This window comes from Toxotes jaculatrix, chromosome 10 (genome assembly GCF_017976425.1).
Source record: "Toxotes jaculatrix isolate fToxJac2 chromosome 10, fToxJac2.pri, whole genome shotgun sequence".
NCBI classification, from domain to species: domain Eukaryota; kingdom Metazoa; phylum Chordata; class Actinopteri; family Toxotidae; genus Toxotes; species Toxotes jaculatrix.
The window spans coordinates 10487991-10560079 of record NC_054403.1 but is presented as its reverse complement, the minus strand read 5'-3'; the positions used below and the strand labels follow the sequence as shown (position 1 = coordinate 10560079).

At 38.9% G+C, this 72089-nt stretch overlaps 3 protein-coding genes across 4 annotated transcripts; 2 read left to right on the top strand and 1 right to left on the bottom strand.

Moving 5' to 3' along the window:
* The first annotated feature begins 26851 nt into the window (after positions 1-26851).
* sncb (synuclein, beta) lies at positions 26852-39747 on the top strand. Of its 2 annotated transcripts, none has more exons than XM_041048410.1 (6): positions 26852-26903; positions 29501-29634; positions 33778-33807; positions 34072-34157; positions 37390-37476; positions 39026-39747. In XM_041048410.1, the coding sequence occupies exons 2-6, from the start codon at positions 29514-29516 to the stop codon at positions 39053-39055; spliced, it is 354 nt and encodes a 117-aa protein (XP_040904344.1). In that variant the 5' UTR covers positions 26852-26903; positions 29501-29513; the 3' UTR covers positions 39056-39747. The 2 variants fall into 2 exon arrangements, with proteins under 2 accessions (XP_040904344.1, XP_040904343.1); XM_041048409.1 differs by lacking the exon at positions 26852-26903 and adding an exon at positions 28410-28457.
* A 3582-nt stretch (positions 39748-43329) lies between these two features.
* Positions 43330-45558, top strand: LOC121188937 (G protein-regulated inducer of neurite outgrowth 1). The gene is made up of 2 exons (XM_041048883.1): positions 43330-45063; positions 45190-45558. The coding sequence occupies exons 1-2, from the start codon at positions 43330-43332 to the stop codon at positions 45556-45558; spliced, it is 2103 nt and encodes a 700-aa protein (XP_040904817.1).
* Positions 45559-47528: 1970 nt separating this feature from the next.
* cdhr2 (cadherin related family member 2) lies at positions 47529-58523 on the bottom strand. The gene is made up of 30 exons (XM_041048428.1): positions 58469-58523; positions 58315-58374; positions 58059-58198; positions 57890-57940; positions 57712-57801; positions 57376-57465; positions 57164-57286; positions 56255-56401; positions 55937-56012; positions 55723-55832; positions 54861-55082; positions 54619-54768; positions 54368-54529; positions 54198-54259; positions 53829-54072; positions 52893-53132; positions 52722-52791; positions 52052-52636; positions 51847-51918; positions 51364-51413; positions 51111-51262; positions 50151-50247; positions 49947-50035; positions 49747-49818; positions 49330-49465; positions 48630-48751; positions 48355-48468; positions 48164-48247; positions 47751-47814; positions 47529-47672 (listed from the first exon to the last, which is right to left on the bottom strand). Exons 1-30 carry the CDS (start codon positions 58521-58523, stop codon positions 47529-47531), a joined length of 3873 nt encoding a protein of 1290 aa, XP_040904362.1.
* Between the last annotated feature and the right edge of the window lie 13566 nt (positions 58524-72089).

The window sequence follows — 72089 nt, the reverse complement described above, 5'->3', positions numbered from 1 at the left end:
AAACCAATAAAGTAACTTGCAGATTAATCGCAAGTGAAAAAAAAAAGTTGGCTGCAGCCCTGATTTAAAGCTTCTAACATTTCCCCATTGTTATTTTAAGCTGTGATGAAGTTGTTCCTCTGCAGGGGTATTACTAGAGACTGAGTTTGGTTTCTGCTGCTGACCTTTTGTTGCTGCAGGTGCTCCGCTGTGCTTAGATGTTTGCTGCAAGCCAGCAATGTCATTTTGTATGACTCGCTAGGCAGACAGCACGAGTACGTTTAGGCAGCTCGTGTTCAGGTTGTTACTCCAACCTCTCCTCAATGGGCACACTCTCCATCTGCCTCGTCTGTGTCACCTTGGCAAATGTCCAACAAGCTGTGGGTAACCCCCCCCCCTTTCACTGCCACTGAATCCACATGGGAAAGAAATACCTACAGCAAGTGCTTTGATATTTTTTCTATAGCGCTGAACACCGCAGCAGGCTTTCTCTGGATGAGAGGTGGGTGAGTGTAGTGATGCACAAAGAGCTGGCTCCCCTTGTAGTGAAATGCAGGACAAGTTAGACTCACCTCTTTTGACCACACTAGCCTCTGTGTAGTCCTCTGCCTGCTTTCACTGTGACAGCTAAGTCCCATCCCAATTCAGCTGACAGGCTTGCATCAGGTTGTGATCCCTTTGACAAAAAGAGCTTCAGCCTACCTCGCTCAAAGAAACGCAGGACCCCAGACAAGTTGCAGATTGCAGCTCGGCCCCCGTCCTCCTCATTGTACTACAGAGGTGTGAATTCCTTCAGCGTCGCTTGGCCTGCAGCCTCGTCCACTGCAACAGCAAACACAGCTTGTGCTAACTTCCTCCCTTCCCCATAACTTCACTCTTTGTTGAACTCTGAAAATTTTCAACTTTTGCTGATAAGCTGAAGCTGCTGTTACTCTGAGTTCCTGCTATATTTCTTGGCCTAGTTCACAGAGTTGGCTTTATTGGATAGTCATTTGACAAACTTGTCAGCTCTTACAGCATCTCTGCACTTGTCAACATCACAGCTAAAGACCTACCATGCACATGTAGTGAGTCCCTCAGTCTGGCATCAGTACAACTATCTATATCCAGGCACAGACTGACAGAACTGGACTACTTTTAGAGTCAGGAGACCTGCTCAGCACACCATGAGGAAACTGTATTTTATTTACAGGGGTGGAAGAACTACATTAATACATTATTATTAGATTATGACATATTGATGCTGATTAACAAATGTGTAAGCAGCATTTTACTGTTGTAGCTGGTTGGGGTGGCCCCAACTAGTCACTGCTTTTTTCTAAGGGGTCACAAGCCAAAAAGGTTGGGAACCACCAGTTTAACCTTTGACAGTGTATTTTATATTTCAAGCTTGTCAGATCTTGCTTATGTAACAGCTTAATCTGAAAAGTAATTTGAAACTACTCAAGTAAAATACAACTACCTCAGAACTGTACTTCAGTAAATATGTTTAGTTACTTTCCACCACTGCTAAATTATAGTTATCTGATGATTCATTCATATGAAATTACAGACTTACAGAATTACAGAAATACACCATTATACTACTATTTAATCGGCTACACAAACCGATGTACTTATATTTTAGAAATGAATATTTCTGCATATTTAAAAAGAGCAAGAATTTACACTGTGTAGTAATAATTTCAAAGGAATTCAGAAGGAACAATTTATAGGAATAGTGAGCTTTGTGAGGGTCAGATAAGTTAGAGCTGATCTCATTTGTGATCATCCACTGTTCTAATCTTTAATGTTAGCACTCGCATCCTGACTATTGAATTCCATATACCAGGGTTACAATTTCCCCATATATTTACATGTTATAAGTAATTTATATTAGATAATAATTCATGTAAAATAACAGTTTACCAGCCTTTTTCCTATCTACCACCACAGTTGATTCGGCAGCTATATGTGTTTACCTCTTTGATATTGATGGATGATCACTGAGGGCACACCCTGGGTGAAAGGTTGCCACCAGTGCAGTGTTATCATGCTCTTTTGGGATCTGTCCTTATTGGTAGATATACAGTATAGTCCCCTTTTGAACTGCTAGATTCAGTCTTCTTTGCCAAGATAATATTGGACTTTCATGCACTGTCGGCTCATGCTTTCTGAACCAGTTGCCAACCAGTGTAAATGTTATATTACATCCTAATTTTGTGTATACTCATAAGGCTCTTAACCTGTCTTAAAAAGCTGTTGCTTTTAACATAGACCTTTTTCTTTCTTGTGCTTCTAAGGAGCAAAGGAGACTGACCGGTCTGTGCATACATTACATATTAAAGGCACATACCCAGCTCTTGACTCATGCAGTTAGCTGTTTGCTTGCTTTGTAAATCCAGCTCAGGGCAAGCTCTGTCGAAACAGTCTTTGTCCCTGTGGATCGTGCATATTATTACCACAGCCTCCACTGCTAGGAGAGCTGATTGCCTGGCAACACTCACATTCGCTCTCACAGGAGTAAAACTGCATCTTAGAATTTCATTGAGAGACGCCATTGATGATTACTGCATTTCACCCTAACATAGCCATTAGATACTAGTATATATATGTGAAGGGTTCCCATTAACCTCATTTCTTCTCTAAGCTGAACTGCCAAGGTTTGTCAGGGCATTACTTTATATCCCCCACACAGCTGGTGTTACACCGGATGAACAGACCAAAGTGGAACTTGAGCTTATCTACATAACCCCACTTTCCCTTCAGAGAAGGAAGTGAGATGCAACAAGAGTTGCCCTTCCACCATCCCTCGGGACTTGGTGAAGTGCAGAATTAAACTCTGGGAGTATGCATGTTACATGCACCGTTAAAAGACTGGATCTACCCCTGACACACATGCATTTATCAGTCCCGAGAATGCCCCCTCACTCACACTGAATTTAATCATCTGGGACACAAAAATCCCAGATGATTTAACTTGCACCTTCTACCTGTCCTTCAGCAAGGTGGTATTGCACAATATTATACTGTAAATAACCTCATGGTATTTATGTAGCTAAAGGAAAAGAAACATATCTTGTACAAGCAATAATGTAAAAAAGATAAATATATTGTGTAAAAGCAACCTCGTAAAACAAAATAAGGAAAACCATAAGGCCCATTTCTGGCACATTACGAAGCATCTGTTTGGCAGTGAAGCGCAGTAGTCAGGTTGTCCCAGGTTTCAAGGATTATTAGGTGGGTTTGTGCTGTCAGGGACGTACTGTACTCAGGCTGTTATAAATGGTATGTTTCACTCAGGGACTAAGTATCCTATCAATCTAACACTTGAGAGTATCATCACTACTTTAGACCTTGGGGTGCTCGGCAGCTCAGAAGAACTGACTGTCTTTTCCACGAGGTAGATCATAACAATGCCTCTTGTTTCTCATTAGTTCGCCATCAGTTAAGTGTGTTTCTGTACATGGAATCTGCTGCCTTTTCATATGTTTTCCCATTTCTGTAAAGCCACTCTTAAATAACTTAATGTCAGTTTACACCTATCTTGCTGAATGTCTTAATTTATGAAACGTGATTTCTATGCAGGTACTCAGAGAGGCGAAACACTTGTGCTTGCTGCTGTAGAATCTGTTTGCTGTCGGATCTCAAAATAAATATTTCCTTTCAAATGCAAATCACGGCATGCGCAAAAGTTTAAAAACAAAATGTGTATAACTGAGTCTTGTGCCACTCTCTTTTTGTTCAGAAGCATCTAGTGTGTATCCTGAGCTTAAACATGGGTTTGTGAAGATGCTGTCATCATTTGCTACGACATCAGGCTGTTTGCTCCTGGGAAATGTTATCTGAAAAAGTATCTCATGATTATCTCACTACAGACCACTACCTCAAAAACAAACAAACAAACAAACAAACAAACAAACAAACAAACAAACAAACAAACAAACAAACAAACAAACAAACAAACAAACAAACAAACAACATTTGCATCATTAGGCATATAGGCACAGATTCATCAGATTATTGAGACTTTTGATCTTCCGGCTGGGCTTTGAGCTGGTATCCCTTTGTACAATGACAGTTCAGAACCTATTTATGTTGGGTGCCAGCAGTTTCTGATGCATTTTTGAGTATCATGCACTCTGATTTTTGAGTGTTAATCAGAACAGCTCCTAATCAATTGTGAGAGAAAAGTAATAAAACATGTATAAATGTGGTAAAGGGGGGGTCCTCACATTGGCTTCTGTACTTTGAATCTGCCTGCAGATTGATTTCTGTGCTGTGCAGCGGCGGAGTCAACTAAATATGTAATAGGCTGGCTATCTGTGCAAGCTCAGGAAATTAAGAATGGATATTTAATGAACTGGTTGGACTCCAATATATCACTTCAACATGTGCACATATGTGAGAGGAAGAAATGGATGTAGAAGGCAAATCCTGTTGGTTAAGAAATGACTGTGCTTTATCTCATCTTCAGAGTCTTAAATTAGACCATCAAGTCTATAATGTCAACTCCTACGAAGGAGTTTTATGCAAAAGAAAAGTACTTTACAGCTTTCATTTTATCAAGCATTACCACGGAGGGTGAAATTAATGCACTGGTACTGTATGTGTGCAGATACAAAGATAAGATTGTCCATTTGTTGAGGAACACTAGAGTCATGTCTATGCTCTAAATGGTATTAGCCTAAATGTATTTAAGAATCAGCTCATTTAAACCCATAATTCGCATGATGTTCACATACTCTAACCTAAATTTAGATATTGCCAGTTGTAGCTTGAGGCAAAGGAGTTGAGACTCTCTTGAAAATGTCAGCAAGACGACTCTGAGGGCTGGTACTAACAGTGACAGCTGACAATGAATGGGTGGCTGACACTGTGCACAAAATACAAGTATCAAATATTGTGATGATTGGAAAATGCAATAAAGATCCTAGAAAAAAAAAAAAAAACTATGATTCATCACCGTAAATCTCCATTTCACTTGTGCACACTGTGCTCCAGATTTATCTCACAGTGTTATGCCACGTGGTTTTAGTCTCTAGCTTTTAAGGATTAAATTGCTGCTGTTCGTAAACATTGATTACTTGTCTGAGATCACAATTATAACACATTTTTTCTCTAGCACAGCTACCCAATGTGTTCAGCTGCATAACTAGGGTTGAATGGATGGCAGCATTAGGAATGTTGAAAGCGGCACTACGTGAGGAAACGCCATTCAAACAAGCAACACTATGCCAGGAAAGAAGATTAATGCCTCTGCTCCATGTACACATAATGTACATTTTGCTCAGTGCAGAACATGAAACAAAATATTCCTGCCTGATTAATCTTACATCTTCATGCCGCTAACCATTGTAACTCCCAAAAGATGCTCTTTGTTATTAGCATGGCAGTCCACGGACTGTACACTTTCACCGGCAAAGGTCCGATAGAAAACTAAAATATCAAAGACAGACCAGGGTGTTTTGTGAATTCCTCCTCCACACTCAAGTGCTTTCCCTTGTCGCTGAATAGAAATGCTTTTGATCTAGAACTTGAGGCCACTGTGTTCTCAGATGACAATGAATATTACATGGAAACAGCCTTGAGATGCAATTCAGCTTCCTGTCCTCTACAATGATGTAGAGTTTGTCAACAGGAGCCCAGACCGCAAGCAGGACTGGAAGGGAAAAAAAAAAAAAAGCCAGAGACTTTCTCGGGATTAGTACTGCAAATAGTTTAACTAGCCAGGGTGACAGCTGCTGTCACCTAATTGAATTCTGTCATTCATCATTCATTGTTTCTTACCGCCAGCACAACAGGTGACAGGGTGATGAGACATCTCCGAAGAATTAAATAATGAATGAAACCTACTGCTGCTATCAGTGTGTGTTGTTGGCTCCCTATCTGCCAAATGACAGGATGTCTGTATATTCAGTTACATCAAAGTCACAGTGCTAGTTTGAGGTGAAAACACACAAATCTTTTGAACTTAGTAAATACCTTATCATACGCTTTTTGTGCAGTCTTCATTATCTTGCACATTGCAATAGTAAAGAGTAAGGGGGGAAGAAATAACCATTATGAAATGCAATTACAAGTTGCTCAGGGGTCTGAACACCCACATTGTGCATTACATTGGGCCAAATTTTCTTTTGCCACGGTGAGTGGTTGCTCATACATATTGCATTAAGGAGAGATTATGTCAGTTCATTTCCAGCAGGCTTTGACATCATTTTGCAGTAAGTGTTAACACTCAAAAATTGATGCACCTGGATCTCAGCCAAACCCAACCCCTCCCCGAAATGACAAATAAAAAAAGATAATTTCATTCTGGCACTGTAGCTTAGGATTTCTTTTAAGTTCAAGTTAACAATTACGCCATATTAGAGAGAGAGGGAGTGCCATACACAGTGTTTTCACACAGAGGCACAAAGCAGCAAAGCTGATTAGCTTGCGTTGCCTAGCTGCTAGCTGTTAATTGGTTGCTAGGTTGCAGGTATGAATTGGTAAATAAGGTGGACACTTGTGTGACAGTGTATTGACATATATTGGCACTTACTCAAATGGCTGTGACAGATGAGCTTGCTGTGTTGTTAGTCTTTCACAGGACAATGACAGTATGAATAGCTTGTAAAGAATGTATTTAATGCTTGATTTCCTCCTTAAATTATTCATTCAGCATCCTTATTAAAATTCTTCCTGTTTGGGCTTTATATTAGTGTTTTTTTCTCTAAAGCTATGAGGATACAGTTCCAGCATCTTGAAAGCGTCTGCAGATGTAGTGGCACCTGATTACTTTCATCAACTCTTCATTAGTTATGCCTTAATCACAGATCATAGCAGCTGATGCACCTGGGAGTGAAATGGTCTTAATATGGTTGCTGGCAGAGATGAGCTCTCCAGCTGTTTGCTGCCCTCCAAAGCTGTCAGCCCTCATTTGAGCCAATTGCCCTGTGGAACTAAATAATCAAACCTGTAATAACCTCACACAACCTCGAATGCAGCCGTGTGCACGGATAGCCGCCACGTTTCTACACATTTCTCTCTCTTTCTCTCAGCCCAAATCTAAGTGTTGTGCAGGTCTGTGTGGAAATGGCAAACCGAGGATGATTAATTTCGGATTCAGTCATTTGACCTCAGAATATCCCGACCTGAAAATACATTTTTCAAGTTCACACAGCTTGACACTGTAGAAAAGTGTGTATTTCCATTTTGTTGAAACTAAGCTAACATTAAATGAAGATCAGATTTATTCTAATTTCTGCGCTTGCTTTATCTTGAATATTTGTTTCGTCACAGCCCAAAAGTTACCCTTTCGCTTTGGTGGACAATAAATTATTTTACACAAAATGTAACATTTACACAGATCTTCAGGTCGAGCATTTTTTTTACAACAGCAATATATATTGATTTGTGTGCTTCCGCTGAAAATAAATTTTGTAAATCATGCATTAAAAAGATTTGGTTATCTTTAGAATGGGTTTCGAGTAAAAGTTTTTCCATCAGCCGCAGAACAGATGCTATGACGTGTGTTTTCTCAAGCAATAAATTTGACTCGTACTTCTGTCAGTGAAGTGAGTTATAAAAAGACCCCCCGTCCCCCACCCTCCGCCAACGAAGCATTTTCTTGCTCTTGGATCAGAATGAGAGTTTACTACACTAAGGAAATAAAATGTCACAGTGCAGAAGTGAAATGACGTGCTGGGAGTGTTTTGGAAAGTGTTTACTTAATTAGAATTTACGTGCAACATGGTGTGGTCTCACTTTGAAGATCCCACATCTCATTTCATTTAAAGGATGGTGTCATTAGCACATTCGACTTTTGTGTCGTTTGAATGAAACTGCAGTCTGTATTAATTACAAGCACTTCACATAGGGATTCCTTTAGTTGATTATATTAAAGTGTCTTTTTAATCCCTAATAAGTGCATAACATAATGCAGTCTGTTGCTCTCAGAGAACTGCAGTCTCTTTTGTCACATGATTTTGTGCCTCTCAGGCACTGCCTGGTCTGTCCAGAGGCGTTCTTAATGAAAAGAGTTTAAAGCTTAAACTTTTCTGGACAGCTTCCCTTTCCTACTTTGCCTAACAAGGTAGGTATTCCATTTCACTTGGGAGCTTTCAGATACATTTTAGTCTTCATGGTGTGATGAGATGCCAAAACTACCAGGGGAAGGCAACTCTGTGGAGAGTCTGTCAGTGTGCTAAGGATCAAAGCCATTTGCAAAGAGCACACACATATCAAACACTGCCGTGCAACGTGTTACCTAGCAACCTCAGACCAGGTGTTGCAGAGAGTAGGAAATATTAAAGCCCACAGTCTTCCTGTTTTGTGCAAATACAATTTTAAAGGAAATCGATAAAGCCGTGAATGTCTACTGCATGTGAGAGGAGTGGAGAAGCTTTTTTTTCCCGCCCTGAACTACAACAGACAACAGGGGCACCAAAAAGATAAGGGCGTAATATCAAAACCTGAGGCGGGAGGAAAGAAAATATGAAAGAGTGACGCATATCCTCCGATGGAATAATGCCCATATCCTGTCCAAATAAGAAAACGCACACTGAGGTGAGCACCAAAAAAATTGTGACAAACACACACACACAGGCCTCACCAAAGAGAGGAGTGTGATACGTGAAGCTAGAAAGGCCCCAATTCCACTGAGTGGCCACGTCAGAATAGAGTTAGGCAATTATGTGTGATACGGCAGAGTACTGAAAGGGTGCAACACTTTGAGCACCAAGGTGAGGCCACTGGGTCCTCGTGCATCACAGGCAGCCCTTTATCATGATTAGAACACAGCTGTCATATTAGTTGGAAATTAAGCAGTGCTATAGTCATAGGGTTTAACAAGCCCGAGCAGCAGGCAGGGATACCTGGTGTTACTGGCAACAACTGTATGAAACCTCTGGCAGTTTGTGAGGTCAGATCCCCCTCAGTGAAGTCAAACACAAGTTAACTATAAGGCATGATGATGCTGTAATGTTGTTAGAAATGCACCACTACCAGTTTGATGCAGGTGAATAGGTGATTTAAGGACATTAATTACAGCAGTTCCCTCATTTGATCGTCTCTTGTCACGCCGCAGCAGGTTAGCTTTATTTACCTAGAGATGGTGATGGTCATTGTGGGGAGCTAATGCGAAAAGCATCAGGAACAATATCTGTGTGTAGCCCCCTTAGGAACACTTGAGAGAGCGCGGAGAGTGATGTGGCAACGCAGCCGTCCCAGCTTGTCTGTCTTAGCCAGCAGAAACAGGTGTAAGCTGTGAAAGTGCTTGATGAATGTTCTCTTTAGTGCCGGTGACTGACTGCCCTTATTCAAACAGCAGACAGCTCCTCTGGCTAAGTACTCTGGGAGCAGATACTGTACATGGCTCACGCAGGCATATAGTGCAACCAGGCAGACACACACACACACACACACACACACACACACACACACACACACGCACACACACAGATACATGAACACGTGCACAAATATCGACACAAAGATATTTTTAGTGTGCTCCTGTATCACACATAGCCCAGTTTACCTCGCTTTGATAAGGAGGACACTCAGCGGGAACATGATCACTGATTGATTTTGTTTGTTGATGATAAGTGACATGAGCACCCTACCTGGAGCCTCCCCCAGGGTGCTCTGTGTGTGTGTGTGTGTGTGTGTGTGTGTGTGTGTGTGTGTGTGTGTGTGTGTGTGTGTGTGTGTGTGTGTGTGTGTGTGTGTGTGTGTGTGTGTGTGTGTGTATGAGATGCATCCATTGTGATAATTATTACAGTGCAAGGATGAATAGGCTGCGAAAGGATACAGCCTCACACATGACAACTTAATCAAGCCGCACAAGGACAAAAATAGGATTAAAGAGGAAGAGAGATATGTGAAAGACGTCTCTCTTTTCATGATCTATGAATAGAGTCTGAAACAAAAGGACAGCAGTGGATGGAGGGCCTGCGTGATGAAGACAGACTGCTCCCCTCTGGGCTGAAGGGATGACTGACAGAAGCACAGGGTCGCAATCTGACTTCCCCCTGACAAAGGAAATAAAGAGTCACATTTAAACAAAGAGCTCGCCATCCAAACATAGCTTTCATCTCATTCAGTCTGACTATGAGACGCATGAAAGGAAAATATGCTCACACACACTCACATACACACCGAAAACACAGGCAAACAAATCAGCAAGCGCCCACTTTTAGAGCAGTGCAACCTTTATTACTTTTAGGTTATTGCGTTTTCTTCTTTTCTTAGGTGCCCTCTGACCCCGTCTACCCTGAACTTTTATTCTGTTTCCTTTTGATCTTTTTTTTTGTTTTTGTTTTTTAAGGTACATGCAGTTATATTAAATGTAAGACCTAAAAGCAAAAGTTACTGTTGGAAAAGGAAGTTTCTAATGGTGAAGTGTCTGCAGGAATTAGTTTCTTCCAGGCTACCTGATAGCTACTACACTGGTATTGATGAAATCATAAACATGATGCGAATGGGAGATGATGAGGCATTCTTAAAAATTGTCACTGGTGTTGTGGTCTTGGGAGTTGCATGTCTGATGGCTTCTTGTAACCTTTCCGTTGACACCCTGCCACATGTCCCAAAGAAACCAATTACTCCCTTGTCTGAAGCTTTTCCACAGCTCGATATGCCAACTTTTATCCAAGCACGCTTTGGTCCAGGGCAGTCGTTATTCACTATTCAGCTGCTTATTTCTCATATTTTTTGCTTTAATCTTACACATTTGGTGGTTCATACATAACATAACTTGCTTGCTTTTTTACTCTTTGCTTTTTATTTTTTCTCCTGTGCTAACAAATATAAAATCCTTTTAAGCACAATTGAATTTATGAAAATAATAGAGCAATTAGAAAACACTGAGAAGGTTTGTCGAGTGCAGCAATGTGAAAATAATATGTAAATGTGTTTGGGACATTGATGCACAAACAAATAACTAACATAGCAGCATAACTGGTTCACTTGGCTCAGCAGGACAGCCATTATGTACAACAGACAGGAGACTACCTACAGAATATATCATCCTGCGCATAGAAAATTCAGCATTCTCACGCTATGTGTATCCATGCAGCACATTACATAATGGTGAGTGAGCAGCAGTACGACTACGCTTCATTAATCACAGTTACACCAGCTTCAGTCCTGATACAAAGAAAGAGGGTTTGTCCTGTAGGTGGGAATGAAAACCACAACGATTGTAGGTATTTCTACGGCAAATAAAGAGTTGCGTATCACCATAAGAACACTGTGCACATACTAACTTTTGTTGCTTTCAAAAGCTTGCCTTGGTCTGCAGCATGAAACCCTCTGAGAAAACGAGTCCTCTTGATCTGCCTTCATGCAACTGAGCTTTTCACTGGGGGGAAACTCTGTATGCATATTTAGCTTTGGTTGTCACAAATTTCACAATTTTGAACCAGCCAGCAGCGTGGTGTCTGGCAGGACGGTCTCAGTGGGTGTGTGAGGATGATTATGATTCTCTGTAAAATTCTGTCTTTATTTCTTATATATTTTCTTTTTTTTTTTAAAGTGGTGTTTAAAAGATTTTTGTGGTCTGTGTTGTTATCACTATTTTGAAGGCAGCTTGAAATAATTACAGTTTTTTAGGCAATAACTGCAGACTGAAAATCTCTGGGTCACAACTGACCTAATTTGGGTCAATGCAGCACTGACCCAGTACTGAGTTAACTTTGCTTACTACCAGTGGGTATAAAACAACCCAGTATGAAGGGTTGTTTTGATCCAGTAACACAGCTGACAAAAAAATCAGCAACATTATACGCTGTTGCTCACTATGGCCTGTGAATACAGGACACCCTGTGATAAAGAGTATAAATAGATTCTCTGATGGTAGATAAATTCATATTATCAGACAGTATATATTGTCATATTGTGAATGTCTGGTACACTCAACAGTCTTACCAGGACTTTACATTAATGCCATATGAATGGCTATACTCTCAGAAGGAAACATACATATACAGACTATCTTAATGAGATTCAACTTCTTGAGTACTCTGTTCTCATTCATTCGCTCTCAGTCATACATCTTTTTCCTGAAGTATTCTTCAAAAATCCTCACCTGAAGTACAACACGATTGAAAGCTGTTAACCCAATTCTCACATCTACGATAATAAATCTGCTCCTTATTCAAATGCCTTCTTCCCTTTTTTTCCTCAGGAGGTCACTGTATGATATTAAATCACTTGAAAAATTAATCTCTGCTACATGAAATTTGAAATGCACATTTAAAATACAACTCATTCTCATAATTTACATCATGAAAACATGGAATAATCTTAATTTGTTCCAAATAAGCGTTCTATATTCTATAATTTCAGACCACTAAAAATACTTTTTGTGTCACTTGGGGCAGAGTAACCAGTTCAACAACCTCAAAACAACATATCTATCTTTGAGCAGATGCTTGCTTCATCAAACTTTAATCAAAATGTTTAGAAAAACTTATTTGGCCTGTGTTGGTTGTTGCATGAGTGCGAAACAGTGGCTCAGTGGTTTGTACTGTTGCCTCACAGCAAGAACCCAACCCGACCAGCTGGAGCCTTTCTGTGAGGAGTTTGCATGTTCTCCTTGTATCTGCGTGGGTTTCATCCTGTTGCTCCTTTTTCCTCTCACAGTCCAAAAACCTGCTGGTCTTGTGAATTGGAGGCCCTCAATTGCACGTAGTGGGTGTGATTGCGAGCGTGAATGTGTTTGTCTATATGTATTAGCCCTGTGATAAACTGGTGACCTGTGCAGAGTGTATAACACCTATAGGCTGCAGCCCCCAGAGACTCTGAGCAGGCTATAGAGACTGGATGGATGGATGTTACATGTCAATATGCATTGATTTAATATGCATCAATGCGATGCTGGCAAGGTCGGCGCTTAAGGGTCGTACTCAAGAATTTTTTTTTTCCCTTTTGAGACCTCAAAAGTCAAGCAAATCATTTTTCCTTCCAACTCCTATTGAATGCCTTTCAGCAATATTTATAATATTCAGTCCAGTGGCTTTGGCACATAGAGCAACACGGAGTGAGTTTATTATATACAGTAAATAATGCAGTGATGGAAGATGTATGCAGATGCTTACTCAAGCAAAAGTAGCAATATTACAATGTAAAAATAATCCATTACAAGTAAATGCCTTCAAAATGTAACTAGTGTATTATACTAAAATATTAGTCTCAAAATAAGTATAAAAACTAAAAGAAATTACAGTGTTTGACTGAGAGGCCCCTTTTAAAGTGTTTGATGCGTTGACCTGTCGGCAGTACTTTAATTATGTGTGTTATGATTCTACTGAGTTTACTGTTGAGTGTATAAAACACTTTGACTTTCAAACTAAGAATCAGAATCATATGTGCATGTTGTAAATTCTTTAGTGCAACTATAATACATATGTAGAGGAGTATCTCTCTCATAAATGTGGATAATTTAATTTTGGATAGTTCCTCTTCACAGCCACAGTGAGTCTATAAAATTCAGTTTCAGATTGATTTGGGTGAAATGAAATTTTCATGGGCAACCTGGTAGAATAATGTTTAAGATGTATGCTATAAACTATATCCTCAGTGCTCCTGATTTGATTATGTCTGCAAACCATTGTTGTCACCCACGCTCACTCTTTTTTCCTTTGTTAGAGTGTATGGGTCTTAATTGCAAATGAATGATTGCTTAGGACACAAAGACACAAAATCGACTCGCATGTTCCTCCCGACACCGAGAAAGCCCTGCTTCAGGGCTACACCAAGGAAAATAAACCAAATGGCCACTTGTGACCGTGTAGCGGCATCATACAGTGTCAACAATCACGTCTGCATTATGCAAAAAGTGGGTAAACAACAGACTGAGGGACACAAATTGGCTGAACACCAGCAGTCTAATTAGCTTTGTGCTGCTCTTGAAAAGCAAACAAACAGTGAAAGCGGGACAGTCTGAAAGCCGGCCAGGCATCGGTTCTAAGTGTTCTGTCCCCCCCTCCCAAATCAGACGAGGCTCTCAAATTCTGCTTGCATAGAAAGAGAGGGAGGTTTCAAATAAGACACACAGATTAGATCATACGTTAAGTCCCCAGAAGGCCTTTGCGCGGTTATTTTGGAAGCACTGTAAAGACTCACAAGAGGCTTGGGTAGAATTTACATTTTAATGAAGCCTTAGCTGATTGCTATTACGTGGAGTTCCTCGCAGCCGCCTAGTTTAAGCTTTACGTGGAGCACACAAGAAGAAAGCCTATATACACAGACACATGCAGAGAAAAACAGCCTGATGCACATTTGCCCACACAGGCCTGCAGATACACACACGCCCCGCTAATTTAACACACTCATGCTGAGAGGTTGTTGCAGAAACAAACTGTCCTGTAAACATAGGGAGAGAGCAGAGAGCACACCCAGGGGTGCATTACATGATAAAAACACCATTCTCTCCCAGCATGATGTGGCTAGAAAAAAAAAAAACACATTTCCAACAATTGTCCTGCATGAGGAAAGCAACAAAATAGAGTCTTTTTATATTATATAGGACATGAGGAGATCCAGTAAGAAAAATTTAGGGGAATGGGGAACAGGGTTTTTTTTTTTGCTAACATCACAGTGACAGGCACAGAGATGAGTAGAAGAAGCACCGTGTGACAAGTGGCACGGAGACGAGTGTCACTGACGAATTCTGCTCGGCGAAAGACGACATGTATCACGTCAGAATCGTCAGGACTCGTCACTTCACTGTCATTTAGCAACAGCCTGTGTGGGAGTGAAGACAAATTCACATTCCTGCGTCGTTATCAGGCACACTGCAGTCGGAGGCGTGAGTAATGATTAGTCACGTACAGTGGTGGCTGCTATTCACCAGTCATCACTAAAAAGATGGCAGTAACGCGAACTCCAAATTCCTGCCCTTGACATTTTTGGTGAGGGACATCAAACACACCACAAAGGCCGTTTCACGCTGTGCAAAAACAAATGCAGCTTGTGCTGTGAAACAGGGTCCTGGCAGTCCTAAGACTGCTTTAAAAATGATCAGTTCCTCCCTTGTAAATGGCAGGGGCTCCTGGCACATCCAGAATAGGAGACATCTTATCTGCAGCACCCCTCTTATCGCTCAGCCCCAGTGGAAACTATTGCCAGGTAGCAGGCTGTCATATGACACACAGCACTGTGACAAGCCACAGCTCAGCATAGTTTCCCACACCACTGGCAGCTCCCATGTGATAATACACAACACAACAGTACTGCGGGGTCTCAGATAGCACTGAGGGGAAATATGAACCCAGTGGTGATTTATATCTGCCTTATTAAAGAGCTGACCTTGACCACGGGGAAAACTGGATTAGTCAGTTTTTTTGTTTTTAACAAAGGCGGGATGATGTTATGTTGTTGAAATGAAGGGCCTCTTCCTTTTCATGCTCTCCATTTTTTTCCCCTTCACTCTCTCTGTCTTGCATTTACAAGCATCCAGTGCTCATTGTCCTGTTCAACAAAAGGAAGGGCTGATGCAACAGTCTGTGGCCAGGCGTCTCTTCCTGGCACAACATAAACACAGCAGACACTAACTCTGTTGTTGGGTAACACTGCCTGAGCATACAACACACACACACACACACACACACACACACACACACACATACACTAGCCGTGCTGCCTCGGGCATAGACAAAGCCTGATGAAGGGTGATTGAAGGGATAAGTACATCCTGCAGATTGCAGCTCAGGCAGGTATAATTCCCTTTTTTCTCAGAAAGAAATACCTGAGCATGTAATTTTTTACTTTTAAAAGACTAGTGCGAGAGGGCTTCTTGTCCAGAGCTGTAATCATTTTTGGATAGGCCTGCATTTCCCTGCTGTTGCGTGAGTTCAATAAACATAATTAAATGTAGGTAAGAGAACCCCTTGGCTCTCTTGTCAGAGCATTTTGTGATACTGCTCAGATAGCAAAACAGAAAGACAAACACTTACTACTAGCAATAACCTTGGTGATGGTGACTGGGGTTTGGTTAAAATCCATTTTGAACACTAGTAATTGTGGAATGAGAAGTGATCGTCTCAAAGGATGGAGGCCAGTTCCTGAATAAATGAATCGAAAGATATTTACATCTCTGAATAGACTGGGGGACATTGAATTGACCTTACATTATAGGGTGACTTCTCTCCTTTCTCCTCTCCCACATGGAACATTAATGCTCCTTTCCTTTCACCCTCTTCATCTCCTCCTCTCCTCCCCTTTCTCATTTTCTCCTCTGCTGTCTATACAGCTGGCTCCTTTTCCCTTACCGTTAGACGTTATCTCAAAGACCAGATCACCATGGCAACAATTAGTCACATCGTCATCGCCCACACTTGTATTTGATGGCTGTTTTTATTTTGGAGGGTTTGTCAATGCACCCATACCTCGCTGGCAGATCGCCAAGTAACCTGTTCTGGTGAAGAAGGAACAATGTTGCCATCTGTTGGATCCACGTGTTTGCACACAGCCAGCGACACTGAAAAACACCCAGCGTTCCCGTGATGACTCATGACAGGCAATCACATGCCAATTAAGACCTTCGGCTCCAACCAGGAGTTGTATGGCTCAATCGCATTTCACAACTTTGGAACACAGCTAAGCCTTAGAAGCCCCTCATTGAAAAGGTCAACACGCATCATAGCATTTCTTCCCCTTTAAAATGATAGAAGTGGAAAACAAAGGTCTTTTCTCCCCCTGCTTTCTTTTATGAAATGCTGCCATAATGGTGGCATGATACAAGCCTGACTCGGGTAAAAGTCGAGTACGAGTAGCCTGATGGCAGCTTGGTTAATTAAACATGGAAAATATTTGGGCTTACGACCAGGACTTGCATTTATTCATCAGCCCCTGCCATATTGTATATCTCTAAATGAAAAGAGTGCTCTCTTGCAGCGGAGCACCAGCTAATGTGAGAGATAATATATTGGCTGAGATTTTGGCTGAGTGTTACCCTTGAAATCTTGGATCTGTTTCTTCTCTCTGGAGGCGCTAATTAAGTTTTTTTTTTCTCTTCTAAGTCTTACCGTTAAGTGATGTAATACTTCATAGTCACAAATAATTTTCCATGTGGGACAGATCATTGCTCTTGTTATTTATTCTGCTCACTCAGATCCTTGCCAAGAAAAGGATGTTAAAATGTTTACCTACGCTATCAGGATTTCTTCCTCAGATAGTGCTAAGAAAGATATTCCTCAGCACTGAAGTACAGAAACAAAGCTGGTTGTTCAGAGTGAGATAATGTAATACTGGAGGTAAATGAACTCAGGCCTTCTGGGGGCATTTCTGCTCTATCACCATGGGTGGGGATCCCTGCTAAGACACAAGCCCTGGGCTACATATTAATTATTATTCTGAAGAGCTGTTTAGTGAGAGATCTAATTCAACATCTTTATTGTCGGGTTTACAATACGGTTTGTCCTCTAAAGATAAATGACCGTGTCGCACCGACCAGTAAATGGCACAAGACTGTGTTTGCTTTCAGGTCTCCACCAAGACAAGACAGCAGCTTTCCAGGTCTTGGACCGTAAAGCTCTGGTATGGCTTGCCAGACACTGGGAAATAAAAGAGACAATTGGCCTGCAGATGCTCAATGGTCTTCTGTAAATAGAGTACAGTCTTCATCAGCTGTGCAGCAGGAAAGGGACTCAGTGTAGCAGAGAGTGTAAGCAAAGCTGTCATGTATAAATATGATGCGCAGTCACAAACATGGTTGTGTATAAAAGGTTGGATGTACAGATAATGAATAAAATGCACCCTGTTAGATCCTATATCCTTAAGTTTAAAAACACGCTCAGCTATTCCTCTTGGTTGACATTTGGATTCAGCACCATGTCCTTTAAAAATAAAAAAGTTGTAGAATGTTTTCCATTTCATTTACTGTCAAGTACACTGCATTTTTAAAGTTTCCTCACCAAAGTGCTGCTATATTTGGCTGCATATTGTAACACCACGCCTTGAGGTAAATGATCCCCCAAAAACCTTGGCTTAAAACTCTGTGCAAATTTCTGCGTTTTATGCTTTGCAAATTAATGCAAGCACCTCGTTTCCTTTCATTATTTATTCATTGGGAGCAAATGTTTTTCTCTGTATCCATGCGGAGGTTTTTTCCCCTTCAGAGGACAAAGATACAGTTACCCAGTGTTATTTTACAAAATAAGAAAAGGACTAAAGAGACACTTATTCATGTTTGCAGTCCATATACACTCCCTACAAATACCCGATTATCTTGACACAGAGGGATAAAAATAATTTCTGACTTGTTTTTCAATTATTGCTGAGTTTTCTGTGTCAGGCAAAAAGCCTATCTTTTTTTCCCCGACAGATTTGCATAAAGTTTTATGGAGATTACCAGTACCAAAATGCTTCGACGGTTGATCCCTTGCCAGTCAGTGTTATTCAGGGATTGGACTCAGATATCTTCAAATATCCTAAACATCACTACAACATTATATAACTGTGATGAAACCACTTCAAGACAGCTTTGAGTTTAATCTGATTTAGGACCCCATAGTTCATAAACATTCATTATAGCGCCTGTTTTTCACAAAGTATTGAACTGACGCTGATCTTCAGGAATAAGTTCTCAAAAATCTGGAGAAAATGTTGTTTATGTGCTTTTAATGAGCCCTTGGTTCAATTTGCATTCTTTAGAACAGTAGCTTTCACCAATTATCTACAGTAACTCATCACACCAGTCACCAGACCTTACACAACCTCATTTAATTAAGCTGTATCGAGATCCTAACATAGACAGACTACGCTCATTGTTAAAGCCTTTCCCCGAACCTTTAAATGTCTGTTGTACTAGACGTCCTCGAGACTGCATTGATCCTCTGGGGTACATTAACCTATCAGTGCAGGAGGCACTGTGCATTATGATTAAGCACATGGAAAACATCCACGTTCCTCACTCAGAGGTCAGAAAGAGGCAGCTACCGTAAACCACAAAGCACAGCATGGAACAAAGTCCTGACATTAATATTAATGAGATGGAGTTCATCCTATGCCAGATCTATCATGGAGCAAAGATACCCTGATTAAGTGTGGCCAGCGGTATCGTGGGGGCTATTAAGCCTATGGCACATCTGGACTATGTAAGTGGGTCCGAGGTATTGATAGGGGCACGTGGTTATATAAGGGAGGTGAGGGAGACAAGGAAATAGCCGGCCATAGAGGTGCGGTGTAATTAAAGTGCAGGGGGCGCTTGTGGCACTGGCGGGCTCCTTGCCACATTCCCCATTGACTTTCAACTGGACAAGGAAGGTCACCAGCAAGGTGTTTAGAGCAATCTCCACAAATTGTTGGACTGAGGCTTGATAATCTCCAAGGCTTTAATGGATCTCAGATCTGTTTACCAAGTGAGTGCACCTTACAAAGTCATTTGGCAATTGTTTTACCCTCTAACACAATAATAGAACTGGAATTGGCTTTTTGATCAATGACATCAGTGGTTAAGTTGATATATTCAATAAGCACGACAACCTTGAGCCTCAGAATTACTGCGTGTGTGTGCCTGTGAATTACAGAGAGAGGTGGGTGGTCTGTTTGTACTGTACTCCTGATCTGTACTGAAGAATTCATACTTTTATACTGAAGACATTTCTTTTAATTTCCTCTTCAATATCTCCTTTAAACTGCTTTGAGGATGTTTGACCAACAGAATATTTGTGAGTAAGTGTTTACATACACAACACCGTCTATTCAGAGGTGTATGTTTATGCCAAAGTCCCCAGACAGCCGATAATCACATCGAAAGTAACTGTAATTTAAAAAAACAAAACAAAACAAAAAAAAAAAAAAACGATAGTGCTGAGCGCACAGTAGTTTAAAATAGCAAGGAGGAGGATATGGAGAGGATTCTGTACTGTCTTGTCATGTGTAAGATTTATTGAATTTTTTACCAAGGCTGGGCAAAGGAACCAGTGAGTTTGCGGAGGAAAGGGACCCTGGACCCACTGCCTCTGAGTTGATCTGAGGGCTGTAATGTTTCCTCTGGTCTACTCTCAGGCATTAATGGTTGAATGGATAGGATTGGACGTGCCTGAAGACTAAACCAGCCTCTAGATTCCCTCCCAGCAAATCTCAACAGCCTGCATCTTAAGCTCAAATAAGCACTGTGGTCACTGCCTTCCCAATAATCTGAACAACTCCCAAGTGTAAAGACCCCTTTCTCATTTGTAGCTTATTTATCAGGTAGTTATGCTTTTTGTTAAGACAGACACACAAACAAAAAGAGACAGAGGGAGTGAGGGAGAAGACTACCACTCAACCAGCCTTAAATAATTTCACTTTATGGCAACAACTCTGACAGGAAAAATGAGACTCTAATATACACATTATTTGAGGAGCCAATAGCTAATAGTTACAGATGGTTATTGCCTATAAGATTGCATGAGTTCAGTCTCTCGGGCTGAGACGAGCAGAGGGGGAAGGAGGAATGAGCAATATGGTTTCATAAGTCTTTAACAAGAACTACTTATGACTTGTTACGCCGCATTGCAGCTCAGATGCAGTTGTGAAATATCCACTCTTTCGAGCCTTTTAAGACAGGATTCTTTCTTTCCGCCATTTCTTTGTCATCTTAATTTCACTGCAGCAATATCCATAATTCACAGTGATTTTCCCTGCCTCTTTGTCTTTCCCATGTGTGGAAAAAAAAAAAGTTTAAAGATGGATTCCCCCTAAGTTTCATGAAAAAGTGTCAGATTCTCAGGCGAACAATGAGAACACTATTACAAGACTTGGCACAGAAAAGCCTCAAAGGCCTTGGCACAAAAGCCTGTACAAATTGGGAAGATAGAAGTGCAAACTCATTAGCTTACCAGGTTTCCAATCACAGCATTTTTTTATATGCTGGATGTCTCAGTCTACTGAGCTCTTATCTGATGAGAGCCATTTTTCACAACTTCAAAGGACACAGCCCTGCCTCAGAACTTGTGGCTGATGTTTCCAGCACTGATATATTTTGCCAGAACATGTATGGCGAGATATGTTTCTCCGTAAAAACTCCTCTATTCTTGCTAATGAATTTTTGCCCTGAACTCCTGTCAGTAGAGCATGACATCCTGCCTTCAACTTCCATTTTAGTGAGCACAGAAAATGCTGCATTGTTATGTATGGCCACTCGCTGTTCTGAGCCTATTTTGTGCTTTTGCTACAGTGTGACAAACTTCCTTCACCACACTTTCTTCAAGCACTTTTTGAGAGTGTGAATCTATCTGCGACCATCCAATACAGAGCTAAAAGACAGCCAAGATATTTCCCAAATGGCATGCAATACAGCACAGAAACAATACTTGACTTTGTGTTTAGGGGCAGAGGCAATTGGAACCTCTCGTGAATCAGCCAGTTTGATCTCACTTCAGCATCCACTTACTGTGAGGCAAATTTGAAAAGGCCAAATCTGAAATAACAAAGTGTTTCAAGCCTCGTGCTTTATATTTGAAATCAGAATACCTATGTTTCACATGCCAGCCTTATGCACAACAAAGCAAGTCTGATGACACAAAAAAAATCACTCATACTCCTATAAAATATGCTCTTTGTGATGCAAACGAACCCCCTGTAGACACATTTGTCTTATCATATGTGAGCACATTTGATATTTGCTCTCCTCCTTGTTTGCTTTCTGTAAACCCAACTGAATGTCTTTGCTCCTGCCATATCAAGTATTTAATCTGCAGTTTGAATATTATGATTGCACTCATTTATGGATTCATTTACGTAAGTGACTGGATTCAAAGCTGCAGTCATACGCACATACATTCATTGCACCCCAGCTATCAATGTGCTCCACTTTTAATCGTCCCCCTGGGTACACCATATGGGAGATGTTGAAAGATATATTGCTGTCATTCGTGATTCTGTCTTTTTTTTTTTAAATGTGCTGCCTTGCACAATGATGGTGTAGGTAAGATATTACCCTATTATCCCATTAAGGTTCGTACCTCAGAATCTGCAGCGTTCGTTTTCAGACAGCTCGTCTCCTGCACCATTTTCATCCTGTTCTGATAGAAGCTCCTCTGCGATGCTGCACTACCATCTGCTGGGGAACCTACAAGCAGAGCCAGTCGCAGCAAATGTTCGCCTCCCTATCCAGCTCTCTCTCTCTCTCTCTCTCTCTCTCTCTCTCTCTCTCTCTCTCTCTCTCTCTCTCTCTCTCTCTCTCTCTCTCTCTCTCACTTTCTCTCTCTCTCATAACAGAGATTGATTTCTCTGTCTGTCACTGATGACATTGTACGACTGCTGTGTTTAAATTAGCGGTGGTCTGATAAAAGAATAAAAATGAACCAAATCTCCCTGGACTTAAAATCTTACAATTCGTTAACTAAATACATTGAAATACTGTAGCAGTTACAAAAGCCCCATTGATATGGCGTAAAATTGACAATGACCTGTGACAGCACCCATTTATGATTAGGCTGTTGTCTGGCAGTGTACTAGAGGAGAGTGCTTGACTCTGTGCACAGCAGAGACAGCCAATAGCCACAGCTGTCTGACTCCTCTAAAAGACAGCACAACACATTATGTAATGCAATTATGCATCAACATTAATAGCAGTCAATTGTGCAGGCAACCAGCCAGCTGTGATGGGTTTATATAACTGCCAAAAATTGACAAATAAAAGAGAAATGGGCAACCTTTTCCTGTAAGGAGCAAACTCAGGCAAACACACACACATGCAGGCACACACAAACCATAAGTTATCTCTCTGTTCATGCGGTCAGCCTTGAGACAGTTTAACAAATTGCTATGACATAATTGTAATATTGCTTCCAGTATGTCACATTGTTAATCTGTACAGCTTGGCATACATTCAGGTGCTGTATATCGAGCTCCATCATTGGTGAAAGTGCTCTCACACAGATTCATTGAATTAAGCCTGCATGCATAAAGAAGATGGAGAATAGCTTTGAGCACTTGGTATGTACAATTTGCATAATGCCTTTAATTTTAGTACATCCGTTATTATACCCAAAGGATAGTTCCATCAGCAGACTATAGGCATGCCCACACTGTGTATAATGTATACAGTTGATAAAGGATCACTAAAACAAATATATTAACAACAAACGTTACATAAATTAACACACATCATCAAAAGCGTGGGTGCATTCTTAAGAGATATGGAGAGGTCAGAGTATCACATTTATGACAAATACAGACGTGGGTAATAAACAAAAACAAATACAGCACAAATCCTCTCTAAGAGCTGTAAACAGGACACATTATGACAGTCACAGTGAGATTAGGCTGCAGTGTGTGTGAAATGAAAACAGACACAAATTTTGCTTTCCTCCTCAGCATCTTGATAGTGAGACAGCAGTTTCTTCTTGAGCCATTTTGGATGTGGATGATAAACTTGCTGGTCGAACACATGCACAGAGACACACAGAGCAGCGACTGTTCAAGGTGATGATGGCAGCATCCTGCAACGTCTAATAAAAACCCACTCTCAAGCTCCGGAGAAGTGTCATATACAAGTAGATATTTCATTCCGTGCAACCGTGGGTATACATTAAACTGAATCGATTCATGTATGTCCTGGGTTGATATGTACCCTGGTTAGTGCTGTGAATAGTAATCACACCCCTTGAGAAGATGAACAGTCTCTGCTGCCACCTAGAGGTGCTGAGGGCTACTTCAGTTTGCTGGTTTCTTCATCATTCTCAAAAACGTCAAGAATGTTTTCTACTCAAAGACCCACAGAAGGCACTATACCCCCCTCCAGTTTATGGCAGACTAAAGCATATTAAAGCCATCTGATGCAGTAAATGTACCCAATCATTCATGACTGCTTCAAAGAGGGAGTAAAACTCAAATTTGAAGTCTCTCACAGGCAGGGCTTTATTTTTCACTCAGCTCCGCGGGGCAGATGCAGTGTGTATGCACATGCCACTGGGAAATGACTTGCAATCTAAACAGCTGTAAATTTCAGCTGTAGCTCTGCCTCGGCCTATGTCAAGATTTTATAACTCAGATTGATTGGGATTATATAATGCTTGCTGTGACTGACTGACTCCACTCAGTGGATCTGTAAAAGGGAAAGGCAGGAGTTCAAGTTGTAAAGAAGCCATGATAAAGATAAAGGCAAGTTCACTGGGGGCTGAAAGGGCCGCTACCCGACTGAGACTGAGAAATCAGACTGTGCTAGCGTTTTTGGAATTGCACATGGGGAACATTTGATTTCACAATTTGTTTCCGAGAATAGAACGTCACCTTTATTTTTGGCCTGCTGTGTCTGTGGAACTTGCACAGTTCTACTTCAGAAATGCCCTGCTGCTCATTCACACTTAAAATTAATGGACAGCAACCTGGGCAATCATAATCTTAAGATGTGGACCACTGAGCAAATTTTGGGCAAACATCGGAGGTTAAGCAGTAGATATTATTCAATTTTCATTAATATGTTGCAGCTCAGGATGAGAGTTGTTGACTTCACAGTGTTGTGCAAGTTAATGTAGTGTAGTAAAAGGGTATTTGTGAAATGGATTGGAAGACCAAGTTCTCAAAGACTGAACAACGGACCTTTATTAGCAGCAAACAGCAAACTCTTCTAATTCAGATAAGGTAAACCTGCTGAGGGAAGGTTCAACAAGGTACTGTTCATTAAGATGCTGTTAATGGCAGTGGTTTTAGGAATTTTTAACCAATCAGGACTGAGTCTTAAAGTTTTAAATTGTAATTTTAAAAAGTTTAAATCCTGAAACTAAGATGAATTTTAATTGCTATTACCATCATCATTAAAGGGCCATAAATGCGTTTTTAGTGAAAGATCAGTCTAGAATGTATTCAACAAATTGGAAACCTATCCAAGTATCTCAGGCAATTGAGAAAAATAATCAGCTGAACTAAAACGTTAAAATAACTGTAATTTAAGGAATAATTAGTTAGACCTTTAATCAGTTCTCTATTTACATTACATGGCTGTAACTCATTATTGTATTACTTTTGTCCATTGTGACTTACTTCCCAGCATGCATTGTAACACTCCAGAACCCTAGCTTACTTCTAGTTTTGAATGAAGGTACATGATGTGTCACAGGTTTTAAATGTCAGGACCCATTTCAACACATATTCCCACAGTCATTAGTCATCTCCACAGAGGTGAAATCTGTTATTAATATTGGTCTGAATGTGCCTGTAAAAGCTAAACAGACTGAGATGTGCGCAACATGATGATGCTCACCATGATGATATTTTTGTTACTGGAAACCAATTCTGATAATTCAGTATGATATAATAGTTGCTGGCTGAAGCTAATGCCTGTTAAGTGTATTGAACCTGTTAAATTGCCTTGGTGAGTCATTTTGAAAGTGTGGGAGAGCAAATTTTCCTCGCTAACTGACTGACACACATTGTTAAAGGGAACATGTGCAACCTAACAGGACTGACCTAAAATCCCCTTTACTTGTACAATTTAGCAACAGTGTCACTACATTTGGCAACTTATAAGACCCCTTCAGGGAGTCCGAAAAAGGGGAGCAATGTACCAACTTTTTGGCTATACAATATGCTTTCCTTTGATGAGAGTAGCTTCATGCTCAGTGAATCATTGGTCCTCCTGCTTTCTGTAGCTGAGGCTCAGCAGCATCCAGTGAATGTGAAGTTGACTGCACAGCATCATGCCTGAAGCGGATTTAACTGCTGTGCATCAATGGTATATGTGAAAACGACATTTTTCACTTGTTCGGGTTACTCAGCACTGAATAACCTTGCCTAACCTTCCCACGTTTAATATGTACTTAACCAGCATGTTTTGTGCGTAACAGTATCTGTAATGTTAATGGCCTTATTTCAAAAATGATGACCAACTTTTTCCACCTACTCGGCTTTTCAAATGTGTCAGCTTATCTTGAAAAAAACAAGTTCAAGTTCAGTTACTGGGGCCAATGAAATAATGGCGTACTTTCAGGATGTTTTAAAAACACTGGTTACTCCTTGCGCTCCTCAGGTTTAAGCAAGACAATTTTATTTATATAGCAGTTTTCATTAAAAGTAAACTCAATGTGCTTGACATTTAATTGCATGTACAAACTTTTCCCCACTTATTTTGACCGGGAACCTTAACTGAGTTGGGTTTAATTGAAATCAATACTGATAATGTTGTTTTTACATATTGATGAGCTGCGTTAGGCAGTGATGCTTGTTTATTCACAGTGATGTTTTTATTCACAAAAGATGCTCACATTAAATACTACATATTTGCTAGTAACCAATTAAAGGGTGCATTTATTATCCTGAGAACATTATGATGTGATATTATAAGCAGCTTTAATATTCGTATGCAGTTTCTGTGAAGAATCCTGTAAATGGGAAATGAGTAGCATGCCATTACTACAAAACACCACAAGAGGGCAGATGTGTCTTGCAAGTACAAGCAGTCAGTGAGGAAACTGGCAGTGAATTCATCTACTTTACCCCTGAGCTGACAGCAGGTTGTAAAAGACAATTGGATTTATAGTCTGTAAAGTTATCTCGCAGTGTGTTAATGTAAGATATTGCTTCCCCTTTTGTCTTGCAGCTTTTCCTGCAGGGCTGTGCAGTTTTAGCTTGAGCAGATCAGCACCATGGACAGAGACACATTTCGGTTCAGCACCCTGGACAGCTCCTGGCTGGGACTCAGTGGAGGATGAAGCTTCAATCGCTGTTCCAGGCTGAGATAAGATTAATTTGTACTGGCCCACAAATCACACTAAGTAGTATGTAATTGATAGGAGAATGGAAAATAAATTGCTTTGCTGCCCCACAAAGACACTAAGTAAGCTGCGTTTTTCTTTGTAGGACATCATGGTGGTCATACTTTGGTAGGTTACCTCCTGTCAGGACATGAAATGTGATGGCCATTTCCATGCCGAGCCAGAGCCACAGCCTGCCTACTCATGTCCACAGAGACCAGATGAGACAAGACAAGACAGTTCGAGGAGATGTAGCTATCTGGGATTTCCTCAAGCTGGGTGAGGGGGAGGGGGAGACGGGGGAAGAACGAGGATTTCGCAATCACTCGCCCACTACAACGAGGATGGCGTCACTGCACATACGTCAGACAGGGGGGTTAAAAAAAGGAGGGGGTGGTACTTCACCCTTCGTCTAGGCTGCAAATCAGATCAGTGAAATCTGGGGAAATGTGTAGCATTCAGCGGCAGCAGTGCTAACGCGATTTGGTGTATGTTTTAGTGCTCTCCGATTTTAGTTCAGAGCTCATGAAGGTATCATGACATAATGGAATGTTCGATATTCTACCCGAGGGACGTCGTGATTCGAGCTGAGCTCATCCTCTGCTCTGATTGGCTGAGGCACGTTCGATGCGGTCCCACAATAACACACGACAAACTCTCGAATCTTGGCCACATAACATTGAAGTGCTGTTAAAACGCAAAGCAGAAATTGTCGTGTGACTTTTAAGGACTACTTACTTATCGTGGAATATCAATTAACCCGTCCGGTATTCTCAAATTATTTTAGGTTTTTAAATTATGTTTTTCGAGTGACCGCGTTCGTGTTTATCTGTCCAAAATATTGACTTGCTGGTCAGAAGAATCAATATACAGCGCAGCTTCACGTGGCTTCATGCAAAATTAACCCACCCCCATCTTTTCCGCAAAATGGTATCACCCTGAGATCACACTCATGTTTGGTCAATGCAGTTCTAAGCATGTCAGTATTGGCACATAACCCATACTTGTGATGATTGGTTTTAAATGTCTTCAACAACAGACAACAGTAAATGAGCTGACTGGCTAAAAAGTAAAGATGCAGTAAAAATATGAGACACCACTTTTACATAGGCTGGTGATTATAGTTGATGGTGATTATAGTTTAATGAACCCCCACCCACCCACAAAAAATGTGGAACCTGTTTTCAGTGCAACATAGAATTATAGTGTCAGTAGCAAAGTTAAATCCAAAATGGAGTCCACAAGAATTCATCAGCCAAGTAGGTCGAGGAAAGAGTTAATTTCCAGCATTATTTTATTTAATAAAAAAAAAAAGGAGGTAATAATTGCACCCACACTGCCTAACAAATGTAGTGTTCACAGTGGGACTGTCTGTCCAGAGCCAACATCACATCCATAGACTAGTGTAATATTCCTTCATAGTCACATTGCAACCACATTACACGATCTTTCAATATGGACACCGGGAATAAGAGCTGCAATGGGAAAGGGACCAGATGACGTGGTGCTCCTCTGTTAAGCTTATTTTCCTTTCTGTGCAAGTTGACATCTGAGGGTGATCAATAGTGGAGGGAGCCAGTGATGTTGGAGCCAGAGAAGGGAGGGGAGGGGAGGGGAGGAGAGGAGGAGGAGGAGGCTGGGTGGAGGAGGGGGGTGGGGGGTGGACGTGATAGTCTCAGCCGCACTGTGAAGGGGGCCGTTCCTGTTGGTGGAGATCAGCCCGAGAAAGGCCCACCTAGTGATCATTTGAAGATATCTCCCATTTAGACGATAGTTTGACTCGACTGTGCGACAGAATCATAAGGGGACAAGTCCAAGGCTATTTGTAAATAGGTAAGCACTCTGTTTTTTTCCTCTTGCAATCCTTTACAATTGTTTTTTTTTTTTTAACATATAGAGGTCACCAGCATTTGAGGACCATGCATGTAAGCGTCGTCATTGGAAGGCACTGGTTTAAAAAAAAAAAAAATCTCTATCTTAGCTCTTAAGCCTGCATTCCTACATACATGACATGAATAATCTTTCTTTTTGTCTCAGTTTATTATTGATAGTGCATGGACGATGATGCAAAGGCTAAGATAGTCAGGCACGGATGCAAACGTGACAAATGGTGGACATCGTAAATTGGTGCATGTAGTAATTACAGGCTTGACCTGCAACATCCAGGATGGGACTCTGAACGATGGGTGTCAGATGCAGGAATGCAATTCGAGCTGTTGGTCTGCAGCCTGGTGTGTTTTTACCAAAACGTTTCCCAGCGTGTGATCGGACAAGCTCAGATTACATCCACATTAATTCTACGTTAAAACCGTAATGCGTGCAGATATCATAGTGGACATCGTGCTTCCCTTCCCCCAGCAACGTTGTGTAGCTCCTGAAATAAATGCCACCTTCTAGTGTAATATTGCTGTAGAGTGTCTCTTGAAAAGGCCTGCGCTTTTTCCCAGGTGCAGTCCTGTCATCTCGCTGCCACCGAGAGTAGCATTACAGGCGAGCAATAATTAATGAGCGCCACCACGATTAACCATTTCATTGAAATCTTTTTGCCTTTTAATATTTCATGCATTGACGAGGATGTGAAAAGGGGGTTGAATGCATGAGTGAACGAGGAGGGGGGGTTTACTACAGCCTGATGACTGGACTGCAGCTGTCAAGATCGGCCACAGGAGGCGGTGCTGCCTTCTTTTATCATAACGTATGGTCTTATGTTAGACTGAAATCCATAAAACCTTGTTGAAATATATTGAGGTAATCTACTGAAAGTTGCTTAATCAAAGTCTGATTCAATAAATGTCATTTCTGCATAGAAATAAGCTAAAAAAAAACGTGAGACCTGCTATGGTGACTGACAGTATGTATGGTCCATCTCTCCACAGTAGCTCGGCCAAGATGGATGTGTTTATGAAGGGTTTGTCTAAAGCGAAAGAGGGGATGGCTGTGGCTGCAGAGAAGACCAAGGAAGGAGTCGCAGTTGCAGCCGAAAAGACTAAAGAAGGAGTTATGTTTGTAGGTAAGATGATCACAAATCTCTGTTTGCAGGTTATTTACATGCAAATCACACACAGGCCCACTGAGGCTGCTACTGTTCCTGCTTTATGCAGGAGCAGCAGCAAATAAGCAGAGAGAATATTTTATGACTTGGCTCGTGCAGCATTCCCACGTCCTGAAACAAATGGTTAAATAATACAATAACTAATAGCTAATAGCTTTCCCCATACGTGGACAAAACTAACGGGCTGCATGTGTTGCTTATATTTTAATCTTTTTGTTCAACATCATTATACAGTTAGATGATAATATTACACCAGCATGGTTTCCTCTGTATAACTGTATTTCTTTTATTGGACTAAATGTGTGGTGTTAGTTAAAATAATAGACATTTCACAGTGTGATGCATGTTAAAATACTACTGAATGCACTCCTTTGGTAGATTGAGTGTAGTTTATTATAGCAGCAGTAATTTGATGAATCACTCAGCCTGTCAGCTGATCAATATCTTGTTTTAGTGATGCAGGCTAATGCAGTGTATTAATAATCACCTATTTTACTCACTACATCAAAATCAGTAATTTAGCATTGGCTCCTGTAAATGTTGGTAGATCTTAAAAGAGAATACTCTGGGATAAGGAGTTAATTTGACATAGATGTTGCGATTCAAGGCTCTGAATGTCCTTATGCCCTCTCGCCCGACTTGACTGGGCCACAGGCAGGAGATGGGAACAGTGGTGGGGGTGGGGCAGCAGGATGGTGGGAGCAGCTCTTGCCACATGTCCCTGCATTGGATGGCAGCAGATTGTAAAACAGTCTAAGCTCGCGATCACCTCCTGAAGGCACAAGCTAAAAGGCCTCTGCTATTCTTCGTTTCAAAGCTGCTTAATTTGTAATGTAACACCATACAGATTGCCAAGTTGCTAAGTACTGTGTGGCAGAGATTACTGACTCAATCTATATCACTTGCATTAAATCATTATTTAAGTAAACACACATGACATGGAGGTAGACAGACACCTGAAAAAGCAGCTGGGCAGGTAGAAACTGACAAAAACATTGTCTCAATCTCTTTGATCACTGATCAAGACCAACTTTCTCAGTCTCCCTATTCCAGTTCAGTTTCTATTATGTTTCACTTGTAAATGCAGCGCTATGCATAATTTAATTGTCTGTGTTGCTGGGCAGTAATTCAGGATCATTCTTTAATGGTGTAAAATCGTTATGAAATAATGAAATTTTAATGTCATAATAGACAATGCTAACTAGTTCTATTGTCTAAATAATTCACACCATGCTCAGTAAATTCAATTGTTGAATAAAATTATATCAACCATAATTCAAAGAACCTGATTTGAGTTATCTAGTTGTGGTTTTCAGAGGTCCAGGGCTGCAGCTAAGGAGTCTTTTAATTATGTATTGATGTGAAAATCATTTTATTGATTATTCAATTAATCATTTGGTTCACAAAATGTCAGAGGAAGGAGTCAGACATCTTCAGGTTGCTTGTTTTGTCCAATCGACAGTTCACAATGCAAAGCTTTACAGTTATAAAAGATAAATAAAGTCCTCAGGACTGAGAAGCAGGATGTAATGTTTATTGCATTTTTGCTTGAAAAATGACAGAACTATTATTATTGCCATGTATATGTCACATACTACACAGTGGGGTGTAATAGGGATGTAACTTGTTTTATTTTATTTTATGTGATTTCATGGATTTCTGACCATATATTCATGCTGACAAATGTCACCATGTTGTTTATGGTAAATATTTTCTTCTGTGTTGGCTGGCTCTGCTTGTCACCCTCCAGTTGGTCTGGTCGGGGTGAGTGGGAGGAGGGCTGGGTGAGTCAGGGGACCCATAGCTGGACAGAGGCCCTGGAACCTGTTTTGTCAGTCGATGAGCTGTTGTCAGAGAGCCCAAATTTCCAGCGACACCCCCTGCTGGTAGTTCTACAGTCACCAGTTCATATCATTGATTTGGTGACCATATGCTTTTGGGTGCATACAAGTGACATGGGGGATTCTAGGAGAAGTTGTCAGATGTGTCTGCAATGAGATGGAATCCGGTTCCCCTGCATATTTAGCACCATGTCCCTGTCACTCATCTGCACAGCTAAGCATGTCACAACATGTGCAGGCTTGTGTTCATCTCCCGCATGTTACGCCTCATCTTGCCTTTTGCCTGTTGTGCACAGAAAAGGAAAGGAGCATTTCTGTGGCATCTGTGTGCTTCTGCGTGCTGCTTGTTGAGCGTGGTGATGCCCCAGAAAGCTGCGTATGATTTGCTTGAAGGCCCCTCTTGGAGGAGGGGTAAGAGTGATCTGATAGGTCTGTGGCCCACCTTTTGACAGCTGCTGCTGCTGCTGTAGACCGCCCACCCAGCTGAGCAGAGCAGCCAGCCTCAGTAAGTGAAGGAGAGGCGGAAATGAGAAAACCCTGCTGTACTACATGCCATTTAATGTCACAACAGCCTCATTCATAGAGCAGATAAATACCCTACTGTGACACCATGAAGTGTTTTCACAGAGCTGTTTTGAAAGCAAAGCAATAACTTTTGTGAAACCGCTGCAGTCTCACCACATCAGTGTCAGTATATGGCAGCTCATTTCTACAGTTTAATTGATCACTGCAACTAATATTTTCTTAACTACAGCTACAGCCTCAAATTACAGCAATAATGTCAGTCTTACCTATCTGTTTCAAATGCATCATTAGCTAATTGTTATTGTCAGTGTTCAGGCAATAATAATTTCATATATTTAAGGTAGAATTTGTGTGTGAAATGAATCATGGCTCTTTATCCTCATTTAAAAGTCAGCACCAGTACTAAAAGTGATAAATAGCATGAGCCAGCAAGGAAAAGAGTCATTAACTTTGAAAATGTCAGAAAAATCACACACAAGAACTAGATTTTTTTTTCCTTGTTAAAGATCACACTTTTTGAAATGTAACCTTTTTTTTTTTTTTTACTTTAACACTTACATGAGTTTGACACACAATTCTCAGAAATGATCATTAAGTCTGGTGGGTTTTTTTTTTTGGGGGGGGGGGGGTGGGGGGGGTTGTTCATTAACGAAAAATGTTACAGACAATCTTATGTGAAAGGTTATTTTTCTGGAGATGCTTAAAAATATCAGTTGTCACTTGTACTAGTTATGCCTCTATCCGCAACATCTATCATCCATTTGTGCCACAGAACTTCACCAGAGCCGGTGCTTAAATGGATGCATCCCTTAGATGTATGTTTTGCTTTGAGGCTCGTGTTTTGTAGAGACGGTTCTGTGCTTCATCATCATTTCATCTCTCCTCAGTTGGCTTTTAAAGGCCCTTAGGGACCAATAAGGCATGTGACTGCTGCACAGGAGAGAGGATGACAAGGGTTGAGTGATCAGGACCAGTGTGCACACAGTAGATTGCCCAAGTAGCTCAATGGAGTACAGTGAAGATGGATGAGATCTGCCAAAGGTTAGAGAATTGAACAAGTGGTTGTGGTTTAAAGCAGCTACAAAGTTTAATAACTCCACACAACAGAAGTACAGAAAAAGTCAAGTGCAGAAGCTGTGACTTCTTGTTGTGCCGGCAAAGCTTTGCCAAGCAGTGAACTCTAACCAAGATTTCCTACAGAATCACAAACTGCAGCTTACAGCCTGATCATGGGGTTCCATGAGATCTGACATTTGTTTCAGCAAATTTTTTTTTCTGGACTTGCATAAAAACAAATTGGGTTCAAAGTTCATTATGTCTGTTCCAACCATCCACACAGTTTATAATGTGAGCAGTTACAAGCAGGAGGCTGCAGTGCTGTAACATTGAATTAATTCTGCTTTTCTGTCACTGCAGCATCAATGCATCATGAATCACACTGTCAGGTAGATGACAGTTGACTTGTCAGGCTGGTGAAAGAGTAAGTCACTTAAAAATGGTGTGTTTCAACAAAGCACAAGGCAGCCTGAATCTCAGACTGCATGGGCTTGTTATTCATTTCATTCTGAATGGAAGAGGTGCTTTGGTGGTTAGTTATAGGAAAGTGTAAAATTCCTTTATCTGCATACATACGCACACAAAAGAAAACTAACCTCCACATGCAAAATGTCAAATGGCACTTGATTTGAACCTACATCTTTTTTAACTAATTATTTATTTATTTGTTTTAATTCAGGTAACAAGGCCAAAGATAGCGTGGGCACAGGTGAGTTTGTACCTCCGTTCGTCAAACCTTACTTGTTGCAGTAAGATGCTTAGTTTCATTACAGTGGCAAGAAACTTCTAACTGGAAAATGGCAGACTCATTATGGTGATTGGGGGGGGCAGGTGTAAGTGCTCATAATGTACAATAATCAATTAGGAGACAAAGACGGCAAAGATCATGTGCATGCTTTTAATCTGTCTGCAGAATCTGTTGAGATAGTCTTACGTGTGCGTGTGAACACAATGTTTGTGTGTGATTCTACAGTGGCTGAGAAGACCACTGGGGCTATGGGGAACATCGCCGCTGCCACTGGCCTGGTGAAGAAGGATGAGTTCCCCTCTGACATGAATGTATGTATGACATTGCAGCCATCATCAGCTCCCTGCTGGCACACAAGATTAACTCTGTACTGTTACACACGGTTTCATTTTCTGCTACCAGACAAAGTGTTGCAGTGTGTTCACACACACACACCTGCTATACAGGGACTGGGTTGGGTCTGACCTGTGAAACCATGTTGTTGTTTTACATGTTGTTTCTGTGTCGTCCTGAAAAAAAAAACAAACAAAACAGACCAGCAAAACTGAAATGCACATTTAAAAAGTACATCTGTGATCAGTAAAATTTTAGTATACATTCTAACGTACAGTATGTCATTTCTTTGATGTTGTATTTGAGAATACAAAACTAAAGCCAAAACAACTTTCTATTATTTTTTTATTATTGATTAATCTGGGAGTAATTGTTTCAGCAACAATTCCAGTATGAATCTAATATTGGGAAATGTACAGCACTTCAAAATGAAAAACACACAATTTAGTGTTACAGTTCCATAAAGGCAGATTTTTTCAAAATAAATAAATTAAATTAAGAAAAGTCTGTTCTGCAAAGGAAATGATCTCCTTCAACCACTGGAATAGTTCATCATGATTGTTAATGAAGTTATCAGGGTTACGTTTCCAAACTTAAAAAAAAAAACAAAAAAAAAACCACATCCTCCAGAGCCACAGGAGAAGAAGTAGTATTTCCCCATGCCCCAGGTAAATTATACCTCGTCAGTGGACTTCCCTTTCAGTTATTGCCCCATAATGAAATGACATCAAAAACTGCTTCATACATGCATGGTAACAGTACAGCAGCGTGCTGTTATTCCTGATTGAGCATTTTATGTTTGCGCACACGAGTCAACAAGCGAACAAGCGAAAAAATAACAACCCTCTCTTCCTGATCCAAGGCTCACTTACAGTTGGCTACTTCTTGTAAGTTGCGTTCATTAAAGTCTGGACAGGATCGTGGTTGTAGCAGGGCCAGATTTATACGGCTGATAAATCTGCATAACACTCCAAAACAGAGTTATTAGTCTGAATTTCATCTATTTTGTTCCTGAGCTGTCAGCACAGACATTTACTGTAGCTGAACTTGTATTTCCTGAGGAAACATGGCTGTGTTTTTGTTGTTTAGTTTGTTTTTTGTTTTGTTTTTTTGAAAAACTGAATATGTAAACTTCTGATTAACAGCTTTTATACAGTTAAAATTCAACAAAATAAATCATCCTTCTATGTTTGATGAAAATACACTAAAGCCTTGCTTTACACTTGAGTTTTTTTGGAGGAAGCTGAGGATTCTTGAGGATATATGGTTGTTCTGCACAGTCTGCACTGTACACACAGCAGCTTTCACTCTGTAGCTTCACCCTGTTTCAATGTTCAGGTGCCTTTAAAGGATCTGAAAAATCTCTCTGTGGGACTATCAGCTCCCTTCAACACACAGCTTTTCCATTATTATACCCTGCCCCCCCCCCAGTGACCTCTGTTAATGTCACTGTTCACATTAGGTTATACACGCCGTGATCCTGGAGGTTCATGGAGAGAGCTGGGACAGACTCAGCTTTCCACAAACACAGAACATGGGAAAACCAGCATATAATTTGAAGTGATGCGCATTTCCTTTTTCTTTTTGCAGTTGCTGTTTTCCTCCTTTGTTCTTTACCTTCAGTGACCCATTCACGCGCTGTCAGCTTGTTGACATTTCGTCTATCTCTGTCAGACTGTCAGGGAAACAGGGAGGTCCTCATCCTGTCCTAAGCCTTCATCCTTCAGAGTTGGACCCTCTCCACTGAGTCGTTAATCTAGTAAATCTGACAGCCTGCTCTAATAGGCTTCTGGAAGGCAGTGTCTAAGTGATAAAACTACTCATTTCAACACCCTGACAACAGACTGTTCAGCTGTTGACAATGCTATCACATGAGCAGAGCTGCCTTTTGTTTCAGTTTTAGCTTGTGCTGGGCTAAACATCCACTCTGTTTGACTCTGCAAATGTTTTAAAGGAAAAACAAAATAGCCAGTATTTTGCACTTTAAAATTGCACTTACATATCCATTCATGCAAGATACTGAACTTGGAATCGTTTGAAAACAGAATTCAAATGATTGTTTTAGACAGATTTGTGTTGCACGATCTGAACATGAGATTTCCTTGTGCTTGTGTCTCAAACTGAATTCAAATGTGTGACCAGTCAGACAGACAGACAGCTTATCTTTACTCTGTTATAATCACATAAACAGCCTTTTTCATGTTCACTTTTTCTCAGGCAATGATCCGTCTGATTAGGTGTCTTTGTGGTGGTTTCCCATTGTATAGCATTTAAAAGCCATGCTAATCGTGTTGGGGGGCTTACAGAAATAACACCAGCTTCATACAGCACACAGGATTATGGTCTGTTCTCCTCTGACCTAATTGACTTGATTAGTGCTGGGTTTAAAAATAAATGTGTGGTGACCCACTAGCTTTGTTTTCAGGACTTGTAGTAGTATGTCTCAATGATTGACTGCTGTCTGCTTCAGAAAGCTCTCAGAAGGAGTTAAAGGATGGTTAAGGCTCACATTGTTATGATATCAAGCTATTAGATGTTCAGCGTTACCTTAAACATTAAAGGACAGGTCTGGTGATATTCTGTATTTATCTTGATGTCAAAAAAAGCAATCAAATGACCAAAACCTTCATGGAACTGATCTGCAAACAATTATTGTCTGTCCAAAGCCAGATTAAGCTTATTAGTTTGTGCCATAGAGCTCAACTGCTGTCCAGAAAAAACACATCAGTGCAGTGTTCCTTCATTAACATGAACACACACACTGTAGTTTATTTTGAGTCCAACAAACAACGTCCCACTGTTCTAAACACTCTCTAGAGTATCAAATGTGTATTAGTCCGCAGCTGAAAATAGTCCCTTAAAAATCAGGTACTGAGAGACAGATTAATGCATTGTTGGTTTTCATCTTTTCTAGCCCCAGTTTTGCCTCTTATCAGTTACCATAGAGCTTTCTCTACCATTGAGGCTGACGAGAATATCACTGGTTTTTCAGGCATTTGGTCATAAATGTATTTTTTGAGTTGATGACCATGGAGATGTGACCTCTGGGGCTCCATGGATAGGAAACAGAGTCACAATTGTAGAAATTCTACAATTATCCATAAATATGTATAGATGGTATAGCTGTTACTTTCCTTTCTTTGTCTCTCTCTCTCTCTCTCTCTCTCTCTCTCTCTCTCTCTGTCTCTCTCTCTGTCTCTCTCTCTACAGCCTGAGGAGTATGGGCAGGAGGCCATGGAGGGCCAGGGAGAGGCAATGCTGGAGGCAGAAGGGGAGACATATGACGAGACCCAGCAGGTAACCAGCCTACATGACCCATAGCGCATGTCTGCACTACATTAAAGTATCTCATGTCTCAGCGTTTGAATTGGCCTATATGATTTTATTTTAAATAGCTATTTGTATGTGATGTTAAAAGCTCATGAAAAAAACTGTAAATCCATGGACAACAGGCAGGGATGAGTCCATTCAGTTACAGTATATGGAGACTCATCAGTATTCACCATCTCTGCATGGTTACACATTTTAGCTGTATTGCATTTCAATAGCACTCCACACTTGCCCTCCACTTCTGCCCCACACAAACACTACAGCTCACGCTGAGGTAATTCTCCTTCTCTGTGGAAATGAAAATAGAGGGTTAACAAGCCAATTGCCACATAGCGAGTACAGTGAATTTAGCACCACCTACCTACACAGAGCGTTGGGTGTGTGTCGGTGTGTGCATGGAGGAGGGATGCGAGTCTGACACAGATGGTTATTTTTGGAATTTGGCTGTCAGGGGCGAGACAAACTGTGCAGAACCTAATGCTTTGAAAACAGATTTTAAATAGCTCTAATAGTATATATAAAATATCCTTCAATGCATTTAATGTTGAAAATGATCATTTTACTCATGTATATAATTATTTAAATCACTGCACTGTGTTTTTAGCCTGAAACCTGCTAAATTCATGGTCAACATTAAAGTAAAATCAGCTTCAGTTGGTGGAAGATTTAATATTCTGCATGATCTGTGTTAACGTTAAATTTATTCAGTACATTTGCTGGGATTTGCTCTTCATTCCCACTTACAGCCTCCATCAGTGGATTACTGCATTAATCAGTTGAAGGAATAAAATGGAGATATTTCCTGAGATGCAAATTAAAAATGAATTTCTCAGCGGCAGTAGCTCATATCATCCGTGTCCTCCTCCATCTCTCTCCCACTCCTCCGCATCTCTTTCCCTTCCCCCATCCCTCGCTACACCAGGGTTGTGCAAGCTCTGTCTGAATGGGTGTGGTGATGACGCTCTCTGCCTCTGTGCATTGTGGGTAATGTCAGGGTCTCCCTGCATTGCTGTAAATATGGAGTCTGAGTGTTCAGAGTGAACCGAGCGTTCACTGGAAGGATTTTGAGATAGAAATCCATCTCAGCCAGTATCACACATGGTTTTGTGACTACATCAGATGACCTAAGACTATTGCACATTCCTGGAGGCTATGTTTTTTTATGATCATGTGTGAGGAGGAGGCGTGTGCAGGGTTACAACGATGATGGGAATGTGCTCACGACTCGTCCTTGAAGCTGGTGTGGGCTTGTGCTGCCCTCTGCTGGCTATAGAGACACTGATCCAGCAAAGGAGCTCAGCTGTGATGGAGTGACATTACCTTCTTCAGCACAGAGCTATCCTATGTTACCATAAGCTCTCTGTCATATATATTCTTCTTGAACTGATGTAAGTTCAAGTGCATGTGATTAAGTTTTAATTAAAGTCTTACTGATGAATTTACATCTAATCTGGAGCTTCTCTGTACTGCAGATGTGAGCCTTCCTGTCGCTTAAAATCTGTTCTTCTTTTCCCAGGAGAGCCAGGATTACGAGCCAGAAGCATAAAAGCATCAGCCCAAGCCACCATCCAACCAGCAGCACAATAATATTTCTAATAATAAAAAGGACAAATGCTGAAACTATTACAATTATACCCCTGTTGCAAAAAAACAACAAAAAAGACAAGCATTCCCACTGAAAAATGTTCTTCCTTCAAGACAAATCTTTTATTATTATATATTGTAAATGTCATGTTATTAATGTAATGTGTTGGGTGTAGGTATTTATTGAAATGTAGGATTTGTCCACTCAGTCTCATTTCCTTGATTCCCTCCCAATGAAATGAGACCAGAGCCAGGGCTTGTGACTTTGTACTTCTGTGTATCTGTATTTAGAAATGTGCAATAGATGTTCATCATCTTCCAATGAGACATTGGGAGTGGAAAAAATAAATATGTCCGGTTGCAAGCAGATATGAATACAATAATATCCCCTTAAGTGTCGACAATGCCTGTTTGTGGGTTTTTCTTTTCTTTTTGCATTTCTTTGGAAATTTTATTTGAACGTTTTTGAAGTAAGAGTTTTTTACATTGTATCTTTATAGTTGCTTGTGAAATCATTCCAGTAAATTATCTGTTAGAAATGGACAGAGTATACATGTTTGTGTGTGCGTGTGTTTGTGTGTACTGAAGATTTTAACAAGTCAATATATTATGTCTTGAAATCATAATGGTTGTCATATCAATATGTGCTTTAAATTGCAGGACTTGTCAATATTAAGGTTTATGTGTTAAGCCAGACATACAAATCCTCTGTAAATAAAAAGTAAAAAAGAAACCATTTGTTAGTGTTGTTTGATAATGTGATAATGATAACTCACTTTTGGTACTGATCACTCATTAGATTTTAAACCTCTTCGCAACCAATTCTTTTTCTGCCTGTTGATCTAAATTAGGATCTGTTATGCATCATCCTCGTTTCTTTTTTGCTCACTGTTGTCTGGGGGTTTGATTGCAGGATGTGTAGAATCTGCTGAGTGGGCTCTGGCCCCTGGCAGGACTCTGCCATAGTTGGGATGCCAGTCTGATCGGGCCTCTTTGGGCAGGTTTTGTTCGGGTTAATCCGTCTGGAACGTGCAGGCTCGGTGGTGTCGGGCTCAAACAGAGGGTATTAAACAGCCGCTCCCGCTGCTGTCGGCTCAGACGGATGTGTGGAAGCTGCAGGGAAAAAAGGCAGGAGCCATGGCCTCGTTCAAGAAGTCCTTTGAGGGCCTAAAAAGCACGAGCCACTCGGCTGCGAAAGGAGTCACGGACACCACAGGTACAGAACTACAGCTGTAAGATGAGACACGTAAAAAGAAAAACCCTGAAAAGGTCACAATGATTTGTCTGCTTGTTAATAAATCACGTTATTTTTATCCTTTACAACTGTTAAAAATGACAGAGTTGAAATGTTAAAAAGAAAATGTGTTGACTGCTATAATTTTTCCCTCCTGAGGTCAGTCACTCTAAGTCCCTGTGATGTGCTTTCAGTGCAGGCAGCTCAAGAGGCTGTGCAGCAGGTGGCAGACTCCTCCAAAGAAACAGCCAACACAGGTAACTTGCACACTCCTCTGTCTTTGAAGCATGATGAGGTGACTGTGGACATATACTTTTGAGCAGATAAGAGCTAAATGGCAGAGTCAGAATGTCAGAGGATGAAAAAATTTTGTTCCCAAATTAAGTGTTTAATGATCGATGAAAGATGAGCTACTGAAATGACATAAAATTAAAAAATCCACTCATCTCTCAGAGTTGGAAATGTACAAAGAAGTGCACTATAGACTACAGCACTATAGAAATAGAAGATTCATTCAAATTTTGCTTGGTTGAAAGTGGTTTTAGAGATCGTCAAACTATTAGAGTAGATGGAATATTTTGGAAATTAGCTTTTTACAGAAACATAAACACACAAGTACTAACATCATTGTGCATGTGAGTTTATAACAAAAGTTTGATAGGCTTAATCAAATAAAAAGCAACTTTCTTCAGCCGAATAGCGACCCTTTGTTGTTTAAGTCCCTGAATATTTCTCCTCTGCTTCACTCTGACTCTTTGAAGCTGCTGAAGAAGCCAGCAGACAGACTCAAGCAGCCATAGGAAAGGCTGCAGACAAGGCCACGGACACCATCAAGGAGTTTGGACAGAAACTGGAGACCAAATGATCCCTGAAATATGAACTATTCTAGATGAAGCACTAGAGCCACTTGTCTGATCACCCATAGGTTATTGACAAGTAGCAATGTTGGAGTGAAATCAGAAAAAAGTTATAGAGAGTATATATCTCCACACAGCTAACATTCCAAAGGAAATCTTTGTCTTTTTTTAAAAAAAAAAAATTTCCTCTCACCTTGTTCCATTTGTGTTTTTTTGCTTATTATACATTTCATTATATGTGATTATTTAGAGAAATAAAAACAGACACCAACATGTTTCTCGGGTTCATTAAAATGTGATATGCTGCCACATACAGTAGGAATAACACTGTTAGTAGCTGTAGAAGCACTGTGTTTGTGATGCATTCTGTTGTGGAGAGCCCTCATCAATGAATCACCACGATCATCATTACCAACACATTGCTGAGAAGATGGCCTTTGGCAGGCTGATGGCTCCTGATGAGAATGTGATCAGAGCTGTCTACCTTGGCCCCTCAGTAGCACACCTCCCTCCATCATACTACGTGGTTGCTAGGCAACAGAACTCTGCAGCGCCCGGGGATTGGTGGAGGCCTTTGAATTAATGGTGAGAATACTTCTGTCAGTACACGGTGTTCTGGCCAAGCTGCAGCCCACCGCTACAGTAAAAACCAAGAAAAGGAAGATTCTCAAAAATAAAAGAAATGTAAACATCCTCGGTCCCACACAATTATTCAAGGCGAGCAGAATTACAGAGGCTCTAGAGAATTACATGTCGCAAAGCGGAGAGGTTGGAGGGAGGACTGAGTATGAAAGACTGTGGTTTACAAGTGTTTGTGTGGGAGGCGCAGCTCTTGATTCCTCCAGGCTCCTTCAGCTGATATCCCCTGTTGTCTTTCATGCACTTTCACAGATGCAACAGTACTAATATTTCACAAATTTCCTCCACAAGACTTGAGTTTGCATCACTTTTCTGGTCCTGTAATGAGCCTGTGATGATCTGCCTCCACAAAACTAAATTTGGTTTAGAGGAAGTGCCTTTCTTTTTCGTATCTAACCAGCCTGATTTTTGCTTTCAGACTACAACTGATCACTGATTTCTTTACACTGAGAGTGGTCAAACAAATCTGGCCTTCACAGACACCCACACTTTGCTGTCTTACGTAAAACCATATTTAAGAAGAGAAATCCTTCTTCTGCACGTCTACCCCCTCTCCCCCTTCAGAAGCCCTCACACTCATCACCTGTGTTGACATGAAAGTCTTTATCACCAATTTATGCCACGTCAAAAATTTGTCCTGCAAAGCCAATTCACAGGTTTATCTCTCTGCACACAGTTCCCTTTGTGTTGCTATGAGAACCTGGAGTTAATTACTATGATTTACTGATGATTAGAGAGCCGAACAGAGATTTTGTCATTACATTACCACTCACTGCCAGAACCCGACCGTGGTTTCCAGGGAAACTGGAAATGTGAAGCTTTTCAATAGACACAGCCACAGCTTAAAGAGCGAGGATTGCCTAAGATAGATTCTTCTAGAGACAAACCTGTAGCCTCTGCAATCAGTATCAATCAACAGGGGAGATGTACGGACAGATGTGGGTCTCGATCGGCGCTGAGATTTGCGATGTTTGACCTGCTGAGGTATGTCTTTGACTCGTGATTTCCTTCCATTTTTATTTCTTTATTTTTTTTATCATGTTTGCTTTTTCAGTTTAAAACTGACAAGTGCTCCAGATTCCTGTGCATGCTTTTGGTTTTATGTGATTATGAACTCAAATAGAATTTAAATGTCAGCTGTGTGAATGTATTTTTAAGATAGAAAGGTCTGTATCATGATTGAGCAGTGAAATATTCTACACAAAATCTAAAATTTAACATTTGAAATGCAGTTTCATTAAGTGATTGATAATAGTAAATATCCCAGATGACAGTGAGATACTAAAATAAATGTGAATCATTTCCATCAAGTAGTAGCAGTGGTGTAACTTGTGTTACATGTCAACGTTTGAATACTTGGCAGTATCTGTATTGTGTGAGAATATTTTTATCCTCTACTTGTGCTGGGGCTTGTTGTTTTAGCTACAGATTATGAATTTCACAAGCAGGGTGTCATTGCTCTGTTGTATCCAGCAGGTACTTGAACCACTTTAATGCAGAGACAGAATGGGAAGTCTTAAGGACGAGATGAGAGGTCTCAGAGAGGACCACCAGCCTCATGAGAAGACGAATGATGGAGAGCATCCAGGCGGCTCAGATGGTGGCACTGAGCGTGAGGGACCTCAGATAAACACGAGTCAAGAGTCAACAACTCAAGGAGACAATCAGCCAAAACTCCACATGAATGCCAGCAACACTGAGGAGGGAGGCAAGAATCCAATATCCAAAGATCAAGTGCTTTCAGGAGGTGATAGCAACAACACTGACTCTGTGCGAGTTAAAGGCTGTACGCAGACTGACGCCATCCCAGAGAAGACAACAACAGATACACATAACAACATGGCAATCTCTGAAAAGTCTCTAAATGATGGAGATGGAGATGATGAAATTCAGAGGGAAGAGGCTAAGGATAGAAGCATGTGCCAAGACAGAGAAAAAGAGGCAGAAATTGAGAGTATCTTGGTGTCTGTGCCATCAACTTCAGACCCCTCCAACCCACGTTCCCCCGACCTACGTTCCGCTGACCCACGTTCTCCCGACCCACGTTCCCCAGCTCCTTTCGGGCAGCACCATATGCGTACACAGGTCAGCCTGGAGGTGGTCCAGTGTCACTCTGCAGCCACCAGCCCCATGACTCCTCCCGAGGGTAGCCATTCCTTCTTCTTCCCAAGCTCTTTTGGGAGAGCTGGAACTGTGGGGACTGACACTAAAGACGCTGAGCTACAGGTGGGTCAGCAGGTGGAGTTCTGCTCCGTCGCCACCTCCCCCATGACCCCAAAGACGCCATCGACCACTGCTTTCCCAGAGCTTATCGGGAGGGAGACGTTGCAGAAGGTGGAGAAAGTGAAAAACAGTGAGGAGCAGAGACAAAGTGGCCAACAAGAGAGTTTTCCTGAGACAAAAAGTCCGGCAGAGGCTGAGTCAACAGGAGCTTTGAAACTTAACACATCAAAGGACCTGAGAGAAGGCGTCAGCTCAAATGCATCTCCAGAGAGCTCTGTCAGCTGCCCAGGTGCTGAGTTAATAGAGTCACAAGTAACTCTGGAGGATAGTAATCAGCTGTGTAAGCAGCAGAGGATGGGAAGTATGGATCAGGACATTACAATCCTGGTGACCCACTATGGCAACAATGAGGAGGAAGAGACAGCTGAGTTATCTTTTCATACTATTGAGCCTGAGATGGTCAAGATAGATGAATATGAGGAGCTCTGTGATGCAAAGGGGGAGGATGGAAATGAAAAGATCTCTACTGAACCTGCTGCTCCTGATCAGGCACAGGACACCTCCAACACAAATCCTCCACAAAACAAAACTGAAGAGCCATCTGTTCCTGTTGGCAAACAACCAAAAGCTGATATAAAACCTGATGTTTCAGAGGTCAGGGAAAGCAAAGACACATGTGAAGACTTGAAAGATATTTCCCTGACAAAACATCCTGTCCCTGAATCTCCAGCTCCCTTCGGCTGCCACAACATCCGCACACAGGTGAGCCTGGAGGTGGTGCAGTGTCAGTCTGCAGCGACCAGCCCTATGACCCCTCCTGAGGGGGACCATGCCTTCAACTTCCCAAGCTCCTTTGGGAAATGTGCGACTGTGGGCACAGAGACCAAAGACGCTGAGCTGCAGGTGGGTCAGCAGGTGGAGTTTCGTTCTGTCGCTACAGCACCCATGACCCCGAGAACACCCACAACTACGACTTTTCCTGAGATCAGGAAGGAAGCTAGCATTGAGGAGAAGATAGTGGAGGAAGAAGAGGAGAAAAAGGAGAAGGCTGAGGAGGACAAAGAGGAAATACTTAAAGAGGAGGAGAAAGTTACAGAGGAGAAAAAAATGGAAGCAGCTGAGGAGGCAATAAACTGTAAAGAGAAAGGTGAGGAGAAATGTGAAGAGCCAGTGCAGGAGGTGAGCTGGGACGAGAAAGGGATGACGTGGGAGGTGTATGGGGCGGTGGTGGAAGTGGCCGTGCTGGGCTCAGCCATCCAGAAACACCTGGAGAAACAGGTGAAGAAGCAGAAGAGGCAGCCCTCCATGCCTCCCCCTCCTCCCCTCAACCCTTCGGCCACTCCCCTCGCCTCAGAGTCCACCCATGGGGGTTCGGGGTCTGGTAAAGGCCGGGCCGGAAAGAGAGGGGAACGAGATGGGAAGGTGAGCCGACGCAGGAGAAATCCCTTCCGTCTGCTGATGGAGAACATGCAGCAGCCTCACTGTTGCTCCAGAGCTCACACCACAGAGTGACACGAGAATAAAGCAACAGGTGGCTGGAGGGATTAAAAAAATGTGTGCTGGAAAATCACATGGCATCTGATATGTGGCCGCGATGCTCTGATTTTGTCTTGAAAGTGGGAGAAGCACATCACTTCCTCACACACGACAAAATAAAAGTACAAAAGCATTTAATATACAGTTGTATTGTGGAATATTCATCACTGAGAATCATCCATAAGCTATAATATGCTTTTTGTTTGTTGGATTTCCCTTTTTTACAAAGTTCCTGGGACGTCTCGCTGTGCAGACTGACAGCTTAATGACTCTGTTTGGAAAAATGAGGGTGATGTATCAGTGTCATTGCTCGCTCTTCTCCTTTAATGTTTTTCACCCAGGCCATTCAATTGTCCACTGAGTCATTTTAGCTGTTGATGCTTTTTTTTTCGTCTTTTTATGCACCTCAGACAATATGAAGCCATGGCAACCATCTATCCTTCTCCTGGTTGCTAACAAACCGAACACTTAACAGCTTCGACTGAGAGAGATGACAGCACAGTGACAGTTTTTGATTCTGACTCCGTGGTCTGCCACAACAGTCCCGGGGTCATTTTATTTATTTTGGATGTATGGAAATTAGAAATGATCTAAATGTCGCCTTGATCTGTGTGTGACAGGAGTCCCTAACGTCAGTGCAGGCCTTTGTATGTCTTATATTCTGCTTTTAGATTTTGCACAATGACTTGTTTGTATTGTGAAAAGTATATAATTATACTGATGACGAGCACAATCATGATCATTTTAGAAAAGTGATGACTCCTGTCACTACTACTTACTGTGTTTTGATGCCATGACAAGTGATTCAGTTGTAAATTGTGTGATGAAACTTACTTTAAATGTGTTTTAATTCAGAAGTTGTTAGTGTCAGTTGGTGACGTTGGTGTTCATACATTAACTTCATATAAGTGGGCTGTGATCCCCATTTGAAGAAAATTATTTTATTCACAGATTGCACTTGTGATACATTCATTTAGATGTCAGTTAACAGTGAAATGATCTTTTCAATCAATCAAGCTGCTTGTAGGACATCACAAAGTCACACTGCATGAGGTTTTATTTCTGCAACAAGTATCTCAAACCCCAAGCAAACACTGACAAATTAAACACATATAAGGTCAAATCTTTAGGTTGACATGCAGTCACAAAATAAGGATTTCATTTGTACATTGACATTATGCAATATTCTTTTTTTTCCCCTTTTTTGATTTTCTTTCAAGTAGCATAAGCTGCAACAAGAATTACCATCGTGTGTTGGCGTAACTTATAATAGTTTTTTTCAGAGCAAACCAAACAGTTTTTAAACCATAACTCAGTATATGAACAAAATAAAGTGATTCACATGTGCAAATGTTTTGTTTGCTTGCCCAGTTTTTCATTGTATAGATGGTGTTAATGTAAAGACAGTTTTTAAGGAGGAGTCTGACATTCTAGGAAGTATGCTTTTTGCTTCCTTGCTGAGAGCAGATATGAAGCTACAGTAAAATGAGCTTAGCTTAGCATTTAGCTCAGGGAAACAGCCAAATGGACTCCAAAGTTTAAGAAATCTGCTTTTTTTCCCCTGTGTGGATTAAATGACCATTGTATAACATGATTTTTATTTTTATCTAGTCTCTAGTTTTTGAAGTGCTGGCAAGACTGTAGCATCTCCTACTTAGGGTTTTCCTTTTATTTTTCCTTGAAATTAATGTTTAGACAAACCAAACTCATCAGTTCAGATTCCATAAATCCGTACAAGAATTTCAATGACACATTTCTGTTGTCAGAAAAGAGAGCTATTTGAAGAAAAGGTCTTCATGCAATACTATAAATAAGTTTGATTTATAGTGTTGCATTAAGCAACACTATAAATAAGTTTGATTTGTGATTTGGTCCGCCTGATTACAGAGGAGAAACATATATCCATCTGAAGCCTGAGCTCAGTGCCTCTCTCTTTATTATTTCCATCATAGGTCTGTTGTGCTGAATGCAGGGTTATTAAAACCCAAACGAGGTTTCTCTTTTCGTCCCCTCTGGGCCAGAGCTGCACCCAGGGGCTCGATGTACTCTGGTGGTGCGCTGTCCTCCTCTTCCTCCTCATGGATCATCTGCTAATGAGAAGCAGGCAAATTTTAAAATTAGACAATGTTCTAATTTTTTTTTAAACAGATTTTAAAATGTAAACTCACCATGATAGGTTTTGTGTCCTTTTCAGGGCTGGTCATTTCATCATTGTAGTCCAGGGAGTTAAGGCTTTAATCAAAAAGAAAAAAAAATGGGATCAAAAAATCCTGATGATAAGATGAAAGATAATGTTTTTGTTTTGTTTTGTTTTTTGAAATCAGTGTTTGGGTTTTTGATCTAAATAAAAATCACATGACACTGATGGGAACTGAGATCCAGCTCGCTATCACAGCATGAGTGAACACACTGTGGCAAAATGTTGGCCTGGAAACCATCCCAGTTTATTAACCCGCACTGCTAGAGAGTGAGGTTGTGTGTCACTGTGAGCCACCACCTTGTCAAACAGTGAAGCCCAAGCAAATGCCAGCACTCAGCAGATGGTGGATGTGGTCACGATAGTCAGAAAGGTTGTCTTTACCTGACTTTGTCCACATCTGAGCTCTCCTCATCCAAGTCCAGGGCCATGGTTGTGTCAATGTTGAGGTTGAGAACCGGATTAGCCCTGTCAGGGAATAATGACACACACAGAGTCAAACATGAGTCATATTTCCTATTGTCCATTCATTGACTTGTATGCCTTTGTTAATACAGATGCTGTTGTCTCCTCACCCTTCCATGGTGTACTTGTTGGTTCCAGGTACCACAGGACCACTTTTCTGGTTGTCAGAATTCACCAAGGATGCAGAGTTCATGGCCTTAGCAGCCTTCAGCTTCCTCCTGTAGCTGTGGTATGAAGTGAGTTGGTAAGTAAACAGACACGATACCTCTCACAGATGTTTTTAGATGGTACTTTGAAAATGGGACTCTGCCTGTCCCAGTGGAGACTGGGACAGGCAGAATGTTTTTGCCCTGTCCCTAACTTTAATCCAAATCCCTTTTCTTACTTTCTGCGAGTGCACATCAGAGAAGTGGTGAGGACAGCCAGCACGATGATGAGGCCTCCCACCATCCCCAGCAGGATGTACTTTAAAGGATCTACGTCTGGTTCGATCACAGGAGCTTTCCCCTGCAACAGAAGTAAGTAATCTGTCTTTAGTATATTGTTGTCTGTAAACTAAAAAAAATAAGTGATTTTACCTAAAACATCTTTCAGTTCTGTAATAAACTCCTCCGTCATTAAAATGTAGGGGTTTGTTTTATAATAGTTTAATGAGTAATTATTCAATTGTGGTAATTATGTTGAGTAAATTGTGGTTACTTGTGGCAAATAAGTGGGAAGATGATTTAATAGACCACCAACACTTTTGTTGATCATAACAATAGGATGAAATGAGTAGTTCCTCTGTCAGAGAAACTGATTTTCAGATCATTCTTTTTTTTTTTTCCAATTCACTCGAATTAGTAATTTCTACTTAAGAAGAAATAGAAACAACGGAAAGAAACTGCTGCAGTTAACAGAACTGTTATTGGTATGATTTAGCATTTGCATTAGCAGCAGTGGGAGAGGAAGTGATGGAAGACTACTCCAAAAAAAATCACAAGAGGAATGTAAAGCTGTTATAAAGTTGATCATGTAACATAAAGAAAGTACAACATGACAGAAAAGCTTATAGAAAATTCAACTTTAAAACTGCTCATACTTACAATGTACCTGAGGCCAAGGTCTGCCAGCACAGGATAATGCTCAGGGTCAGAGACCATCTTTTCCACTTCATTAGACGTAAGAGCTGTCCCATTGGCGTAGACAAAATAGGCCACCATGACAGTGACACTTGAAGCCCTGAGAGAATACAAAGCACTCGCACACTTAATATAAGGAACCTAAATCAACTATTTTAGCTTTTAAATCCAAATTTAAAGTCCTCTTCTTGTTGCTACAATCATCTTCCACTATTGTTCACAGGCACACCTGCGCCATCTAGTGGACAAAAACAGTATGTATACTAGTGAAAGGTTTCTGTCAGCACCAGTCTGTGAATTATGATCTGTATTCACAGACTTTATAATGTGTTTAAGGTGTAAGGTGATTTGAAGTCAGAGGTGATGTGAAACAGTACTTGCCTGGATGCTTCAGTGTTGTCAGCCCTGATTGCAACAACTTCAACAGCGGCCTTGGTGGCAGCAGTGAGTGACCTGGAAATGTAGAAATCAGAGAAAATACTGAGTGATAAGTCAATGAAAAATTAAATAAATAAAAAAAAAATCTCTGTCACCAGATTTAAACTTTACTAAAATATAGTGTAGCCTGGAGAAATGTATACCTGATGATTTGATTGCGACTTTGTTCAACATCTTCTACTGTTCTTGTAAACTGAAGTTCAACTTTATACGACTCGTCAACTGTGAAAATCTGCAATATACAAAGAGCAGGCGTATTAACGCAGGCTGCAGTTTATATTGTCCCTCTGGTGTTTACAGACAGTCTACAGGCAAGCTCATTTTTCAGCGATTTTTCAGTCACTCACGTCCAGGACGGTGCTGCTGGAGAGGCCTCCAGTATCAGTTGCAGTTACTGTTACCAAATACTTCCCTTTCAGTGACATTTCGAGCCCTTCCGTAGTTCTGTGGATAGTTGAAGAAATCGTGAGAGCAGCCACAGACACATTATGAGACAACAGATACAGACATGTAAAAGGCCTCCCACCCTTCCTGTATAGAGGCAAGACACCCAGCACAGATCTTTGTGGTCATTCTGTGTCTCTTTGTGAGGGTTTTGTGTCTTTATTGTTGTTTTCAACTCATTTTTGTGTTACTTCACGGTAGTTCAGGATCTTTTTTTCAGCTACAAAATTTTGTTTCTCTTATGTTTCTCTTCATAGTTTTGTACGACCCTATAACCTTTATGTGTCTCACGTAGCTGTTTTGTTTCTCTGTTGCTGATTTGTGTCTGTGTTCCCTTTAATTTCATTCATGTCATTTTGTGCCACATTGTGATCATTTTTCATCTCTTTGTAGTTGTGGGAATTTTGCATCCCCTTGTAGTCATTTTGTGCCTCTTTGTGAACATTTTGCATCACTTTGTTGTTATTTTGTACATCTTTGTGGGCATTTTGCATCTCTTTGTAGTCGTGTGTCTTTGTGGTTATTTTACATCTCTGTTTGTAGTCATTTTGTGATCATTGTGCATCCCTTTGTAGTTGTTTTGTGTTCTTTGTGGTCATTTTGCATCTCTTTGTAGCTGTTTTGTGTCTCTTTGGGTATCATTTTGCATGTCTTTGTAAGTGATTAGTTGACTTTCCGACAAGAGATATTAACAGTCAGTTCAAACACAACATGCCCCATCCTCTGCCGTTTGGGCTCTTTGGCCTGTGCCTTTTAGACATGTTCAGAAATCCACCAGTAAGTGCTATTGAGAAAATCCAAACACACGTTTAGAGCAGAATGAGATGTGCTAGTATGATGCTGATAGACGACTTTGTACTCACTGAATAATCCCAACATAAATATCCTTCTGCTGTGTGGTGACAGCCTCAAACAGCATCCTCATGTTACTTGTGTGATTGTTGGTGTCTTCAAATTGGACTCCTGTTACTTTAAAGTCAATCTGCCTGTTTATTCCAGAGTCTCGATCTGTAGCCTGAGAGCAGTATGAGATACAAGCAAGAACGCCTGGACGTCATGTCACACATCCAGGATGAAATCATGCTATCATGTTATTTGGTTTTCTTTCATACTCACAGTGACTCCTGCAACCGATGTCCCTTTACTTGCACTTTCTGATACCACAACTAAAATACAAAGAGGGAAAATCAGTATTAAACTCACAGAGTGCATCATGAAATCTTCTATTCATAATGTTGATAAAACCAAAGTTGTATATTTGCAATTTTTTTTACTAGTCCAAAGGGGAAACAAAATTTGGTTACAAAGTGGATGCAAGCAGTTGACAACAAAGCAGAAACAATAATCATAACAGCTACTGAACTTCCACATCAACACATCCTTCAAAATTAAAACTCTGTCTGCTAATGAAAACCCTGTGATACACTTCAAAGCTCAAAAGTGGAAACTTGAGTTGAGACTGTTTTGTCACAATGCTGTAATTCTTTATTTCTTGTAAATTACTGCACATTTTTACCGACATTATTCAAACAAACTGTGGGGGAAAAAAAAACACCTTTTGTGGACGGACAGCCTTTGGTTTGACGGGGTCGCACTCACCAAATACAGAATCTGAGGGAATGAATTCTGGAGCATTGTCGTTGATGTCTTCAATGTTGATCACCATTTCTCCTGAAATAGGTCAAAGAAAAACACAGTGGAGTGACTTGTATGTGAGAGTGTCTGTATTTTATGATTTTACGCTTTTGCTGCTTTTATTTGATGTTCTTACACTTTTGTTATCTGTAAACAACCCAGTTCTGACCTGTTGTAACACTGCTGTTCTCTCCCTTCTCTGTGTACTCATCCACCACCTGAGCCTCTACCACCACCTGGTCACATTGTTCATAGTCCACTCTGTACTCCGGATTGAGTCTGACTTCCCCTGTTGGATCGAGGATAACCCAGCTGCAGGGCGTCAGAGAACCGTTGCATCTGCATTTGATGGATTCCAGGTGGTACACCAGCAAGTGGTTTCCATCTTTATCCATCGCCGTGAAATTCCCAATGGCGTCACTGATGGTGGTGTTCTCCTTCACTGTCACGGGCGATGTTGGCTTGAACTCGGGCCTCTCGTCATTCACGTCCAACACGTCCACATCCACCATCACTATAGCTTTCTTCTGCTCCAGATCTGTTGCCTCTACCCGCAGATTGAATTTCTTGCGAGGGCTCTCGTAGTCCAGCTCAATGTCCGGGTCCACAGTGATGTTCCCCCTGTAACCCTGCTCCTCTGCAAAAGTGCGAATGATGAAGCTGCCAAAGCTTCCATCAATGATGCTGAAAGAAATGCGGTTAAAGTCTGTTGTCTGGTCCAAATCCACAGCGTAAACAGATCCCACAAATGCACCTGGTTTTGATGGGGGGAAAAAAACATTAAAATCCAGCCTCACAGTTTGGGACACATAAAAACTGTTTGCAATGTTAAAACTGACCTTTTTCTCCTTCTTTAACAGAGAATTTGTAAAAGGGGGCTTGAAATTGTGGTGTGTTGTCATTGATATCCTACATCAAAAGAGAACATTGACAGATATCATCCTCACCAGGAGTGGCAACATCAGAAGCAACATAGCATCAAAGACTTGCTATAATTAGAAAAGTCTTACCTCTACATTGATAATAACTGTGACCACAGTGGACAATGGGGGAGTCCCCTTGTCAGTAGCAGTTACGTTGAGTTCGATCCTCCCATTCAGCTTTGGGTCCAAGGCCTCACGATTCAGCTCACCACTGTTTCTCAACACACCGGTGTTTGGGTCGATGGTGAAGTTATCGCTGTACCTGCTCGGCATGATTCCATACACGATTTGGCTGTTTACTGTATCGGGGTCATCTGCATCAGTAGCCTGTCCAAGTAAGAAACATTAGAAGAAAATGTTAAGAAATGATTTTTCTTATTTAATATTACAAGTACACTACATAGCCAAAAGCATGTGGACACTTACATGTAATTGGTAAAACATTTAATTCCAAAACTATGGGCATTAATATGCTGCTATAACAGCTTCCACTCCTCTGGAAAGGCTTTCCACAACATTTTGGAAACTGGCCCCATTCAGCTGCAAGACTACTAGTAAAACCTGGCACTGATTTTGGGCGATAAGGCCAGTACACAGTAAAAATGTGCCAGAGGCTGGGTGAGCATTCACATGGAAGCCCAGTCAGTTCTTCCACACAAAACTGGGAGAACCATTTCTTTATGGACCTGGCTTCATGATCAGGAGCATTGTCAAAATGTTGCCACGGCCATGTTTTGACAAGGAACAATAATGCCTGGAATAAAAAGGATATGTCTGGTTCTAATGCCTTTTTTTTTTTTTTACAAACTGTCCATCATGGGTCTGACAGTGTTATAAGAGTGCAATGCAATGCTAAATTTGTGCAGTACTCATTTAAGAATTTGCTAAATTGTGGCTAAATGAGACCTACAGCTCAAACCATGAAAAACATCTTCATAATCAATCAGAAATTCTGTTACACACAAAATCATCACCTATGAGATGGAAATATTTACAGTTGTCTCATTGTTCTCTAACACTTACCTCTATCTTAACTTCAAACTGTCCTCCCTCTTCCACAAACACCAGGTAAGAGTCTCTGTTGATGACCGGATGCTGGTCATTGATGTCAGTCACAGTGATCTCCAGCACTGTGGTACCAGGCTTGCCGTCTGTGTCTCTGGCCTGCAGAGTGGCTGAATACAGGGATCTGACCTCACGATCCAACAAAGTTTCGTTTTTCACATAAACAATGCCCGTAAGTGGCTCCACGTCAAAATAAAGTAGTCTGGGAATGCAGATACAGACCATTCAGTGGTGTTGTCTCAGTTAGCACACACAGCAAAAAAAAGCACTCAGTGGCTGCATTCAGATAACCCGAATAACTGTCGTTTGGTTTGAGTGTAATCATACATGCTGTCTGGAAGAAGTCTGTAGGTGATGTTGCCTTGATCCATCGTGTCAGGATCCTCTGCCTTGGAAAAACAGAAAAATAATTTAAGCTCGTCTGAGTACCATTCAAAGGTTTCTCACATGTAAGATCAAAATGTCTGAGTAAGACAAAAAGATAGGTTAAGACTTACAGTAATGTGAGCCACTGACGTCCCAGAAGGAGAGTGCTCAGGCACTGTCAGCTTATACGTGTCCTCTGGAAACTTGGGGCTGTTGTCATTGGTGTCCTTGATGTTAATAGTAACTGTAGCAGTGGAGCGGAAGCTTGGTTCTTCTTGATCTATGGCAACCACCTGCACCATAACATAAGCACAGGAAACATTAGCAAAGCCTTTTTAAAAAAAAAAAAAGAAATCACAAAAGGGTTTGTAACTTTTCATACCTGTAGAACCACTTGCTGTTTTTCCTCAAAATCCAGCATTTGGGGCTGTTTGACCAGAAGCTGAACAACGCTATCTGATGTGGTAAGTTGAGGTTCCACAGAGAATATGTCCTTGTCAGCTCCTTCCAGGATTAGTTCGGTGTGGGAAATCTGTGAAAATCCAACAAAGATGGTTCATGTTTGTCACTTATACATTACAGGAAAACCTCATTATTTTAGTTAATAAATTTTTTTTTTCTTACCTTATCTGCATCTTTGACTGTCATGTTGATGGGAACAGACCCCAGTGAGTGCTCAAAGACCTCTCCTACAAAGTTATTCACCTCCACACAGGAGATCTCATCTCCTGAGCCTCCACACTTGTAAAACTCCGGCTTGTTGTCATTGAGGTCAATGATGTTGATCTGTACATTCGCAGTGGTGCTGGCTTGCAAGCCATGGATGTTTAGTTTAGACTCGGTGGCCTAAAATAGAGCAAAATAGAATAATTTTACAGGTGTGTCTGACTTCGTTCTCACATCCTTCCCTCACAAACTTCTCCTTCATTACAGGAACCAAGGGGATGATGAAGCTGTAAAGCCTCATCAAGACATCACCCTCCACTCTGAGATTCTCGCCATCACTCCGTCTCTCCTCTGTCGAGTATTAACCTCCATTTGACGCTGTGTTCATCCCCTCTCACGCAACCCCCCATTTCAAGAGCATCCCTCCTTAAACACAATCTTCAAGGTGACGGAAATTTCTTTTGAAATATTTCTTCTTTCCAGCCTCATTTGATGCAAAACACAATTGCTGTTATCTCACTGACAATGATGTATTAGCTTGAGGGTTTTATTTAGTGCTAAATAGGCTCAAAGAACTTTGAGAAGTTGGGTAAAACCAGATTTTTAACATCTTAAAGGAATAACTTGACAGTTAGATGAGAATCTGTGTTGTCACTTCTGAAGGTTCCTTATTAACATGTTATATCTCATTTGTTCAATCCCTACAAAAACAGAATGGTGCAAGTGCAATTTTTGCTTTCATGAAAATCCTGTCTTTTCAATGCCATGAGATTGACACATATCCAGAAGAAAAAAAAAAAGAGGAAAAAAAACACTTTACCTTTACAACCACGGTAACAGTGTCACCAATAGTTTCTCTGTCAATTGTTGACATCACAGATATCACGCCATCTTTACTAGAGATTTTAAACAGGTCATCTGCTGTCGAATCTGTCAGACAGTGTGGAAAACAAACAAAAAGCATTTCTCACTTGCTCACTCACTGCAAACGACAAATCATCCCAACTCATTTTCTTCAAGTTGCTGAGGCTGACCTTCAATGCTGTAGATGATATCATCATTGACTCCTGTGTCTTGGTCTATAGCGGTCACTTTAAGCACAGACGTGCCCTGACGAAGGAAAAAAAATAATTTTTAAGATTTTGAAACTTGAAGTAGTTGAAAGTTTCCTTAGTCTCACACAAACAATTTTGAAACTCGAAGCAGGCTTCATGCCTGTAGATCTGCATCATATGATTTGCAGTTACTTAAAAATATACAAGGTCACATAGCCACATGTACATTAGGATTAAAAGCAGGTGTCACACAAGAATAATAAAAGAATAAAAAGAATAAAATCCATCAGCACTCACCACAGGAGAATTCTCCTCAACTCTTCCTACATAGGGAAGACTGATGAACTGTGGGTTTAGGTCTGGGACATCCACCACCGTGATGAAGGAAAAAGCAATGCTGGAGAAGTATTTAGGTTCATCAAAGTAACACTGGCCTCCACCGTCCTGTTATGAGACCCACAAAGTTGTTGAAATTCAAAAATGTTAGACAGCTTGTACTAGAAGATTTTGTTTACTACAGTAATCATTATAAACACATAAAGTGATTATTGATTCATGAAAGCATCAACTAAAGGACAATAGATTGCATTTAAATTCTTCTGAATTGAAGTATATAAACAGTTGGTGCATTCAGTTTTGAGTGCATGAAAGCCTGACCAAAACACACAGCACAAATATGCAAGGAGTAGATACATGGATCAATAGAAATAATAGCAAACACTCAGTTGGTAAAAACACATGAATTCAATACATAACATACATAACTAAAATCAAGCTGTAAAAGGTCCACTATGCTGTTCAGTCTGCTCTTATATGAAATAATTTTTACTTCATCTTCAAAGTAAGTTTATTTTAGAGACTCTTTGCTCTTTATAAAGGAATAATTCAACATTTTAGAAAATACATTTAGTCAATTTCTTGCCAAGAGTTAGATGAGAAGATTGATACCACTCTAACCGTACAGACGTGTATCAGTCTTCTCATCTATGCCTCAGCAAGAAAACCAATAAGTGAATTTCCCAAACAGTCAAACTATTCCTTTAAAGATTTAAGCAACCATGAGATTATATAAAGGGGTGTTGTTGTACAGGTGAATAGAACATATTTCAGTTTTAAGAGATGCTTTGTTACTAGTTACACTTTTGAGCAACCATCATTAAGGGCAAACTTGCAAAACCCAAACTCAACTAGAAGCATAATACTTACAGTTGCATTAATCTTAAGCCGATAGAAAGTGCTCAGTGCTGTATAATTCAGACGTCCATTTAATCTGACTTCACCAGTTGTGCTTACGATGCTGAACAGATTGAATCCATCACTTGGAGTTACCTAGAGAAGAGAGTGCAGCTAAAGCTTTAATAACCTATCTGGAACATTAGAATATACTATTAATGAATGAATTTACTGAGGAAGCTTACTTCATCGATGCTGTACTGAACAACACCGGCAGCTGCAGTGTCTGCATCAGTGGCATGCACCCTAAATAGAGATGTACCTACAGCTGTATTCTGATGAATTGGATGGGGATAAAAAAAAAAAAAAAGAAAATGAACACAGAAATGTCTCTCAGCATTAACAACTGTGTAAGCTAATTTTGACGTCATGATGGATCACCATATAGATGCTTTTCTGTCACAGAATCTTGGGGTACATGATTAAACAGACATTACCAAGAATATAACATGCTGGGGTAGAAAAATTGAAAACAAAAATGGTTAAGAGAACTGACAATGACACCATTATGTTTTACTTACTTCTGGGATCTCAACATCATATGAAGACTCCTGAAATATGGGTTTGTTGTCGTTGGCCTCTAATAATATGATATTTAAATCTGCTGGTGACTGAAAGACATTACACGATGAACTATGTGATTGTAATGAACAAACTGATATCAATTGGATGATTAACACTAAATTACATGTCACTTACAAAATTAAGACCATCAGAGACAACAACTCCAAGCTGCATTAAGTCACTACTCTGTAATTAAAAAAAAAAAAAATTGTAAACCAATAAATAAAATGATAACACATACACAACACATAACCAAAATGGCATTGTTGATGACTGAAGGGTCTTTACTTCCACCCCACCATACCTCTCTATCTAACTGCCTATTCACTGTTACAATCCCAGTGCTTGTTCCAACGGTGAAGTACACAGCATTGGACCCAGTGAGTGAAAAGGTCATTGGGTCATTTTCTGGGTCTGTTGCGTTTATAGTAAACGCATCGGCACCTGTGAAAAAACAACATTGGTGGAACAATGAATGAAAATGTGTGCAGTATTTTTTGAAGCATAATATAACAAAGGTGAAATAAAAACAGCTTTCAAGATTTCACACCAGTGTATACCTATGGGGGTGTCTTCACACACACTGTAAACAACAGTCTGGATTACAGGACCGGTATTTGCTGTAGAAACACACACACAGTGTTTGAGTATTAAATAGTGAAGTAAAGACATGATGACAAAGGTGTAGGCTACTAAAATAAACTGAATTCTCACCATTAGTTAAGCTGATAAGGCACAACAGTAGAAAACGTCCTGTGAGCCCCTCCATGTCTGCAAATGAAAAGAATGAAATAGTTGGCTAGTAGACCCAGGGAAACATTATATCAAACATTTGTGCCAGTATATAATGATAAATCCAAGGATCCAAGTTTCTGTTAAAAGAAGAACATCAGATCATCTATCAGCGTACACAGTCGAGATGATAGCAAATGGCAGTATTACAGTGGATAGAAGATGAAAAAGGTTTTTCTTTGTTTTTCATTATATAATTTCAGTCATTTATATCTCACAGTTGGCACAATATGGTTAATGAGATTTATGAAACTCTGAATGGAAAAGTATGGATATTTTTGATAACAGAAGGGAAAAGGGCGATGAAACTGGATATATTAGCAAATTAAACTCTGACACGTGAGGAGTTCATGACCATTTCACTCAATATACATGAAGGAAAAAGAATAATTTAAAAAAAATCATCAAAGAGTGGCAGCACAAATGGGATATAGGAGACAAAGGACGACACCTTTATGCAGCACAGCGAGAAGCTGGCACAGTGAGGACAGCTGAAAGGAACACCAATGAGGAGGACATCTAAACAAGGCTGAGAGCAGGACATGCCAGACAAAAACAGCAATCAGTGTAATGCTTCACTCCCAAAAGTACTCCTGAGAATGGGAAACATTAAAGACAGAAATCAGGAGGCTTGGAGGGGAAGAACTGAGTCTAAAAAATGTATTTGCCATAGGGTCAGCGAGTCTAATCCATTACTTGAAAGAAACTGGGCTGATCAAAAGACTTTAATGTTAAGTGAAATATTTTTCTCCATATATTTGTTAAGGGAATGGATAGGTGGCTGCTTGCCACCTGCCAAAAAGGGAGGGAAGAGGAATAAATAGAATTAAAGCTGCAAGCAGCGATGGGCGGGCCCTTGCACCCCTTGCGAGCTGCGGGAGTCACAGCCAGCGCAGCCACACACAAGAGTCCTCCTATGTCCTCTCTCTCTCTCCTGCTCTTCTCCCCAGAGAAGCACAGTAGTATACAGCAACAGAAAAGACATGGCCCCCTCCCAGCAGGGGGCGCTATGAATGTATCATCATATGAGCATATAAATGATTTGAGTGTGAAGGTCATCCTGATTATCTGTGCAGAGCAAACATGTAATTTGGTTTAATGGGCAGTGTGTTATTTGTAAATTACTTTAGTGTTGTTTAGAGTTTGTGTAGACATTTCAATGGTGTTATTTTCAGCCACATATGTTAAGAATACCAGGATGTCCTTGGGTAAATATATCCTGGTATTTGTGGATATATATGTGAAAAAGTTAACTTTAATGGACATTTGTACTTTGAGTGAGTTGTGTTTATGTGACTACATGTGTAATGTGGTTACAAGAAAGTTGCACGTTAAGAAAAAGTATCATGAAGTTTGTCAGAGGATAACTCACGCAGTCAGTGTTCAGTTTGAGAGATGCTGATGAAGCAGGTTAATGGAGCCTGTTGTTAAAAGTTAGGCATTGTTCTTCCAAGCATTGTGTAATTTGTATTTTAACCATACACATTTCATGATTAAATGTAGGGAGGTGGGACTAGTTATTTGGTTCAGTGGTGTCTCATGATTGATGAATGATGTCTGTTGCCACACCCCCTTTTGTTTTGGGAACTCTGCCAAAGTGTGAATAAAACAACAAAGTGAGTTTAGGTAGACATTTTTGCCATGTGGATGATTTGGTAATAGTTAAAGCTTTGTATAATTTGTATACTGTGTTGGTTTTTGGTTAGATGGAGTTTACTTTGGCAGTACAAACATTGATCTGCATTGTAAGATTAATTATCTGTGCAGATAAAATATGTAATTTGGTTTGATGGACAGTGTGTTATTTGTAAATCACCTTAGTGCTAGTTAGAGTTTGTGGGATGAAGGTTGAGAATGTTTTATTGATGTTTTATTGAATGTTTTATTTTAAAAGCAATTTTACAATGGTTGTGGCTTGTTGATGTACACAGGTGTTATTAAAACATATTTAAACAGTTCTAGCTTTGGTGTAGCTGAGATATGATGCAGAACAGAGATATGTTTCAGTCTTTTTTACCTGTTTTTCTGAACTTATATTTTTATATGTACTGTGCTTTTATTGCTGGAGCACAACAGAGCTCTGGTGCATTTTCTACATTTCTACTGTGTTTGTGTGCTCTTTACATGTCTTTCATCATGTACATCACCACTTACCCACAGATGTAACACAAAAATACATAACACATATAGATGGCATAGATTATATGTCATAAATCCATGCTTTGATTCTATAGCAGTAAGACCTACATATATGTCATATACATTATTCAAAGTAAGGTTTTCTTCCCTACATTAAAACAGCATTTCCATGAATGTCATATCTCATTCTAACTGTGATGATAACACAATATTTAAGAAATGCTTTTGAAATATAGGTTTTGATTTACCTTTACATCACTTCAAAAAGAAAAAGGCACTGGTTATGGTACACCTAGTATACTAGGGTGGGGTTCAGTTCCCTGCAGTGCCCTGCTAATAGATTGGTGAAAAAAAAAGGCCAAAAAAGTAATATTTTAGTAAGATCTCAAAAGGTCATAAAAAACATCATAATTTAAGGCGTCAAAATCGACCAAAAAAAGTCAAAAAATTTTTTGACCTCAAAATGTCATAAAAAACGTCATAGTATAGTAAGATGTTTTTTTCGGCCAAAAAAAGTCAAAAATTTTTTTGACCTCAAAATGTCATAAAAAACGTCATAGTATAGTAAGGCGTTTTTTTCGGGCAAAAAAAGTCCAAATTTTTTTTGACCTCAAAATGTCATAAAAAACGTCATAGTAAAGTATGGCGTTTTTTTCGGCCAAAAAAAGTCCAAATTTTTTTGACCTCAAAATGTCATAAAAAAACGTCATAGTATAGTAAGGCGTCAAAATCGGCCAAAAAAAGTCAAAAAATTTTTTGACCTCAAAATGTCATAAAAAAAGTCATAGTATAGTAAGGCGTTTTTTTCGGCCAAGAAAAATCAAAAAAATTTTTGACCTCAAAATGTCATAAAAAACGTCATAGTATAGTAAGGCGTTTTTTTTCGGAAAAAAAAAGTCAAAATTTTTTTTGACCTCAAAATGTCATAAAAAACGTCATAGTATAGTAAGGCGTCAAAATCAGCTAAAAAAAGTCACAATTTTTTTTGACCTCAAAATGTCATAAAAAACATCATAGTATAGTATGGCGTTTTTTTCGGCCAAAAAATGTCAAAAAATTTTTTGACTTTAAAATGTCATAAAAAACGTCATAGTATACTAAGGCGTTTTTTTCGGCCAAAAAAAGTCAAAAATTGTTTTTGACCTCAAAATGTCATAAAAACGGTAATAGTATAGTAAGGCGTTTTTTTTTGGCCAAAATAAGTCAAAAAATTTTTTGACCTCAAAATGTCATAAAAAACGTCATAGTATAGTAAGGCGTTTTTTTCGGGCAAAAAAAGTCCAAAATTTTTTTGACCTCAAAATGTCATAAAAAACGTCATAGTATAGTAAGGCGTTTTTTTCGGGCAAAAAAAGTCAAAATTTTTTTTGACCTCAAAATGTCATAAGAAACCTCATAGTATAGTGAGACGTCAAAATCGGCTAAAAAAAGTCACAATTTTTTTTTACCTCAAAATGTCATAAAAAACGTCATAGTATAGTATGGCGTTTTTTTCGGCCAAAAAATGTCAAAAAATTTTTTGACTTTAAAATGTCATAAAAAACGTCATAGTATACTAAGGCGTTTTTTTCGGCCAAAAAAAGTCAAAAATTGTTTTTGACCTCAAAATGTCATAAAAACGGTAATAGTATAGTAAGGCGTTTTTTTTTGGCCAAAAAAAGTCAAAAAATTTTTTGACCTCAAAATGTCATAAAAAACGTCATAGTATAGTAAGGCGTTTTTTTCGGGCAAAAAAAGTCCAAAATTTTTTTGACCTCAAAATGTCATAAAAAACGTCATAGTATAGTAAGGCGTTTTTTTCGGGCAAAAAAAGTCAAAATTTTTTTTGACCTCAAAATGTCATAAGAAACCTCATAGTATAGTGAGACGTCAAAATCGGCTAAAAAAAGTCACAATTTTTTTTTACCTCAAAATGTCATAAAAAACGTCATAGAATAGTATGGCGTTTTTTTCGGCCAAAAAATGTCAAAAAATTTTTTGACTTTAAAATGTCATAAAAAACGTCATAGTATAGTAAGGCGTTTTTTTCGGGCAAAAAAAGTCCAAATTTTTTTTGACCTCAAAATGTCATAAAAAACGTCATAGTATAGTATGGCGTTTTTTGCGGCCAAAAAAAGTCAAAATTTTTTTTGACCTCAAAATGTCATAAAAAACGTCATAGTATAGTAAGGCGTCAAAATTGGCCAAAAAAAGTCCAAATTTTTTTTGACCTCAAAATGTCATAAAAACGTCATAGTATAGTAAGGCGTTTTTTTCGGGCAAAAAAAGTCAAAATTTTTTTTGACCTCAAAATGTCATAAAAAACGTCATAGTATAGTAAGGCGTCAAAATCGGCCAAAAAATGTCAAAAAAATTTTTGACCTCAAAATGTCATAAAAAACGTCATAGTATACTAAGGCGTTTTTTTCGGCCAAAAAAAGTCAAAATTGTTTTTGACCTCAAAATGTCATAAAAAACGTCATAGTATAGTAAGGCGTTTTTTTCGGCCAAAAAAAGTCCAAATTTTTTTTGACCTCAAAATGTCATAAAAAACGTCATAGTATAGTAAGGCGTCAAAATCGGCTAAAAAAAAGTCACAATTTTTTTTTTACCTCAAAATGTCATAAAAAACGTCATAGTATAGTATGGCGTTTTTTTCGGGCAAAAAAAGTCACAATTTTTTTTGACCTCAAAATGTCATAAAAAACGTCATAGTATAGTAAGGCGTCATAATCGGCTAAAAAAAGTCACAATTTTTTTTTACCTCAAAATGTCATAAAAAAAGTCATAGTATAGTAAGGCGTTTTTTTCGGCCAAAAAAAGTCAAAAAATTTTTTTGACCTCAAAATGTCATAAAAAACGTCATAGTATAGTAAGGCGTTTTTTTCGGGCAAAAAAAGTCCAAATTTTTTTTGACCTCAAAATGTCATAAAAAACGTCATAGTATAGTAAGGCGTTTTTTTCGGGCAAAAAAAGTCAAAAATTTTTTTGACCTCAAAATGTCATAAAAAACGTCATAGTATAGTAAGGCGTTTTTTTCGGGCAAAAAAAGTCAAAAATTTTTTTGACCTCAAAATGTCATAAAAAACGTCATAGTATAGTAAGGCGTTTTTTTCGGGCAAAAAAAGTCAAAAATTTTTTTGACCTCAAAATGTCATAAAAAACGTCATAGTATAGTAAGGCGTTTTTTTCGGGCAAAAAAAGTCCAAATTTTTTTTGACCTCAAAATGTCATAAAAAACGTCATAGTATAGTAAGGCGTCAAAATCGGCCAAAAAAAGTCAAAAATTTTTTTGACCTCAAAATGTCATAAAAAACGTCATAGTATAGTAAGGCGTTTTTTTCGGGCAAAAAAAGTCAAAATTTTTTTTGACCTCAAAATGTCATAAAAAACGTCATAGTATAGTAAGGCGTCAAAATCGGCTAAAAAAAGTCACAATTTTTTTTTTACCTCAAAATGTCATAAAAAACGTCATAGTATACTAAGGCGTTTTTTTCGGCCAAAAAAAGCCAAAATTTTTTTTGACCTCAAAATGTCATAAAAAACGTCATAGTATAGTAAGGCGTTTTTTTCGGCCAAAAAAAGTCCAAATTTTTTTTGACCTCAAAATGTCATAAAAAACGTCATAGTATAGTAAGGCGTTTTTTTTCGGCCAAAAAAAGTCCAAATTTTTTTTGACCTCAAAATGTCATAAAAAACGTCATAGTATAGTAAGGCGTTTTTTTCGGGCAAAAAAAGTCAAAAATTTTTTTGACCTCAAAATGTCATAAAAAACGTCATAGTATAGTAAGGCGTTTTTTTGGGGGAAAAAAAGTCAAAAATTTTTTTGACCTCAAAATGTCATAAAAAACGTCATTGTATAGTAAGGCGTCAAAATCGGCCAAAAAAAGTCAAAAATTTTTTTGACCTCAAAATGTCATAAAAAACGTCATAGTATAGTAAGGCGTTTTTTTCGGGCAAAAAAAGTCCAAATTTTTTTTGACCTCAAAATGTCATAAAAAACGTCATAGTATAGTAAGGCGTTTTTTTCGGGCAAAAAAAGTCAAAAATTTTTTTGACCTCAAAATGTCATAAAAAACGTCATAGTATAGTAAGGCGTCAAAATCGGCCAAAAAAAGTCAAAATTTTTTTTGACCTCAAAATGTCATAAAAAACGTCATAGTATAGTAAGGCGTTTTTTTTTCGGGCAAAAAAAGCCAAAATTTTTTTTGACCTCAAAATGTCATAAAAAACGTCATAGTATACTAAGGCGTTTTTTTCGGCCAAAAAAAGTCAAAAATTTTTTTGACCTCAAAATGTCATAAAAAACGTCATAGTATAGTAAGGCGTCAAAATCGGCCAAAAAATGTCAAAAAAATTTTTGACCTCAAAATGTCATAAAAAACGTCATAGTATAGTAAGGCGTTTTTTTCGGGCAAAAAAAGTCAAAAATTTTTTTGACCTCAAAATGTCATAAAAAACGTCATAGTATAGTAAGGCGTTTTTTTCGGGCAAAAAAAGTCCAAATTTTTTTTGACCTCAAAATGTCATAAAAAACGTCATAGTATAGTAAGGCGTCAAAATCGGCCAAAAAAAGTCAAAATTTTTTTTGACCTCAAAATGTCATAAAAAACGTCATAGTATAGTAAGGCGTTTTTTTCGGGCAAAAAAAGTCCAAATTTTTTTTGACCTCAAAATGTCATAAAAAACGTCATAGTATAGTAAGGCGTTTTTTTCGGGCAAAAAAAGTCAAAAATTTTTTTGACCTCAAAATGTCATAAAAAACGTCATAGTATAGTAAGGCGTTTTTTTCGGGCAAAAAAAGTCCAAATTTTTTTTGACCTCAAAATGTCATAAAAAACGTCATAGTATAGTAAGGCGTTTTTTTCGGCCAAAAAAAGTCCACATTTTTTTTGACCTCAAAATGTCATAAAAAACGTCATAGTATAGTAAGGCGTTTTTTTCGGGCAAAAAAAGTCACAATTTTTTTTTACCTCAAAATGTCATAAAAAACGTCATAGTATACTAAGGCGTTTTTTTCGGCCAAAAAAAGTCAAAAAATTTTTTGACCTCAAAATGTCATAAAAAACGTCATAGTATACTAAGGCGTTTTTTTTGGGCAAAAAAAGTCCAAATTTTTTTTTACCTCAAAATGTCATAAAAAACGTCATAGTATAGTAAGGCGTCAAAATCGGCCAAAAAATGTCAAAAAAATTTTTGACCTCAAAATGTCATAAAAAACGTCATAGTATAGTAAGGCGTTTTTTTCGGGCAAAAAAAGTCCAAATTTTTTTTGACCTCAAAATGTCATAAAAAACGTCATAGTATAGTAAGGCGTTTTTTTCGGGCAAAAAAAGTCAAAATTTTTTTTGACCTCAAAATGTCATAAAAAACGTCATAGTATAGTAAGGCGTTTTTTTCGGGCAAAAAAAGTCCAAATTTTTTTTTACCTCAAAATGTCATAAAAAACGTCATAGTATAGTAAGGCGTTTTTTTCGGGCAAAAAAAGTCCAAATTTTTTTTGACCTCAAAATGTCATAAAAAACGTCATAGTATAGTAAGGCGTTTTTTTCGGGCAAAAAAAGTCCAAATTTTTTTTGACCTCAAAATGTCATAAAAAACGTCATAGTATAGTAAGGCGTTTTTTTCGGGCAAAAAAAGTCAAAAATTTTTTTGACCTCAAAATGTCATAAAAAAAGTCATAGTATAGTAAGGCGTTTTTTTCGGGCAAAAAAAGTCCAAATTTTTTTTGACCTCAAAATGTCATAAAAAACGTCATAGTATAGTAAGGCGTCAAAATCGGCTAAAAAAAGTCACAATTTTTTTTTACCTCAAAATGTCATAAAAAACGTCATAGTATAGTAAGGCGTTTTTTTCGGCCAAAAAAAGTCAAAAATTTTTTTGACCTCAAAATGTCATAAAAAACGTCATAGTATAGTATGGTGTTTTTTTCGGGCAAAAAAAGTCCAAATTTTTTTTGACCTCAAAATGTCATAAAAAACGTCATAGTATAGTAAGGCGTTTTTTTCGGGCAAAAAAAGTCCAAATTTTTTTTGACCTCAAAATGTCATAAAAAACGTCATAGTATAGTAAGGCGTTTTTTTCGGCCAAAAAAAGTCCAAAATTTTTTTGACCTCAAAATGTCATAAAAAACGTCATAGTATAGTAAGGCGTTTTTTTTCGGGCAAAAAAAGTCCAAATTTTTTTTGACCTCAAAATGTCATAAAAAACGTCATAGTATAGTAAGGCGTCAAAATCGGCCAAAAAATGTCAAAAAAATTTTTGACCTCAAAATGTCATAAAAAACGTCATAGTATACTAAGGCGTTTTTTTCGGCCAAAAAAAGTCAAAATTCTTTTTGACCTCAAAATGTCATAAAAAACGTCATAGTATAGTAAGGCGTTTTTTTCGGGCAAAAAAAGTCAAAAAATTTTTTGACTTTAAAATGTCATAAAAAACGTCATAGTATAGTAAGGCGTTTTTTTCGGGCAAAAAAAGTCAAAAAAATTTTTGACCTCAAAATGTCATAAAAAACGTCATAGTATAGTAAGGCGTTTTTTTCGGGCAAAAAAAGTCAAAAATTTTTTTGACCTCAAAATGTCATAAAAAACGTCATAGTATAGTAAGGCGTTTTTTTCGGGCAAAAAAAGTCCAAATTTTTTTTGACCTCAAAATGTCATAAAAAACGTCATAGTATAGTAAGGCGTCAAAATCGGCCAAAAAAAGTCAAAATTTTTTTTGACCTCAAAATGTCATAAAAAACGTCATAGTATAGTAAGGCGTTTTTTTCGGGCAAAAAAAGTCAAAATTTTTTTTGACCTCAAAATGTCATAAAAAACGTCATAGTATAGTAAGGCGTCAAAATCGGCTAAAAAAAGTCACAATTTTTTTTTTACCTCAAAATGTCATAAAAAACGTCATAGTATACTAAGGCGTTTTTTTCGGCCAAAAAAAGCCAAAATTTTTTTTGACCTCAAAATGTCATAAAAAACGTCATAGTATAGTAAGGCGTCAAAATCGGCCAAAAAATGTCAAAAAAATTTTTGACCTCAAAATGTCATAAAAAACGTCATAGTATACTAAGGCGTTTTTTTCGGGCAAAAAAAGTCAAAATTCTTTTTGACCTCAAAATGTCATAAAAAACGTCATAGTATAGTAAGGCGTTTTTTTCGGGCAAAAAAAGTCAAAAAATTTTTTGACCTCAAAATGTCATAAAAAACGTCATAGTATAGTAAGGCGTTTTTTTCGGGCAAAAAAAGTCAAAAATTTTTTTGACCTCAAAATGTCATAAAAAACGTCATAGTATAGTAAGGCGTTTTTTTGGGGGAAAAAAAGTCAAAAATTTTTTTGACCTCAAAATGTCATAAAAAACGTCATTGTATAGTAAGGCGTCAAAATCGGCCAAAAAAAGTCAAAAAATTTTTTGACCTCAAAATGTCATAAAAAACGTCATAGTATAGTAAGGCGTTTTTTTCGGGCAAAAAAAAGTCCAAATTTTTTTTGACCTCAAAATGTCATAAAAAACGTCATAGTATAGTAAGGCGTTTTTTTCGGGCAAAAAAAGTCAAAAATTTTTTTGACCTCAAAATGTCATAAAAAACGTCATAGTATAGTAAGGCGTTTTTTTCGGGCAAAAAAAGTCCAAATTTTTTTTGACCTCAAAATGTCATAAAAAACGTCATAGTATAGTAAGGCGTCAAAATCGGCCAAAAAAAGTCAAAATTTTTTTTGACCTCAAAATGTCATAAAAAACGTCATAGTATAGTAAGGCGTTTTTTTCGGCCAAAAAAAGTCCAAATTTTTTTTGACCTCAAAATGTCATAAAAAACGTCATAGTATAGTAAGGCGTCAAAATCGGCCAATAAATGTCAAAAAAATTTTTGACCTCAAAATGTCATAAAAAACGTCATAGTATACTAAGGCGTTTTTTTCGGCCAAAAAAAGTCAAAATTTTTTTGACCTCAAAATGTCATAAAAAACGTCATAGTATAGTAAGGCGTTTTTTTCGGGCAAAAAAAGTCAAAACATTTTTTGACCTCAAAATGTCATAAAAAACGTCATAGTATAGTAAGGCGTTTTTTTCGGGCAAAAAAAGTCCAAATTTTTTTTGACCTCAAAATGTCATAAAAAACGTCATAGTATAGTAAGGCGTTTTTTTCGGGCAAAAAAAGTCAAAAATTTTTTTGACCTCAAAATGTCATAAAAAACGTCATAGTATAGTAAGGCGTTTTTTTCGGGCAAAAAAAGTCCAAATTTTTTTTGACCTCAAAATGTCATAAAAAACGTCATAGTATAGTAAGGCGTTTTTTTCGGGCAAAAAAAGTCCAAATTTTTTTTGACCTCAAAATGTCATAAAAAACGTCATAGTATAGTAAGGCGTTTTTTTCGGGCAAAAAAAGTCAAAAAATTTTTTGACCTCAAAATGTCATAAAAAACGTCATAGTATAGTAAGGCGTTTTTTTCGGGCAAAAAAAGTCCAAATTTTTTTTGACCTCAAAATGTCATAAAAAACGTCATAGTATAGTAAGGCGTCAAAATCGGCCAAAAAATGTCAAAAAAATTTTTGACCTCAAAATGTCATAAAAAACGTCATAGTATACTAAGGCGTTTTTTTCGGCCAAAAAAAGTCAAAATTTTTTTTGACCTCAAAATGTCATAAAAAACGTCATAGTATAGTAAGGCGTTTTTTTCGGGCAAAAAAAGTCAAAAATTTTTTTGACCTCAAAATGTCATAAAAAACGTCATAGTATAGTAAGGCGTTTTTTTCGGGCAAAAAAAGTCCAAATTTTTTTTGACCTCAAAATGTCATAAAAAACGTCATAGTATAGTAAGGCGTTTTTTTCGGCCAAAAAAAGTCCAAATTTTTTTTGACCTCAAAATGTCATAAAAAACGTCATAGTATAGTAAGGCGTTTTTTTCGGGCAAAAAAAGTCACAATTTTTTTTGACCTCAAAATGTCATAAAAAACGTCATAGTATAGTAAGGCGTCAAAATCGGCCAATAAATGTCAAAAAAATTTTTGACCTCAAAATGTCATAAAAAACGTCATAGTATACTAAGGCGTTTTTTTCGGCCAAAAAAAGTCCAAATTTTTTTTGACCTCAAAATGTCATAAAAAACGTCATAGTATAGTAAGGCGTTTTTTTCGGCCAAAAAAAGTCAAAAAATTTTTTGACCTCAAAATGTCATAAAAAACGTCATAGTATAGTAAGGCGTTTTTTTCGGGCAAAAAAAGTCCAAATTTTTTTTGACCTCAAAATGTCATAAAAAACGTCATAGTATAGTAAGGTGTTTTTTTCGGGCAAAAAAAGTCAAAAAATTTTTTGACCTCAAAATGTCATAAAAAACGTCATAGTATAGTAAGGCGTTTTTTTCGGGCAAAAAAAGTCACAATTTTTTTTGACCTCAAAATGTCATAAAAAACATCATAGTATAGTAAGGCGTCAAAATCGGCCAAAAAAAGTCAAAATTTTTTTTGACCTCAAAATGTCATAAAAAACGTCATAGTATAGTAAGGCGTTTTTTTCGGGCAAAAAAAGTCCAAATTTTTTTTGACCTCAAAATGTCATAAAAAACGTCATAGTATAGTAAGGCGTTTTTTTCGGGCAAAAAAAGTCAAAAAATTTTTTGACCTCAAAATGTCATAAAAAACGTCATAGTATAGTAAGGCGTTTTTTTCGGCCAAAAAAAGTCCAAATTTTTTTTGACCTCAAAATGTCATAAAAAACGTCATAGTATAGTAAGGCGTCAAAATCGGCTAAAAAAAGTCACAATTTTTTTTTACCTCAAAATGTCATAAAAAACGTCATAGTATACTAAGGCGTTTTTTTCGGCCAAAAAAAGTCAAAAAATTTTTTGACCTCAAAATGTCATAAAAAACGTCATAGTATAGTAAGGCGTTTTTTTCGGGCAAAAAAAGTCCAAATTTTTTTTGACCTCAAAATGTCATAAAAAACGTCATAGTATAGTAAGGCGTTTTTTTCGGGCAAAAAAAGTCAAAAATTTTTTTGACCTCAAAATGTCATAAAAAACGTCATAGTATAGTAAGGCGTTTTTTTCGGCCAAAAAAAGTCCAAATTTTTTTTGACCTCAAAATGTCATAAAAAACGTCATAGTATAGTAAGGCGTTTTTTTCGGGCAAAAAAAGTCCAAATTTTTTTTTACCTCAAAATGTCATAAAAAACGTCATAGTATAGTAAGGCGTTTTTTTTGGGCAAAAAAAGTCAAAAATTTTTTTGACCTCAAAATGTCATAAAAAACGTCATAGTATAGTAAGGCGTTTTTTTCGGGCAAAAAAAGTCCAAATTTTTTTTGACCTCAAAATGTCATAAAAAACGTCATAGTATAGTAAGGCGTCAAAATCAGCTAAAAAAAGTCACAATTTTTTTTTACCTCAAAATGTCATAAAAAACGTCATAGTATACTAAGGCGTTTTTTTCGGCCAAAAAAAGTCAAAAAATTTTTTGACCTCAAAATGTCATAAAAAACGTCATAGTATAGTAAGGCGTTTTTTTCGGGCAAAAAAAGTCAAAATTTTTTTTGACCTCAAAATGTCATAAAAAACGTCATAGTATAGTAAGGCGTTTTTTTCGGGCAAAAAAAGTCCAAATTTTTTTTGACCTCAAAATGTCATAAAAAACGTCATAGTATAGTAAGGCGTTTTTTTCGGCCAAAAAAAGTCCAAATTTTTTTTGACCTCAAAATGTCATAAAAAACGTCATAGTATAGTAAGGCGTTTTTTTCGGGCAAAAAAAGTCACAATTTTTTTTGACCTCAAAATGTCATAAAAAACGTCATAGTATAGTAAGGCGTCAAAATCGGCCAATAAATGTCAAAAAAATTTTTGACCTCAAAATGTCATAAAAAACGTCATAGTATACTAAGGCGTTTTTTTCGGCCAAAAAAAGTCCAAATTTTTTTTGACCTCAAAATGTCATAAAAAACGTCATAGTATAGTAAGGCGTTTTTTTCGGCCAAAAAAAGTCAAAAAATTTTTTGACCTCAAAATGTCATAAAAAACGTCATAGTATAGTAAGGCGTTTTTTTCGGGCAAAAAAAGTCCAAATTTTTTTTGACCTCAAAATGTCATAAAAAACGTCATAGTATAGTAAGGTGTTTTTTTCGGGCAAAAAAAGTCAAAAAATTTTTTGACCTCAAAATGTCATAAAAAACGTCATAGTATAGTAAGGCGTTTTTTTCGGGCAAAAAAAGTCACAATTTTTTTTGACCTCAAAATGTCATAAAAAACATCATAGTATAGTAAGGCGTCAAAATCGGCCAAAAAAAGTCAAAATTTTTTTTGACCTCAAAATGTCATAAAAAACGTCATAGTATAGTAAGGCGTTTTTTTCGGGCAAAAAAAGTCCAAATTTTTTTTGACCTCAAAATGTCATAAAAAACGTCATAGTATAGTAAGGCGTTTTTTTCGGGCAAAAAAAGTCAAAAA

Coding starts and splice junctions, on each gene's coding strand:
- sncb (XM_041048410.1), top strand. CDS start 29,514: ATGGATGTGTTTATGAAGGGTTTGTCTAAAGCGAAAGAGGGGATGGCT. Junction 33,808..34,071: donor CAAAGATAGCGTGGGCACAG/GTGAGTTTGTAC, acceptor GTGATTCTACAG/TGGCTGAGAAGACCACTGGG. Junction 37,477..39,025: donor CATATGACGAGACCCAGCAG/GTAACCAGCCTA, acceptor TTCTTTTCCCAG/GAGAGCCAGGATTACGAGCC.
- LOC121188937 (XM_041048883.1), top strand. CDS start 43,330: ATGGGAAGTCTTAAGGACGAGATGAGAGGTCTCAGAGAGGACCACCAG. Junction 45,064..45,189: donor CTAGCATTGAGGAGAAGATA/GTGGAGGAAGAA, acceptor AACTGTAAAGAG/AAAGGTGAGGAGAAATGTGA.
- cdhr2 (XM_041048428.1), bottom strand. CDS start 58,523: ATGGAGGGGCTCACAGGACGTTTTCTACTGTTGTGCCTTATCAGCTTA. Junction 54,530..54,618: donor AACAGCAAGTGGTTCTACAG/GTATGAAAAGTT, acceptor GTTATGGTGCAG/GTGGTTGCCATAGATCAAGA. Junction 54,260..54,367: donor CGTCAGTGGCTCACATTACT/GTAAGTCTTAAC, acceptor TGTTTTTCCAAG/GCAGAGGATCCTGACACGAT.